Raw genomic sequence first — 71175 nt, 5'->3', positions numbered from 1 at the left:
CTGCCCTCACCATCATGCTGCCCTCACCATCCTGCTGCCCTCACCAGCCTGCTGCCCTCACCATCATGCTGCCCTCACCAGCCTGCTGCCCTCACCATCCTGCTGCCCTCACCAGCCACGTCTGGCTGGTGTGGGCCATGTCAGGTTGCTGTGTTACTCACATTATAGAAGGTTGCACACCCAGTCAAGGTCCTCCAGCCCTCCTCTCCTCCAGCCCTCCTCTCCTCCAGCCCTCCTCTCCTCCAGCCCTCCTCTCCTCCAGCCCTCCTCTCCTCCAGCCCTCCTCTCCTCCAGCCCTCCTCTCCTCCAGCCCTCCTCTCCTCCAGCCCTCCTCTCCTCCAGCCCTCCTCTCCTCCAGCCCTGCTCACACTGACCAGCTATTTATCTGTCAGCACCATCCCTCCCTCTCCTGCACTCAGGCAGCCTAACTGCACACACACACACACACGCGCACACACACAGCGCCCAGAGCAGTGTGAAGCGGCCTGCTGTAGACTTCATAACACAACCTGAACACTGAGAAGCAGCCCTGGGCTAACAGGAGACCTGACAGACTTAACCCACACACCCTCTCTCTCTCTCTACTCTATCTCTCTCTACTTTCTCTCCTCACCTCTCCTCTCCTCTCTCTCTACTCTCTCTCACCCACACAATCCCTGGGTTCTAAATTCACTAGTAAGGCATTATTAAATAATATGTGTTGGGTTTAGACGGATCCTGATTTTGTGAGTGTGTGTGCGTGTTCAATCTCTTAGCACCTTTAGGATATGACATCACCCACAAGGCCTCCTCCCTTTACTGGTCATGGTGTGTGTGTGTGTGTGAGAGTGTGTGTGTGCGTGAGGGTGTGTGTGTGTGTCTATTTATTCAGCGACAGAGAGACACTTCCTCCTCCAGCCTGGCCTGTGGGCTGAGCAGCAGTGTTCCAGATAACACAGTAACCAGCAGCCTGTGAGTTTCAAACACACGAGGCATGCACAGCTTACGCTGGGGGAAAATCACTCATAAAAACTCAACCAGAAGTGGCTTGTATCTATAGCAGAGATTGGGCTAAACACTTGATTCGTACTGGACGGATTCGGCTCTGCTCTGACGGCCCCTCAGGCAGAAGCACATACACTGTGCTGTCTGGTGTCCACCATACCATCACTATCACCCTGCCCCCCGGCCCCCCAGCCCCCCTCCTCCCACGCCCCCCAGCCCCCCTCCTCCCACGCCCCCCGGCCCCCCTCCTCCCATGCCCCCCAGCCCCGCTCCTCCCATAACCCCCAGCCCCCCGGCCCCCCTCCTCCCACGCCCCCCGGCCCCCCGGGGGAAGGCTCCCTACCTCACACTTCCAGAGAGGGGGGCACCATGTTTACCGAGTCCTGCACTTCTGCTTTCTCAGGGTGGAAGATAGTGTGTGTGTCCTAACATGTTTGTGTGTTTGCCCCTGGTGTCAGAGCACTCCCCTCCACCTCTGCCCCAGGAGAGTCGGCCGGAGGAAACGGAGGGAAGACAGAGGGAGGGGGGGTGGAAGAGAGGCAGAAGGACATAAACAGGAAGAGCAGGAGGGGTTGGACAGGGGCTGAGGCTGGCAGGAGGGGGAGGGGAGGGGCTGAGGCTGGCAGGAGGGGGAGGGGCTGAGGCTGGCAGGAGGGGGAGGGGAGGGGCTGAGGCTGGCAGGAGGGGGTTGGACAGGGACTGAGGCTGGCAGGAGGGGGTTGGACAGGGACTGAGGCTGGCAGGAGGGGGTTGGACAGGGACGGAGGCTGGCAGGAGGGGGAGGGGAGGGACTGAGGCTGGCAGGAGGGGGTTGGACAGGGACTGAGGCTGGCAGGAGGGGGTTGGACAGGGACTGAGGCTGGCAGGAGGGGGTTGGACAGGGACTGAGGCTGGTAGGAGGGGGTTGGACAGGGACTGAGGCTGGCAGGAGGGGGTTGGACAGGGACTGAGGCTGGTAGGAGGGGGAGGGGCTGAGGGGGGGAGGGGTGGTAGGGGGTAGAGGGGAGGGGGAGGGGGAGGGGAGGGGAGGGGGGGGCACATGGTGAGCACCTCACCATGTGTAGGTGCTCCTGGTGGAACTGGTCTCCGATCAGCTGGAGCTTGTGTCCGACGCGAGCCTCCATGCTGCCCGGCTGCAGCTCCATACCTCCAGGCCGCCCCTCCTCCCCCCGCCCGGCCGCTGGGGCGACCACACGCTCGGAGGACGCTGGGAAGTGCAGACGAAACCCTGCGTTGCCTGTAGCAACAACAACAAACATGTCACGTCTGGTCCTGAGCACGCTCAGACACACTGTGACACACTGGGCACGCTCAGACACACTGTGACACACTGGGCACGCTCACACACACTGTGACACACTGGGCACGCTCACACACACTGTGACACACTGGGCACGCTCAGACACACTGTGACACACTGGGCACGCTCACACACTGTGACACACTGGGCACTCTCAGACACTGTGACACACTGGGCACGCTCACACACTGTGACACACTGGGCACGCTCAGACACACTGTGACACACTGGGCACGCTCACACACTGTGACACACTGGGCATGCTCAGACACACTGCTCAGACACTTCCTCTTCTCTGCTCCCACACAGCTCAGTTCTCATGGTCTGCCCCGTCGCCAGCTTGTGTCATGTCAGGGGTTATACAACCCTTCCTGGCCATCACACTAAACCCCAGCTAAGATGTGCTGTCCTCTCTGGCAGGCCTGGGTAGCAGGCAGACAGGGTGAGAGACAGACAGGGTGACAGACAGACAGGGTGAAAGACAGACAGGGTGAGAGACAGACAGGGTGAGAGACAGACAGACAGGGTGAGAGACAGACAGACAGGGTGAGAGACAGACAAACAGACAGGGTGACAGACAGACAGGGTGACAGACAGACAGGGTGACAGACAGACAGGGTGACAGACAGACAGACAGACAGACAGGGTGAAAGACAGACAGGGTGAGAGACAGACAGACAGGGTGAGAGACAGACAGACATGGTGAGAGACAAACAGGGTGACAGTCAGACAGACAGGGTGAGAGACAGACAGACAGGGTGAGAGACAGAAAGGGTGACAGTCAGACAGACAGGATGAGAGACAGACCTACAGGGTGAGAGACCGACAGGGTGAGAGACCGACAGGGTGAGAGACCGACAGGATGAGAGACAGACAGACAGGGAGAGAGACAGACAGACAGGGTGAGAGACAGACAGGGTGACAGTCAGACAGACAGGATGAGAGACAGACAGACAGGGTGAGAGACCGACAGGGTGAGAGACCGACAGGATGAGAGACAGACAGACAGGGTGAGAGACAGACAGGGTGAGAGACAGACAGACAGGATGAGAGACAGACAGACAGGATGAGAGACAGACAGGGTGACAGTCAGACAGACAGGATGAGAGACAGACAGACAGGGTGAGAGACAGACAGACAGACAGGGTTAGAGACAGGTGTGTATTCCAGGGGCAGACAGGTATTTCAGGTGCAGTCTGCCCTCACGTCCCTGTAGAACAGCGTCAGCCAGGTGCCTGCTGCATGTCACAGCAGCTGGTTACACCCCCCCCACTCACACACTCTCACTCTCACGTACACTGGGGGCCATAAACCTAGAGCGGCAGGACTGCCAGGCGCCAGGCCTGCTGACACTAACCCTTGCTGCTTCTCACACCAGCCCTCTGGCTGTTTGATAGGCCAGCTCAGGTCAACACATCCACACCTGTTTTCAGGTGTGGAGCTCAATCTGTCTGTAATCTGTATGCTGCTCACTTCTAGAGCTACATGGTGTGTATGTGAGTGTGTGTGTGTTGGTGTGTGTGTGAGTTTGTGCATGTGTGTGTGTGTGAGTGCAGCCTCACCGTAGAACAGAGGTCTGTGCTGGGCTGAGCAGGGCAGCATCCCTCTGGGACGCTCCAGGGCGGGGCCAGGCGTCTGGGTGCCCCGGTGTTCGTACTTTACCTCCCTGAAAATGGTGCGCCAGGAGAGTGAGTCTGGCTCAAACACATCGTCCTCCTCATCATCCATACGGGGGTGCTGTTCCCTGGACGACCTGCAGGGACAGGAAGAGCAAACAGGTGTTCAGACAAAATCTCCTTGAGATGAGAGGTGTCAGCAGACAGGATAGTCTGTCATTACCTGCACACAGGACAGGGTGGAAAAGGTTTCCATGTAGTTCAAGACACTGACCCTAATGTGGACAACACAAGAGAGCCTGAGTCAGAGGAGTTTACATAAAGGAGTTTACATAAAAGGTCATTTTTTAAGCACTAACTACAGTATCATTAAAGACTACCTATCTGATCCATAATAACAGGCTGTACAACCGCAGCTGCGGACAAGCTGTGGAACCCAAAATGGACAAAGGTCTGCCTCAGTTTGTGGTGAACAAACACAGGGTTGATTCAGACAAATGGCTGTGCTTAGCTCCTAACAGTGATAAAACCACACTGTGGCTGCAGCCTCGCTGACTAAATGTACCTAAATGGAGGGTTAGAAAGTGAGAAGAAGTTAGAGGCAATGTCTCTATCTCACTCCTCATCCACAAAGCCCTTGGTACTAACTAGCCCCAAGACACAGGGAGTAACAGAAGACTGGCTAAGTGGCTAATGCTAATGACTACCATAAACACTTTGCAAACCGAAAAAAAGAGACCTGGGGCTAATTTAGGAGATCATTACTAGACCATTTAAATCTATAAAAAGTTTCACCACAACATATATTTTCCTCTTGACAATGGCTAAAAATGGATCGTTAAATGTTGACCGTTCAGAACCTCCCATATTTCTGGGGAATCAAATCAAGCAGTAATCTCTGAAGAATCCCACTCCATCATCACCACCACTAAAGGGCTATGAATGATATAGCGGGTCGAACAGTTATCAAAATACTGAAATGGAAGAGGCCTTGTAAACTCACTCCAAACTCACCATCAGTCCTATAATGCAGGGTTAGACTGTTACCACACTTCCAAATGAGTGTCCCCAGCCAACAGATAATGACAGCCTCGGGAGAACACAAGCCGCTCTCCCTGCTCCTGTCAGCCTGCCAGCAACATAGAAGTTTCCTCCCGCCAGCAGCAGAAGCTCCGTCTCCCTGGGCGCTATCAAGCCTGCCTCGCTTAACTCGTGCTAAGCTCTGAGTGTAAAACCACGTAATGCTTTGTTTTGACAAGAACATGGAAGTTGCAAAAAAAAAAAAAGTCAGGAGATATACTGAGGGATGTTACTACGCCCCAGCTGTGCCGCAGCCCAGTGACTGGCTCCAGGCTGGTCTCAGCAGAACCCTCTCCTGTAGAACTACCTCGTCCTCACAACGCGTCGCTCTCCTACCGACTCTCTCACACACTAACGTATGCGCTAATTAACATGCAAGCAAAACACAGAATGGGAGCAACTCCATTTGTAAACATGTGAAAGGGGTTGCCGGGCTATAATCCGGCGTCATTAAAGTCGTGTCTAAAAAAGAATGATACTGAAGCTAAATATTGAGATTTTAAACTAACTGCCGAGTCAGTTTGATTGGTGTAGGAGACAAACTAGTAGGCTAAATTGCAGACCCTACACAATACAAGACTTATCGGTTACAAATGTCAGCTATCCACAAAAGGACACAGGATCGTAGCCTCGTAGCCTACTTTGCGGGCGACACACTGCCGATATAGACGGTCTGCAGCCGGGAGACACACTGCGAACCGAGGGCGATTGCGTCAAAGATTGTGGCTCTATGGATGTCTTGATGTAAAAGACTGAGTCTTTGTATGCAGGACACCCTCACGAATCTACCAATAATGTATTAGCTACCCTAGTTGTACATTTTCAGAGAATTAAAACATAACAAAATACAACTGATAACGTTTTTCGTTAAAATTGTAGGCTATAAATTACATCTAAATATATAAACGCGCGCGCAGCACGAGAAGTAACAAAAAATAGGAACTCACCTCAATGTTAAGTTAATTATTAGTCGTCGTTCGTTCTGACAAAATGTAGTGTTCCAGTCTTGAGCCAAATCAAGCGAAATTAGTCCGTATCACACCAAGACAACTTTCATTCTGTCTGTGAGACTAATGACAACACGCCGATTTCTTTTCGCAAACGTCAGCTCCGTCAATTACTCCGCCTTTTCTGGGCGGGACGGAGAAACGTGCTTGTGTGTAGTTGTTAAAGACACACCGCCCTGCCACTCCGCCGCCGGAGGGCTGCCGCGCAGACAGTCTCTGCTTCTTTAAGATCTGCGGACGTTCAGCTCCTGCAACCTATGAGCGTGTTTGTTATGATCCCGCCTTCCATTCAGACACGTGGACGGGAAATTCCCGGTAGCACGAGACATGTTTTACTATGTCACTCAGCTGATCGACAGAAGTCGTGGCTCACACCGCGTGCATGGAGGTTTGCAGAGTTAGTATGGTTTGAACGCTGATAAAGGGATTGATTGAAGAAAGTTGCATTAAGAAGTAATTATGTGGCCCAGCACTTGTGCTTTGACCATGATGTATTTCAAGACATTGGATACATTTGTCAGAATTAACTGTACTGTGTGATTTTCATATTTAGAATAGCGTTGGTGGGCTTGCTCTGGCAGCACCACTACATGTGTTTTAGAAAGGCATTCATCTGGCAAGGACACATCAGAACATTATCACCCCAACCCTCCTCACCAAGCAATGTGGAGAGAGAGGAACAGACAGAGAGAAAAGTGGGACAAGTAACGGGCTGGTATGGAGGGTGCTGGGCTGGTATGGAGGGTGCTGGGCTGGGCTGGTATGGAGGGTGCTGGGCTGGTATGGAGGGTGCTGGGCTGGGCTGGAGGGTGCTGGGCTGGAGGGTGCTGGGCTGGGCTGGTATGGAGGGTGCTGGGCTGGAGGGTGCTGGGCTGGGCTGGTATGGAGGGTGCTGGGCTGGTATGGAGGGTGCTGGGCTGGAGGGTGCTGGGCTGGTATGGAGGGTGCTGGGCTGGAGGGTGCTGGGCTGGGCTGGTATGGAGGGTGCTGGGCTGGTATGGAGGGTGCTGGGCTGGGCTGGTATGGAGGGTGCTGGGCTGGGCTGGTATGGAGGGTGCTGGGCTGGTATGGAGGGTGCTGGGCTGGTATGGAGGGTGCTGGGCTGGGCTGGTATGGAGGGTGCTGGGCTGGGCTGGTATGGAGGGTGCTGGGCTGGTATGGAGGGTGCTGGGCTGGGCTGGTATGGAGGGTGCTGGGCTGGGCTGGTATGGAGGGTGCTGGGCTGGTATGGAGGGTGCTGGGCTGGGCTGGTATGGAGGGTGCATCACTGATCAATAAACACTGGGACAGCTGAGGGTGACCCTGCCCCCATCTCTCTCTCTCACACTATATCTCTCTCTCCCTCTGTCAGGTCTGTCCTGCTACAGTAGCCGTGTGAGAAGTCATGGCTCCCTGGTTTCTCTGCTTCTCTGCCGGAGCCTGGGTGCACCTGCAGTCTGTCTGGAGGTGGATTCGTTTCTCAGTGTGATATTGGAAACGTGATCGCCCTCGCATGAGCGACCTCTAAAATAACAACGGCTTTGAGGAGAGGATACACTGATGGTAAGATCCTTTGTGCGGCAGGAAAACCAAATAGCTTTTCAATTTGCCACTTTGGAGTTTGTTGAAAGAGACAAGTCGAGCAGAACTGAAGTAATTAATACAAAAAAGATATTTGCCCTTTTATCACACTGAGTAAAATGTTGTGTCACCCAATGCCTTTATTATGTCATGATTGTCAAACAGCCTTTTCACATGAGGTGATGAGGCAATGTGTGCTGGCATGTTTCCACATGAGTCATCAAGACCTAGACTGAGAAAGTAGTCCCATGGTTTACAATGCTTTGTTTTTCTTTCTGTAAATGTTTTGAGGAAAGAGTTTATGGAAATAACTCTCCAGTATCACTGCCGTTATGATCTGTGCACTTGTTTTCTCAGCAGCCTGGCACCAGGGGAAGTGTTACATGCAGATCCACTAAATACTTTTTATACTTTAGACTCAATGATACTATTCGCCACAAACATGACAGGATACTTCAGTCTGCTTTATTTCTCTTATAATGAATTTCTTCATTTTATAAATATTTAATAGATTATTTGACATCATAAACTACGGATTTGGTTGCAAGTGGTGTTATAAAGAGTGTTTACATTCTTATTTAATAACATGCAGGATGTCCAGTATCAGGGATTATGAGCAGCGGGGGTCGTAAGACGGCTTGGCAGAACAGCATCTCTTCTGTATCCAGGCTGTGTTCTCAGAAGCATTCTAATAACCCAGCCGTTTATCATTCAAATGTCTTTTTCAATCTCCATCATTTGTCTTGTGCTGACGCGACCCATGCTGAGGCATGCTCAGGGTCCCACAGAAGGAGACGGGAGATTAGAATAAAGAAAAGAAAAGTATTTTACTCTGAGAACCAGCAGTAATGTGTTAGTACAGGCACTGAGTCGAATGTCTGTTGAGTTGAGAGGGCATCAGTGTGGTCGCTGGCGTGTGCTTGCAGCATGGAGGAGCTGCACAAACAAACAAGTTCCCTTCAACGCCAGGCATCACTTTCAGTTGCATCAGAATGCTCTTACTAAGAGACTGTAAGACACACACACACACACAGCTGCGCACATCACATGCTCCACTTCCCAGGCAACCTCAAAGACCCATCCTCCCACTCGATATCTCTCCCCATCCTCCACACAATCACTCACAAACACGTACACACACACACACACAGATTCCCACCACAACATCATCAGCATGTGAATCCTGCCTAGAAACTAGAAAGGGGCAGGAAGGGTGAGGGGGATTCCATGTTCTCCTATTGGACGTGTTCCATGGCAACCACGTCCTCACAGCCAGCCAGTCAGATGAGGAATGTGGGGACAGTGGAGACCCCGGTCAGGGAGCCTGGCTGACCTGGCGGAGAGGGGGCTGAACTAGGGCGGCTGCTCCCCCATCGTCCCGTCACTGTCACCGGCTCTACAGACCCCAGGGCCACTCTGGCCAGCCCTCCCGGGGTTTACTCCCTTCCTTCTCCCTTTTACACACACAGTCTTCTCATGGAATCTTCCTAAAAGTGTTGGTGCCACAGGGACAAGATCGCAATCGCTAAACATCAACAATGTGAGACCAGCGTGAGGGGGCGCAGGGAGAGCAGGAGGAGGTGTGACAGCAGGGCTCTGCTCCTGTAAACCCTATGCTGGTTTAGCTTCAGGTCTGTTATTGGATCATCAAAGTGATCTGTTGTTTTTGCTAAGCTAAATGACCCGGAGACATACTGCTCTTTTTCTCCTCACGTACGACTGCCTCTCAGTCTAGAACATGAGCAGGGCAGAGGGGCTTGCTTAACACCCTGCCATGAATGAAACTGTCCTGGACTGACAGGCAGAGGAGATAAGAGGACAGAAGTATGACAGTGTAAGACTCATTGCGGTGTTGACTCTTCTATTTATTGGTTGTTTTTTGATGTGGCGGGGCACGTGACGGCGTGTCTGTCAGAATCAGACATCTAGGAGAGGAGCCAGAGATGACAAGGTGTGTGTGCGTCTGTCTCCAGCCCCTTGCAGGTCCTCTCAGGTGAAGACAGAGTCAATTATGCAGCAGGTCAAGCGCTGGGGGGGAGGGCTGTATAATTAGCATCTGACCCCCCAGCCTTGTTCAGACAGAGAAATGTCTGAAGGTGAGGAGGACTCAGGACGGCCTCCTTATTAATGACATGTGATCCGTGCTCGGTAACAGAGATACGCAGACACAAACCACCATCGTTTTCCTCTGGTGAACATATCTTTGCCAGGAGAGCCTCCCCCTTCACTGGCCAAACAAACAAACAAACAGTTCCCAAAAGATGAGTAAGCGCTTTACTGGAAGAATCTGTTTCAGGGTAAGAGTTCCTTCCTCCTAAAGGCCAAATGCAGAAGACAATCCAGCACAATAAAAAAGTGACTTCCATGTTGTGTTCAGGTGTTCCATCTGACTGTGTTTGTTTGGGTCCATTTCAGGTTGGCACAGATCACCAGTGTTGGGGTAGTTACTCAAAAAAAGTTATAAATTACACATTGCTAGTTACTGTTTAAGTAATGCTTTACTTTACTAGATTACTCACTGCTGAAAGTAATTAGTTACACTACTAGTTACATTACTTTTGGATTACTCAGTAACATTACCTGAGATGCACTTGCCAAATAACAATATATGTACCATATATATGCCCAAATTAACTCATTCTTATTCTAATGAGGACAGATCTCTCTTTTATGCTTTTTAATAACACAAAGCTGACAAAAAAGTTGAACATCAACCTAAAAGTTGTCAAGCATAACAAGGCTACAGTATTGGCAGTAAGCAAAATATCTCAAAATAAAATAATGCTTAAAACTTGAAATGGCAACATTCCCTCTACTATGTATGCTGCTACAAGCCTGGGTATCTCTGCTTTGGTAACCTGCTGTTGAAAGTCAAGTCGTGGCTGCTTGGCTGGTGTCAGCAACAATGGCAACGGCAACCTTTTATCGGCGTCAGTGTCACTCAGGGTCCGGGGATCTATAGCTACTAATCTTGAGTTAGCATTTTGCCGTTGAAGATGCTTTGACAAATTAGAGGTTGTGTTCGCGGCGGTGGAGAGGTATTTTTGGCCAGGGCACAATGTACATTGTACAGTTAAGTTTTGTCCTTTCGCGCAACTAATACGAAGTAATGTGCATACCTCCATCCCTCAAAAGACATCCTATAAGCGGCTCTGCCATTCTTGTTTCGCCTCCTGAACTATTTTCTCTGTTACGCAAACACGCATAGACATCGTTTGATTTGTTGTTTTTTTCTCCTCCCGATATGCAGATCTCAGTAATGAAAGTAACGCGAGTAATGCAAGACATTTTTGTATTCGTAAATGTAATGCGATTACTGAAGTTGTCAACAGTAATGCGTTCCATTACTGCAATACAGACAAATGTAATCTGATTACTAGTAAAGTGTTACCCCCAACACTGCAGATCACTCATATTTGTTGTTAAATAATCTCGGGAATAATTTTATTCCCATGTAATCCATGAAGAATAACCAAGTGTTCTAGTTTACTGTAACAAGCAGCAATTGTCAACAAGGAAAAATCTGAACGTCTGAATGCAGAGACTGAACCCAGGATGTACAATTCATAAACATAAACTGGTCAAGTAGGGTGTGAATCACGTGACCTGAGGTCTGTCTAAGTCCATGTGTTTGAACAGTGGCCTTTCCATTGGTCACAGCTGATCCTGTCATCCCGGCTCCTCAGGCTCAAACACAAGATGGGATTTACTGTCCTGGCTGCATGTGCAGCCATGTACATCCAGGAATCAGAGGTCCTGTTGTTATGTTGTTGACGTCTAATCCTGGGAGCTTTAATAAGCAGGCCACGCATGTCATGACCCTGCGTCCGTCCACCACAGGACAGGCAGGGTATTAAACGTGAAAACATGAGATTCTGGAGACTTTTTTTGAACAAACACCACATGCTTATTGAGACGTTACATGATGCTTTACCCTGACGGTCAATTCTGTTCTCTAGTCAGTGGGGTTTTTTATGCACAAAGGATGTGAGACTTGAGACCTCTGTACTAGCTCAGAGAGCGCTGACCTTTACCTGAACTGGTTATCTTCCCCTCAGGTGTCAGTCAGCCGAGTGTGTCTACCGTGGCTCATGATACATCACACACATTCAAGTCCATACCTTGGGTGATGCTTTCATGTTTAGTGAGAAGAATCTACAACTGCAGACTCTGCTGTCCACAGCTACAAGTTCTGCCTCCAGAGAGCTCACTGGGCCAGTGCTTAATCACACAACGGATAAACTAGCTGCTTTAGGGAATCTAAGCATCATTTGATGAGATCATGAGTGTGTGGAGAAAGCTGTTTTCATCTGTTTGATCCTGTGAAGTTTTGACACACACACACACACATGCAGCAGAGATGACTGTGATGACCCTGCCTCTACAAAGACACCCTGTTTAATCTGCTGCACACATTAAAGTCTGGCCGCCTCAAAGCAGGCATGTTCAAACAGATGTGGACATGACTCTCTCTCTCTCCCCCGCTCTCTTTCCTTCTCTCTCTCCCTCCGTCCCTCCCTTCCTCCCTCTCTCTGAAGGGAGAGAACCCAGCCCAGAGGAGGAGAGGAGGAACAGCATGGAGAAAGCACGCTGCGTATGAGTCAATCTCACACCAGGGTTAGGACAACACAAAGAGCCCTCAAACCACACAGCAAGTCTGCCTCTCACACATGACGACTTTCCCCCATCCAATATCCACCGAAGGAGCCCACTGCTCCTCACAAGCCTTCAAGTGCCAAGAGCTTTTACATGTTTTTCATGTGTTATCTTACTCTCGCAATCCTATTCTTGAAGTCATCAAGTAGTTTTGTAGTTTTACAACTTTATTGTTCCAGAATTTATTGGAGCGCTGTGATACATCTATCTGTGATCATCAGTCATTCCACATGAATCCATCTGCAGGGTACCTTGCAGACCACTGGCTGAGCGTTATTGTGGTAATCAGACAAGTGTTTGTTTCTCTGGGGCTTAATTACCTGTGGGTGGTTTAAAGTGTGGCGGGCGCAATCCCGGCTAGGACCCGACGGCGCGACAAGCAGAAGCAGCACTGAAGGCATCCATCAGCAGCTGCTAATGACACAGCCCGGGGGAGCCTGCGGATCCTGTGTCTGCAGCAGCCACTAAACACCTAGCATCCATATTTAATCACACCTCATTATCTCACTACAATGTAGGAAGCAGCCATACCCTTACCCGATACCAGACACGGGCGACACACACACACACACACACACACACAGAAAGAAAATCACACACGCCACCACCTACAGACAGAGACAACGACAACCAGACACATCAACACAGCCCTCCAGCTGCCACACACACACACACGCACGCACAAACACGCGCACACACGCACGTCCCAAAAGTTTGACTAGAAGTGACTCAAACCTTTGATGTGTAGATGTTCCCCAAGTTCAGCTTTCTCAGCAGCATGGCTCTTTCATCCAGGATTCCCTGGCCAGAGCTCGTTCTGGTTCAAACAGCAGCACAGCCAACATGCGGCTAAGCCTTTATCCACACAACAACGGCAGGTTTGTTGCTGGGTTATCAGCTTAGAGGCAGCTTGATGTCATTCTCTCAAGTCAAGGCTGTTGTATGTTGGACATCAAATATGACTTAGATCAGACCACCTGGCCATGTTATGGTCAGGGGAGACAATCACCACAATAACACAGCCAGTAGCAGTGGGATTTAGCTGTCCTGCTGCTGGTAGTCAATCTCTGGGACTACTGTCAAATCATTTCAGTGAGATGATTGTGTGTCTGTTAGGTGAGTATGTGTGTGCAAGTGCATGTGCATGTGTGTGGTTGTTGCGTAATGTGTACATAAGGGCACATGTCAGTGTGTACGTTGCGCACATGTGTGTTTGTGTATGTGTGTGCAAGGGCATGTGTGCATGTGTGTGTGTGTGTTTACAGTACTAGGGGAGATCAGTACTAGAGGAGATCAGTACTAGAAAAGATCTGTACTAGGGGAGATCAGTACTAGGGGAGATCAGTACTAGAGGAGATCAGTACTAGGGGAGATCAGTACTAGAGGAGATCAGTACTAGGGGAGATCAGTACTAGAGGAGATCAGTACTAGGGGAGATCAGTACTAGGGGAGATCAGTACTAGAGGAGATCAGTACTAGAAGAGATCAGTACAAGAAGAGATCAGTACTAGGGGAGATCAGTGAGAGTTAAGGGCCAGCTGAAGAGCTCCAGCTCTCTGCCAGTAACTAACTGACATGCCTGAGCAAGCCCTTTCAAGACCTAGTCCCAGCAATTTGTACTTACACTGGCCCGGATCATTATCCAGCGCTTGTCATTCCAGCGCCAGGCCTTCAGCCAGCTGGAACCTGAGCCACACCAGAAACACTCAGGAGCTATTAAAGGTCACATGACATGAAAACTTCACTTTAGGAGGTTATTTAACATTAATAAGAGTTCCCCTAGCCTGCCTTTGGTCCCTCAGTGGCTAGTATTTTTGATAGGTGTAAACCAAGCCCTGGGTGTTCTTCTCCGCCTTTGACAAAATGAAGGCTCAAACGCTCTGTTTGAAAATCTGCACCTTGTGACGTCACAAGCAGACCAGACTCTGCACAACCAGTAGCCTATCTTCATTTTATTTTCGATGGAAATGCGCCGACACAACCTCTCTAAGTGTTGCATGTCTGCGCCAAACATTTCAGCCACCACTGTGGAAACACTCATAACAAACAAGCCAAACATGTAAATACCCCAGTCAGATATGTACTGTATTTTGATCCTGAATGATATAGTGGAATTGAAAAGCAAACTTCTCACCATCCAGATTTTAGTCTGTTTGTCTACAGCAGGGTTGGCGTGGACAAGTCCCGACTCTCAGAAGTCTTGTCACCTGTCCAAACATTGTGAGCAGAATTTATCATCCTCATCATCAACACTTGCAAGTCACAGTGAATCATGAGCCATTTCTACAGTCACATTGGCATGACGCAGACTCACTCTAAATGATTAAAAAGGTACGTGCATAAACCATGGTGCTTTATGTCACCGTTAGGCCTCCATACGGCCTGTCCCTGGCCACACAGGCCCAACTGTAAACAAGGCATTTAGGAGTCATCTGACCCCTAGCAGGGACAGGTAATCAGGCAGTGACCTCAGAAACAACAGAGTTTCTCCTTTCCCGCCCTTGGCACAAACACACCCTCCCAGGGAAAGTGTGGACACATGCCCTCTGCTCCCACCACACACACCATGTACACAAACACACAAACACAACGTGTGTTCACACAAAACCACATACACACAAAACTACACACCCACATGCACAGAACTTCACACGTAGAGCCACACCATGATAACCCAGTCATGATGTCATGATTTACTCATATTTGATCTTCAGTGTAACCTTTTCATTATTCATATCTATCAGTTTCAAATAATGGTTATATCATTGTGACCAAAATCTAAATGAGCTGTTGATGAAAACTTGGAGAGCCAGTGTAACAGAATACACTGAGGCGTCACAAGGTATAACCCTGAATTATTCATCCAAGAGAAACACCAGCGATAGAAAATCAATCATTCAATCCCAAGAACACACAGTCTTCAGAAATATTAGCTGGCTAAGAACACCATACATCAGTCCATGGATGTCTCTTAATGTATATTCCATTAAATATTTACAGGCAGTCATGATGAGCTGGCAGGGTGAGCAACACCGTCCCAGGGCCCCCAGTCTGGCTCATATACAGCTTTTTGGTACACTGACTGTGTGTGTGTGTGTGTGTGTGTGAGAGTGAGTGAGTGAGTGTGAGAGAGAGAGAGAGAGAGAGAGGGGAGATAAAAGAAAGAGAGAAAAACTATAAATGTATTCACTGTATGTTTGTGCAAATATGTGTGTGTTTCTGTGTGTGTGAGGGTGAGGAGGGTGAGGAGGTTGAGGAGGGGTCACTCCATCCACTCCACCCGCTGCTCTGCAGGGTGAGTGTGTGTGTGTGTGTGTGTGTGAGTGTGTGTTGTGTTGCCAGACTGAAGGGGTCACGTGAGAGCTGACCTCCAGGCAGAGTTACGTGAACCCCCTTGTGGGCAGAGATGAAGTCAGATTCTCTAATACACGGAAAACAAAAGTGCTGTCAGTCAGTCTGGACAAGACCTCACCAACAGCAACACAGGAGAATTCCAACAGACCCAGCAACTGTCTGCTGGGCACTTATGGAGTATTGATGATGAAACTGTGGGTTTTACAGTGCTCCTAATGGTCATTAGCTAAGTGTTGACAAAGAAACATTTGACTTCCTTTATAGATAGCAAACCATTATGTACTTAGACAAATATGAGACTTCTAAATTCTTTTTAACATATCGCACAGTAATGGCTGCAAACATGTGGCTCTGAGTGTTTTAACACAGCAGTGAGGAGTCTAGGGCAGGTAAACAACCTCTTCAGGGATCTGAATGTGTAATGCGCTTTTATGCAGCATGTTGGACATGATACCATATAGATCCATGTATGGACACAATAGGTCAAAAGCCACGCTGCAAACAGCTTAACCTCATCATGCTTAGCATGTCTCCTCTCTCTGTCCTAAGGAGGACGGAGCTCACCGATTGGCCAGTTGATTGAATCCCAGCAAAGCCTTGATAATCCGTTTTATCACTTTAACACCAAGCTCAAGGAAAACAGTTTGATAACAAAGCGATTTTAAAAAGTAAAACTAGGGATATATTTTTAACAATATTTTGAACCTTCACCCTGGAAAAACCCCCATCTTCCTCCGCCATTGATGTCCTGTATGTGTTTGCAATGTGTCCGTCAGTACTTGTTAGCTTGACAGGCGAACCGTGTCAGTGAGCCGTAATGAGCATCAGAATTAGATCATTTGCTGTGACTTGCCGCTAGCAGCCTGTCAACTGAGCGATAACGAAGAGGTCATGTATGTTTACACAGCGAAAACCTTCCTCCATCACAGCTGAGACGAACGTTGTGAAATGTCTCTATGTGACGAGCTAATGTTATTTTCCTTCCCTGTTCAGATTTGAGTTTTTCTTTGTGAATTTTCACAACCCGGCGCTTAAAGAGGATTGAACAAAGCGAGGAGAGAGAGAAAGAGAGAGAAAGAGAAAGAGAAAGAGAGAGAAAGAGAGTAGAGCGAGCGAGAGAGAGAACATGGCTGAGCGAGAAATATTTTGATTTTAGGGACTTCCACAGTTGATGCAAGCGCGCGAGTCAAACTTTTTTGCATTAATTTGAGCGCAAAATACAGTAGCTTGACCTGCATGTAATATAAACTTTACGTTGGACACATTGTTATTCTGTGCAGTCACACATCAATTTGTAAGTTTGTTACATGTCTGGTTTGTTTACTGTGCAATTGGCTAAATGCACACGGCAGTGATTCATACTTTCGGGAAAAAAATAGGCTAGAACTTCTGGTGAAGTTACAAACGTGACTTGAAATAATCAGAACAGGTTGGTTTACTCTTAACTTTTGGCGTGATGGCTACTTAGTAATAGCTAGCTCTGCTAGCCTACATTTACTGTGTGAGTTAGACAAACCTGACCTGAACATAATTGTCAATGTAGCTCGAAATGTAAGCTACAATTTGAACCCCTTTTCCCTCTTGCTTGAAGGGGAGCAACACAGAATCCAATTAATTGTAATTTTCGGAAGATCAACAAAACTTATAGTAAAAAACTGCATTTTGTGGGAGAGAACTTTAAGCTACTGAAAGTTGTTACCTTGGCTTATGCAATATGCGGAAGTGATGCGTGGGGAGTGAGCGTAATCATAGCTCAAACCTAGCCAACTTTATGATGGTTAGCTAATTAGCTCTGATTAAAGCACCAGCTACAGTTTACATAGGCATATAGACATTTAACGTTAACTATTTTCATACAACTTTGTCAGTACAGAAAAATAATAGTTTATGAACATATTTTATTCAGTATTATTCAATAAATTCGATACTTGCTGCTTCTGTAATCTAAATTCTGACTGTCCTTGATTGGCCGCTGATGAGTAACGTTAAAATAAACTTACAACAGAGGCGAGAGAGAGAGAGAGAGAGAGAGAGAGAGAGAGAAAGAGAGAGAGAGAGAGGTAGACAGAGAGTCCAGGTTGTTGATTGGTCATTGCCGATAGCTCAGGGATCCCTGATTTTGATGCAGCTGTCAACAAGACCTACTTTCACAACAGATAGCCCACTCTGTTTCGTAAGTTGTGTGTAAAACAACAATTTTGTGATGCTGGAAATTCGGCTACAATACAAAAATTACAGTGACCGCGAGGGTGGGCGCGCCACAAATTACAACCCGATATTTTACCTAAAAGATTCGGGGCTTTTGAGAAAACATTCGGGGCTCAACAACTCCAGAAGCCACCGCTCCGCCCATGACTGACCAGTACTAAACCACATTCCTGGTGTATGGAGTGACCGCTAGTCGACCGCCCCGAAGGAATCCCTTTGATTGCGGTTATATCTGCTGAACGATCAATACACACCGCTACTCTGATAAGAAAGCTGGCCTCACATCAAAGCACACTGCTGCATGACACAGGGGATAATACTCGTCTAATATTAATGCAAGGGCAAAGGTCTCCTTTGAAGTGTGGGGAATTAGATTGAAATCAAGTAGCCAATTAAATGTAGATAATTTATTGTTAATTAGGCTACTACCCCGAAATAAGACAGCAATTTTATACTCAGTTGTCCATCTCGGATAATAATTGCTTTTACTTGAAAAACTGGAAAGGAAAGGTGCCATAACTCTGTAACACCAACAGCCTGAAGACAAGCATCATGATGTGAATCACCCAACCACACAGTATGTGTTGAACCATAAGGATGCTTGCATACTGAGCTGTTGGGTTGAGGTCACAGCATAGAGAGACCAGATGAGATGCATAACCCTGCAGCAACACTATCCCTCGAGCGTTTCTCACTGGGGGCGGACCTGCGACCCCCCTCCCTCCCTGACCCCCACGTCTGTCCACCAGAGGGGGGCGGGGGGGCTGGGGTCCAGCCACAGAGATGGGCCCCTGTTTACCTGAACTCTACACACCTCTCTGTGGGTCTAGATCAATACTCTCTCCCTCAAACCCACACACACACTCACGCACACCACAAACTGATAGGACTGTCTTTGATGTTTGGAACATCATTGAGTCGGGTGGTAAAATTCTATTCTGCTTTGTTTCGCTTCCGGCTGGCAGTCGCTTTTGAAATTCCCATCTTTCGATTCATCTTGTCAGAGAGGATGATTTATTGATCAGAGCGTGGCATGAAAGCATGAAGGCTGGGCTGTGAGAGAGCTCTCCTCCTCTCTGTGCACAAGTGTCAGAGAACGCAACGCTCTGCTGTGTGTCTCTGCTGGAATGTTAAATATTCATGCATGAAGACGCTTTAACATATGGATTAACATCCATATTTCATGCTGGGGGGGCGCGCATATGGCATACTAGCTGACCGGGCCAATGCCTTCCTAACGATAAACATCTCAGTATTCTCTCTCCTGCCCTTTCTCTCCTGCCCCTGGGCAACGACCACAGGAGCTACAGGAGATGACATGAGATGAGCCCAGGGTCTCTGCTAATGAGCCAATGAAAGCCATTCTGGGTCATTCCTCCTTGAGAAATTCACATAAAAGCAACTTTATTGATTGCTCATAGCAGGCAGTGAAGTTTCCTGTCCCTCCCTCCCTCCCTCCCTCCCTCCCTCCCTCCCTCCCTCCCTCCCTCCCTCCCTCCCTCCCTCCCTCCCTCCCTCCCTCCCTCCCTCCCTCCCTCCCTCCCTCCCTCCCTCCCTCCCTCCCTCCCTCCCTCCCTCCCTCCCTCCCTCCCTCCCTCCCTCCCTCCCTCCCTCCCTCCCTCCCTCCCTCCCTCCCTCCCTCCCTCCCTCCCTCCCTCCCTCCCTCCCTCCCTCCCTCCCTCCCTCCCTCCCTCCCTCCCTGCCGCCTCCTCTGAGGAAGAGCTTGGCCAGAACAGCAAAGAGACTCTTGGTTTGTTTTCATCAGACGAGTCAGAGACATCCTCCTGAAACAGCATTGTTTGTGTTCCTCAGTCAGAGCAGGATGTGACACGATGGCCTTGTTGTTTTCTCCATGACCTTTCCCCTGAAAATGTAATCTTTCCTTCTTCTTGGGGGCTTAACTCCATCCATACAGTCCAACCACCTCTCACACGTCACAGAAGGCAAACGCTGCTTCACACAGAGACCACATGCCTGTAAAAACCTCATCATGTATGTTTCTGATTGACCTGCAGGCCACCATGTCCTACACCCACCGGGACAGAAGACAGTTTTCCAGGAAAACCCCAGAAGGTCAGTGTGCTGTATGCAGATGCGTGGGCTGAAGGCTCAGTGGGGTATCTGTGAGTGCCTTAATCCTCTCCTTTGTCAGGGTAATGTGCTGACTCTGGGAGTCCACTGGAGCACCCCCTACCTCAGCACACACTCACACACACTTCAGCCACCTGCAGCTGTGGCCAGGAATGATGACATCAGGTTTGACAAAAGACCCTCTCTGACCTCCAGCTGGGGAGTTATGGGTGTGAAAGTACTTTATCAGGGGGGAACAAGGGAACCCCCCCCCCCACCCCCCAGTGACCCTGGGAAGGACAACCAGACGTTTCAGTGCCTCAACAGTCTTCTTAACCTGTTTGGGTTCTTATTCATCCTGAGGGAAACGGAAGCAGGGATTGGTTGTGATTGTCATATTCAATCAAGATGCTGCATGTTGGAGTTAAACTCATCAAACAGGTTCTGTGGCATCTCAGTCTGAGCTGTGATCTGGACCCTGGAGGTCAGGACCAGGAGCAGCAGGGTATATCTGAGCCAGAGGGAGCCTCCCTCAGCCTCAGGGGACGAGGCTGTGAGAGGCTCCCTCAGCCTCAGGGGACGAGGCTGTGAGAGGCTCCCTCAGCCTCAGGGGACGAGGCTGTGAGAGGCTCCCTCAGCCTCAGGGGACGAGGCTGTGAGAGGCTCCCTCAGCCTCAGGGGACGAGGCTGTGAGAGGCTCCCTCAGCCTCAGGGGACGAGGCTGTGAGAGGCTCCCTCAGCCTCAGGGGACGAGGCTGTGAGAGGCTCCCTCAGCCTCAGGGGACGAGGCTGTGAGAGGCTCCCTCAGCCTCAGGGGACGAGGCTGTGAGAGGCTCCCTCAGCCTCAGGGGACGAGGCTGTGAGAGGCTCCCTCAGCCTCAGGGGACGAGGCTGTGAGAGGCTCCCTCAGCCTCAGGGGACGAGGCTGTGAGAGGCTCCCTCAGCCTCAGGGGACGAGGCTGTGAGAGGCTCCCTCAGCCTCAGGGGACGAGGCTGTGAGAGGCTCCCTCAGCCTCAGGGGACGAGGCTGTGAGAGGCTCCCTCAGCCTCAGGGGACAAAGCTGTGAGAGGCTCCCTCAGCCTCAGGGGACGAGGCTGTGAGAGGCTCCCTCAGCCTCAGGGGACGAGGCTGTGAGAGGCAGGCCCCACCTCGATTTCGGAGCCCTTCTGATAGGCTGGCATCCAACACACACAACACGTGCTGGATGATGTCACTTCCCCCAGTCAGACGGCTGTGGAGGCGGGCCCTGGTTGATGGGACAGTCACCTTCCCAGGGGTCCAGACAGAAACATGATGAAACCCTCGTCTCAGTGTGGTCATGGACCTGTGGGCGTCGCCCCGAGTGAGGTCGCCACCCACTTAGATCTTGTGGCCTTGCCCCGCTTGACTCATGTGGGGCGGGGTGGGGGAGGGGCAGAGGAGGGGGTGGGGGAGGGGCAGAGGAGGGGGTGGGGGTGGGGCAGAGGAGGGGGTGGGGGCGTCATGGGGGACCACACACGCCTCTCTGGTCACGGTGCAACCGGCCGGTCTATGAAAAGCGAGGTTAGAAAGTGGGCTAGGGGATGTGGGTAGACTGAGGTATTTCTGCTCCTTTTGTGGCTTGTGAGTCAGACTAGAAATTCTTTACTGTGAGGTACTCAGCAGAATCATGTAACATTAGACAACTACAGAAGCACCAGAATGACTTAATTCCAAAAACAAATCACCTCATGTGGTTTATGACCCAGCATGCCTCTCCCACCTCATCCCTCCATTTCCACATTCCTGCTTTTGGTCCTGTTTCTCTCACTCCTCTGCGAGCCCTCTCCTCCTTCTTCACACCCCTCTGTGACGCTAGCCAGTCTGTTATTACAGCTCCTGGATCTCCTGCCTTTCTGAGGCTCTTCACACCTCTGTGTGGCCCCACACCCGGCACCCTGGAGGGGCTTAGCAGACCGACACGGGCCCTGAGTTCACAACCCCCAGCCCTCGTCCCCCAGCCCCAGTCCCCTAGCCCCTAGTTCACAGCCCCAGCCCTCGTCCCCCAGCCCCCAGCCCTCGTCCCCCAGCCCCTAGCTTACAGCCCCCAGCCCTCGTCCCCTAGCCCCTAGTTTACAGCCCCCAGCCCTCGTCCCCCAGCCCCAGTCCCCTAGCCCCTAGTTCACGGCCCCCAGCCCTCGTCCCCCAGCCCCCAGCCCTCGTCCCCCAGCCCCAGTCCCCTAGCCATTAGTTCATAGCTCCCGTGAGTCTAAGGGAAGGGGTAAACAGCTGTTGTCATGATGTAGTCCCAACATCTACGAGAAGAACTGGACCTCAGTGATGGGCGATGCCCCCTAACAACCCTCGTCCTCCTGGACTTTCCACAGTGGTGTTGCTGTGGCCTGTTTGTGTGTTTGTTGTTGATCTGAAGGCCTGAGGTACTGGCCAGTGTAAGGTGCCACCCTGTGACCTGGTAAATGAGAAGCTATGAAATGTTAATGAGGGAAACACAACCGCCCTGTTTTGTTTTACCATTTAAAGCTTTCAAGGTCATTAATTATGTTGTTTTTTTTCCTTCTCAGTATATCCCATGCTTTCTCCCCTCCCCTCCCAGATATCTGGATTATAGTTAGCAGAGGTGAACTTTATGGTGGTGTTCTAGTAACCTGAGTGGATGTCAGTTTACAGCAAATTGATTTATATCTGTGATATATCAGCCAGATGCCGATCAGGTTTTACAGTGGGCAGTAAAGCAATCAGTGACCTCACCACACAGAGCCATCCATCATGGCTACGCACAGTGAGACACACACATCGCACACATACACACACACACACACACACACAAACAACAGGGTAATGCAAGAGTCAACCAGGAAAGGAAGGATGTCCTGCCCTGAGTGTGACAGCCTGATCCATCACACCTCCAGTTCAGACGGATGATCCTTGTCTCTGACCAGACTGGAGACAACATTCAACATAATAATTAAATAAACAGTAGGTGCCAATGACTCTTGCTATGTGGGTGTGTAATTGTGTGTGAGTGTGTGCATGAATGCATGTGTGTGTGTGTGTGTGGGGCACCTGTCTCTTCTGGGCCTCTCTTCTTCTCTGCATGTTGGAGCCTGTACCCCCCCTGTACCCCCCCCCCCTCCTGTACCCCCCCCCCCTCCTGTACCCCCCCCCCCCTCCAGCTGTCCAGCATCACACTGCTATTTTTGACCCACATACAGGGTCAGCAATGCACTTTCCCCTTCAAACACACACACCGATCCACTCATGTCCCGCATTCCAACATACACACAAACCTCTCCACCTCCCTCTCCACCTCCCTCTCCACCTCCCTCTCCACCTCCCACTCCACCTCCCTCTCCACCTCCCTCTCCACCTCCCTCTCCACATCCCTCTCCACCTCCCTCTCCACCTCCCTCTCCACCTCCCTCTCCACCTCCCACTCCACCTCCCTCTCCACCTCCCTCTCCACCTCCCTCTCCACATCCCTCTCCACCTCCCTCTCCACCTCCCTCTCCACATCCCTCTCCACCTCCCTCTCCACCTCCCTCTCCACATCCCTCTCCACCTCCCTCTCCACCTCCCTCTCCACATCCCTCTCCACCTCCCTCTCCACCTCCCTCTCCACATCCCTCTCCACCTCCCTCTCCACCTCCCACTCCACCTCCCTCTCCACCTCCCTCTCCACCTCACTCTCCACCTCACTCTCCACCTCCCTCTCCACCTCCCTCTCCACCTCCCACTCCACCTCCCTCTCCACCTCCCTCTCCATCTCCCTCTCCACCTCCCTCTTCACCTCCCTCTCCACCTCCCACTCCACCTCCCTCTCCACCTCCCTCTCCACCTCCCTCTTCACCTCCCTCTCCACCTCCCTCTCCACCTTCCACTCCACCTCCCTCTCCACCTCCCACTCCACCTCCCTCTCCACCTCCCTCTCCACCTCCCACTCCACCTCCCTCTCCACCTCCCTCTCCACCTCCCTCTCCACCTCACTCTCCACCTCCCACTCCACCTCCCTCTCCACCTCCCTCTCCACCTCCCTCTCCACCTCCCTTTCCACCCCCCTCTCCACCTCCCTCTCCACCTCCCTCTCCACCTCCCTCTCCACCTCCCACTCCACCTCCCTCTCCACCTCCCTCTCCACCTCCCTCTTCACTTCCCTCTCCACCTCACTCTCCACCTCCCTCTCCACCTCCCACTCCACCTCCCTCTTCACCTCCCTCTCCACCTCCTTCATCAAGGTCTTCATGTTCATGTTCCTACCGAGCCACAGTGTCTGCTGGTGTCTGCTGGAGATGGATGGTCCTGTATGATGCAGGGGGAGATGTCATCCACACTGCACTGCCTCACCCAAACCATCCTAACTACGGTGGGCAGAGTCACAACTGCCTTTAGTTACATTTACATTTACATTTATTCATTTAGCAGACGCTTTTATCCAAAGCGACTTCCAAGAGAGAGCTTTACAAAAGAGCATAGGTCACTGATCATAACAACGAGATAGTCCCAAACATTGCAAGCAGCCAAAACATGAAGCATACATTGTGAAAAAGCTAAACAAGTGCCAAAAGGGAAGACCCATAAGAGCATGTAGTTAAGATCTTAATCTCTACTGGTGTGTGTGTGTGCATGCGTCTGTGTGTGTGTGTGCGTGCGTCTGTGTGTGTGTGTGCGTGCGTCTGTGTGTGTGTGTGTGTGTAGCAGCCCTGGACAGCATGAAGTCATGGTGCTCCAGCTGTTATTTGCGTGGGTGCTGCAATGCCATGCTGGCAGCAGGAGAGCCCAAATGGATCCCAGTTGCACAGCTCTGCCTGCTCCGGTGCTGCAGGGCTGGGAAACTGAGCGCCTTGCGGGAGGCAGCGGCTCCTTATGGGGCATCAAATATTCATCTGCCATACGGTGCTGAGCTGGTGACCCCCTGCTAAACACACACCTGCAGCATCACAGCACCCAGCTCTCTGAACACACACACACCAGGCCTGCAGCATCACAGCACCCAGCTCTCTGAACACACACACACACCTGCAGCATCACAGCACCCAGCTCTCTGAACACACACACACCAGGCCTGCAGCTGATCAACCAGGCCCTCCACCTAACCGCTTGGAGTCAATGCATTCACTGTCACTATTAATAAGTACTGTACATAAACTACACCATTGATTAGTGGATTCAAGACTGGATCTCAAACTGAAACACATTCATCATCTGCCGTGGCCAGGAACGATTGGGGGTCATGGAAACGAATGACCCAGTCAGACTGTTCTAATGCAGTCATGATCACATGAGAGATTAGCCAGGTTTCACGCTGGTCAGTAACCAGGCTTCACCCTGGTCAGTAACCAGGCTTCACGCTGGTCAGTAACCAGGTTTCATGCTGGTCAGTAACGAGGCTTCACCCTGGTCAGTAACCAGGTTTCACGCTGGTCAGTAACCAGGTTTCACCCTGGTTAGTAACCAGGTTTCACGCTGGTCAGTAACCAGGCTTCACGCTGGTCAGTAACCAGGTTTCACCCTGGTCAGTAACCAGGTTTCACCCTGGTCAGTAACCAGGCTTCACGCTGGTCAGTAACCAGGTTTCACGCTGGTCAGTAACCAGGTTTCACGCTGGTCAGTAACCAGGTTTCACGCTGGTCAGTAACCAGGCTTCACGCTGGTCAGTAACCAGGTTTCACGCTGGTCAGTAACCAGGTTTCACGCTGGTCAGTAACCAGGTTTCACGCTGGTCAGTAACCAGGCTTCACGCTGGTCAGTAACCAGGCTTCTGACGTTTGGTGGAGGAGCATGTGACACGGTTAGTTTAGTCTGACCTCTCCACACGCTGCCAATGACATCACTGTCTTCATCTGTTGAATTAAGTTGGAGCGTGTCAATGAAAACTCGATCCATCCAGACCATCCATAATGTGATTGTATTTTAAATGTGTTTAGTGCACCAGAATGGGTTCTTATCACCATAGCTGCCTGCCGCTTGCCTTTATGTTTTTAAAAAAGAAGTTTCGAAAGGTTGGGAAAATATATATATTTTTAAAGGTTTCTGCTTTACTCTGTTTTAGGTTTCTCTGTTCTCTTTTCTTCTCTCCTTTCATTTGTGAAAAGAACATTTTCGAAAATAAGTTTCAAAAGGTTGGAAAAATATTTGTGGAAAAATGTTTTTGAAAAAGTTTCAGAAGGATACTCTGCTCTGCTTGATTCTACTGTACTCAACTCTGCTTGAATCTACTGTACTCTGCTCTACTTGACTCTACTGTACTCAACTCTGCTTGAATCTACTGTACTCTGCTCTACTTGACTCTACTGTACTCTGCTCTACTTGACTCTACTGTACTCTGCTCTACTTGACTCTACTGTACTCTGCTCTACTTGACTCTACTGTACTCTGCTCTGCTTGACTCTACTGTACTCTGCTCTACTTGACTCTACTGTACTCTGCTCTACTTGACTCTACTGTACTCTGCTCTACTTGACTCTACTGTACTCTGCTCTACTTGACTCTACTGTACTCTGCTCTACTTGACTCTACTGTACTCTGCTCTACTTGACTCTACTGTACTCTGCTCTACTTGACTCTACTGTACTCTGCTCTACTTGACTCTACTGTACTCTGCTCTACTTGACTCTACTGTACTCTGCTCTACTTGACTCTACTGTACTCTGCTCTACTTGACTCTACTGTACTCTGCTCTACTTGACTCTACTGTACTCTGCTCTACTTGACTCTACTGTACTCTGCTCTGCTTGACTCTACTGTACTCTGCTCTACTTGACTCTACTGTACTCTGCTCTACTTGACTCTACTGTACTCTGCTCTACTTGACTCTACTGTACTCTGCTCTACTTGACTCTACTGTACTCTGCTCTGCTTGACTCTACTGTACTCTGCTCTACTTGACTCTACTGTACTCTGCTCTACTTGACTCTACTGTACTCTGCTCTACTTGACTCTACTGTACTCTGCTCTACTTGACTCTACTGTACTCTGCTCTACTTGACTCTACTGTACTCTGCTCTGCTTGACTCTACTGTACTCTGCTCTACTTGACTCTACTGTACTCTGCTCTACTTGACTCTACTGTACTCTGCTCTACTTGACTCTACTGTACTCTGCTCTACTTGACTCTACTGTACTCAACTCTGTTATGTTCTCCCCTCTTTCCTTTCACTGTGTGGAAAAAAAGTGTTCAAGTTTGTAAAGAAGAAACTTTAAAAAGATTTCAAAACATTTTCGGATTATTTTTTTTCAAAAGGTAAAAAAATATTTTCAAAAATTTTATTTAGAATTTTTTTTTAGAAAGGTTGAAAACATTTTTTTTTTTTACAGTTTAGAAATGTTGAAAATATATTTTTGAAAAAGGTTTTGACATTCCAGATCACCCATGGCCATATATGAGGGAGATATTCGAAATTGTCACCGTCAAAAAGGATTCCTGGCAAATGTGCTGAGTGTATTTTTGTATTTATGTATTCATATGATGTGAGGTCCAGTTACCTGTGTCACACTAAAACAGATGTTGTCAGTACTTTTTGACCAGTCTTTTTAAACATGAGTATCTGTACTTCTACTTGAGTGATGGATGTGTGTACTTTTGCCATCTCTGAGTATGAATATGGTTTGTTCAGAGAATCCTGTTGGTCACTGCGTCACAATAAACACAAGAGGGCGATCTTGAGCTGCAATCACAGCACAATTCTCTAGACATTTGGTGTCTTCAGTAGAAAAGGGGGCTGCACCTGTTGAACACTCCAGCTGCATGGAGGGGAGGGGCTGCTGGTCTCCTGAACTGGGATCATGGGGTTCTGCGTGCTGTGGAGTCAGTCTGTTACAGAACTGGAGAGGGGTTTGTTTCCTTGCAGCTATCACACACACACATGCACACACACATACACGCACACACGCACACACACACAGACGCACACACACAGGCAAACGCACACACAAAGGATACGCACACACGCATGTACATACACACACATCCACCAAGCCACAGTCTACAGGTAATGATGTAAACTGGTGACACAAGGGAGCTAGTGTTGCTGTGGACAGTTAGGCTGTCTGAAAGCTGAGAGGCTGAAAGACTTAAGAGCCCCCAGCTGTAAGTTATCACACACTCACACACACCACATATCCACAGGCTGAAGACTAACCACACACACACACTCTCACAGATGCACAAACGTGTATTATTTTGATATGAAAAGGGACCACATTCCTAAATTTGATATTTACTATAAATAAAAATTAAATAGGTTCATTTGTCACCAAATATTTTTATGATCTGAACCCCAGATGACATAATGATGTGATCTATGGCCTGTGACTCACAGTGGCTTCTGAGAATACAACTGACATATTCATATTTAGGAGAAACTCTCATTCTCAGTTGGACACATCATCAGCGATGGTGTCTCAGAACCCTCACAACATCATGGCTCCTCCTACCAGCCTCAGAGGTCAGCACACCTGTCCAGCAATGGAGTTATTGGCAGCAAGCCAGGAAGATGATTAGCTGATAATATCACAGTTTCTGTACACAACAGTCAAAAGGTAATATTTGAATGGACTATTTGCATCATACTGTACACATATGGTCATTACTGTTATTTGAATATTTGGGACAGCAGTGCACACTGCCACCTGCCACTACTATACAGCATCAGACAGGATTCATAAACACTAAATATTCAGAACAGCCAGAACACAGATGGATGTATGTTTGAGGGAAACTGTCACACCTTTGCCTCTGAACTTTATCATGAGGAGTGCGTTTTTTATTACTGTCACACTCCAGTTGTTACAGTTTGTTGAATTCTGTCCATCACAATCATGAATCCAACATCCATCTACTTTATGTTTAACATCCAGATCTCATTCATAAAGTAACCAAACATGGGACAGCCATGTTGAGAGAGGGGCCAGGATCAAACATGTATCGGTCAGATAACATCTAAACATAGATTCAGCCGCGACAAGGCCGAGTTGGCCTACAGGGGAAAAGTTTCTGAGAATACAGAACATCTCATTTGCAAGGTAAATATCAAGACTCGACACATTGGCCGTCCTTTTTCCATCCATTGGACTGAGTGTAGGCTTGTGTAGGCTGACGCAACACTTGCTAACACTCATCGAACAGGTAAGGATCATTCAGGATTTGTTGATCTAAAAACATTTTATATTGAAAGTGAGCTGTGTAAGTATTGCACTGTGGTGATGTTATTTTGGTCTTCAGACTACAGGGCAGCCATGCAGAGATGCGTGTATTATATACTCTGTCTGGCCACTGCAGAACTGTTCTATGGAACCTTGGAGGAAAACTGTCCACATCACGTACTGATCATACATGACAACGAGACAGGGGTCCTGTCATCAAATTCGTTGAATTACACATGTGAAAAAACAAGTGGTAAGATCATACATTTTATTGAGACTTCAATCACATTTCAAGTCAAAATATAAAACCGTGATACCATTTTAAAAAATGATTATTTTCAAAAGGTACGGAGCCCGTAGAATTATTTCTGTCGGTTGAAGTCGGAAAAAATGTGAACTCAGGTGAGTGAAGCCTTGAACCTGGACTGCAGTAGGGAACATGGTGTCAGTGACTGGATCTCTTCACGTTGATGTCCTGACTTGTAGGTGAAGTGTGAAGTGTAAAATGTGATTTGTATCCATGGAAATGTGTCACCCAGATAATTCCAACTGTAACATTACGGTTCGGAGAAGTCCAAATTCAGACATGATCTTTTTTGATGCTGGAACATCATTTCATGGATTCAACTTAAGTATTCTTCAGAATGGATCTGTAAGACCTTCCCAGTTGAATAATACTGTTTACATCTGGACAGGTAGGTGTGGGGGGTCATCTGGATGGGCAGGGGGGGGGGGGATTGTCTTTGGAGTAAATAGTAAGGACAGTTTAGCAAAGGATCATAGATGGGTCAATTTATCAACTGTTACACAGTGCCCTCTACTGGCAAGTCTCACTTCAACACTTTGTCTTCTGTTGAAGCTGGGTTTAATAACGTCGAGTGGATCAGTCCCAACTCCATATGTAGTGAGGAATCCTCGTACAATGAAACTACCTGTGAAGGTATTGTAGTTTACCCTCTGTCATTGAAGAAATGACACGCAACATATAGGCAAAGGCATTTCTGAATGTGAATTTGGGTTTTGACCAATCTTCTGTTTTAATAGGCATAGTTGATAAAACCAGCTACATTCTGACTGTCACATCCGAGGGGGGCAAGTCCTGCCAGACATGTGACAACCCAGTGAAGAAGCCTGACATTGAGGTGGAGCTCCCTGACGTGGAGGAGGGCCCTGGAGGGGTGATCGATGCAGCTGCTGCAGCGTGCGTGTCACATAACACTGTTACGCTGTTACACTGTTACACTGTTACACTGTTACGCTGTGACACTGTGACACTGTTACACTGTGACACTGTTACACTGTCACACCATCAGTGCACACTCATAAATGTTACACTGTTACACTGTTACGCTGTTACACTGTCAAACCATCACTACACACTCATAACTGTTACACTGTCACACTGTTACACTGTCACGCTAACTGTTACACTGTCAAACCATCAGTACTAACTCATATAGCATTATCCTTACGATGTACGTTCTAATGAAAAAAAATCTAGAAAATGTAATTGATTACATAGAAAACTCACAGCTTAAAAAAAAACTAGAAAAAAAACAACAACAAAAAACTAACTGTGTCCCACTCTTACTGTCCTGTGCCAGAGGGGTCATGGACAACCTGTCGTCGGTGCTGGAGAGAATGGGCAACTCAAGCTCAGCAGCTCTCTCCATGGGCAAGGTCAAAGGCTTACTGAGCAGACTGCCCAAAGAGCAGCCAAACAAGATCAACTTTGGCTTTGGATCTCCCGATAAGAACATGAGTGTACGTCCCGTAGGGAGAGGGCTCCCAAGTACAGAATCCTGACATAGAGATAATTGTGAAGTGTGATTGACAGTCTTCTCTCCTGCAGACTGTGGACAGTGTGATTGACAGTGTGTCTTCTGCAGATTGTGGACAGTGTGATTGACAGTGTGTCTTCTGCAGATTGTGGACAGTGAGATTGACAGTGTGTCTTCTGCAGATTGTGGACAGTGTGATTGACAGTGTGTCTTCTGCAGATTGTGGACAGTGATTGACAGCGTGTCTTCTTCTGCAGATTGTGGACAGTGATTGACAGCGTGTCTTCTTCTGCAGATTGTGGACAGTGATTGACAGCGTGTCTTCTTCTGCAGATTGTGGACAGTGATTGACAGCGTGTCTTCTTCTGCAGATTGTGGACAGTGATTGACAGCGTGTCTTCTTCTGCAGATTGTGGACAGTGATTGACAGAGTGTCTTCTTCTGCAGATTGTGGGCAGTGATTGACAGCGTGTCTTCTTCTGCAGATTGTGGACAATGAAAAAGCTTTGCAGAGAGAGTTCAGCAGGTCCGTACACGTGTCCAAGGAGGCGGTTGCTATGGCAGTGAACAGAAGTGGTACATTTGTTGGGGTTCTTGTCTTCGTCAACATGGCCCAGGTGAGCAGGGACAACCCCAGCATGACTGCTACCAGGCAGCATGACTGCTACCAGGCACAGTAAACAGCATGACTGTTACCAGGCACAGTAAACTGGTAAGCTTCAGCAAGGTTGAATCCAACATCTACGTCTCATTTCAATCCATCCATCTACCCACTCTCTTCAGGATAAATTAAAAAGCAAGGTTTTGAATAATGAGGTAGTTGGGATCAAAATGGGGGCTGAAATCCACAACCTCACAGATACCATTGACATTCACTACAGAGGCGTTAACCAGGTGAGTTAACCAGACAGAGGGAGACAGGCCTGGACACATGTGAGGAGAGAGACCAGGGGACTTCATCTGGTGTGTGTTGTTTTCCAGAAGGAACAGTGCAATGCAGAGGAATGTAATTTCACTTGCAATTCCTGGAATGGTGAAGGTACTACCCCAACCAGATATACTCATGATTATAAACAGCATCGCGATAGAGCAGTTCTAGCAGGAGGAATGTTCCAGACAGGTAAGCTGACTCTCTGTTTTTCAGGGGAAGTCAAATGGACCACTGATGGATGTGAAACAGAGTTTCTCAACGACAGCATCAAATGCAACTGTACTCATTTGTCCTTCTTTGCTATTTTAATGGTGAGACTCCTCTCCTTTGTATACCTGTGAAGAAGAGCTGTATCTGTGTGTGTTGGCTGCTCTGTAGCGCTCCCCCTCACTCACTGACTTTCCAAACTCTAACTGCAACAGTCACAAACAGACAAGATGAGCTCAGCAGACGTGAAGTCTCTAACGTACATCTCCTACATCGGCTCTGGCTTATCCATGTTCTTCCTGGCAGTCGCTCTCTTCATGCAGTGTGCTATGAGGTAACAATCATGCTTCAAAACAACCTTCCTGGTTGTCGTGGTTTGATGGTTTTGACAGGCCAACAAGCCGAGAAGGCTGAAACACTGATAACTGAGTCTACTGACTCACTTCCTTCTCTGTCGCAGGTCAGCCAAGTCGAACTCCACCACCAAAATCCTGATGAACCTCTTCCTGTCCCTGTTCTTCCTAAACTTCATCTTCCTCCTGAACCAGACCATCGCAGACTTGAAGAACCTAGCCTCCTGTGTGGTCATAGCCGCGGCTATGCACTACTTCATGCTGTCCACATTTACCTGGTTCTTTTTAGAGGCCCTCCACATTTTCCTGCAGATGAAAGATGTCAATACTGCTATCAAAAGCTACCTGGTGAAGATTTACATTTCCGGATGGGGTGAGAGTGATTACAGAGCTGTCCTTGTGCCTCCAACATATTTTACATCTGTATTTCCATAAACATCCATGTTCTGTCTTCCAGTTACTCCAGGTCTTGTTGTTGTCATCCTCATTTCCCTTAATAAATATAAAATGCAAACCATACATGTAGATGATGGAAGCAAAGTAAACATGTAAGTTTCCGCTACTGCAATTCAGCAATTACATTTTCCATGACAAATTGAACAAAACAGTGCGAATAAAATGTTATTATATTTCAGGTGTTGGATCCCTGATGTCCAGGTTCACTATGCAGTAAACATTGGCTACTACACGCTGGTGTTTCTCTTCAACCTGGCCATCTTCATCTTCGTGGTGCGACATATTCAGCTACAGAAGCATCTCAAGACCAAGGTGGCGAAAGGCTCCACACCCACAAACACCTTCTCCATCCTGGGCTTGTTCTCCATGCTCGGCCTGTCCTGGGGCTTTGCTTTCTTCAGCTACGGACCCATGGCCATCCCATCTTACTACATCTTCAGCATTATCAACTCCTTCCAAGGTGGGCCCAGCCAAGAAAAGATCATCTCTAGGCGTGAATCCAATCTTATAAAAAGCGTAACTGATTTGTGATTTATTTTGGGGGGTATAGTTAGAATGATATACCTGAAAAACCTCCTGTTGTGGCTGTGTGATGAACTTCCTGTTGTGATGTGAAGGACTTCCTGTTGTGAGATGTAATCTCCTTTGTTTTCTCCAGGTTTTTTCCTTTTCATTTATTACTACAAGAACAGCCGGGGTTTTGAGGCCAGGCCAGTGTCTGCGTTCACCAGCAGTAGCACGGAGAAGACAACAAACAGCTATGATATCAACTAGCAATAGCTCTGTTCTGTAACATACATAATGTTCTCCAGGATAGCTATGCACTATTGTATCCATTAATCTGTAATACAGTCGGTTGTAATGTAGATCTGAATGTAGATTAGACCGATGCCTTCAGTACCATACTGCTTGTATCAGAAATCCAATCATCTACAAACATAATCATATTGTTGGTTTATGTCATACTAGTTGCCTCTATATTATGCTCCCATGTTTTATTGTATCCAAAAGGGGGCACTATTGCGTTTCTGATTCTGAGCATAGATAGAAGTGTGTATCTGCAGCAGAGTCCTGCCTGCTATTGAGGATCTAACATCCAGGATGAGTTTAACCACGCTAGGTGGTTACTTTGGAGACAGTTTGCTTAAACTTTTTATGTTCATTTGGATGTATTGATTGAACTATTATTACTGGTGGCTGAAGTTATGAATAAAAATTAAGTTGTATCAGTAAGATTTGTATCTGTCTCTCTACTGTTTGTTAGTACTAACTACAGGGATATAGCCCCAATATCACCTTATGCTGCAGATTGAGGAACTTAAGTACAAGCAGAGCACTGCCAGGTCACCCATAACCCTCTCGCATAAATACAATTTTGGGGCTGGGATGAAATACATGTTTTATTGTGCTAGTCTTAAAACCACAAAATTGGCCTAGTTTTGTGCAAATTTAAATCACACAGGACGATTGCATTCTCTCCTACTCACTGACATGAATGGCTGCTGGCGACCAGGTTTGATTTTCCGAGTCTTGTTCCCTGAATCTACGGTCAGTCAGACAGACAGACAGACAGACAGTTTCTGAGAGGAGACATCCGATGTGGTTGTGTTGAAGCGGATCTGGACGTGGAGGGGAAGAAGCTCTCTGCCTGTTCTGAAACCCCCTCAGCCAGCTCCCCTGCCCTGCACATGGGTGCACAGGATTGCAGAGAGCGGACCAAAGCCAAGCTGAACAACCTGGTGGTTTGCTGGGCGCCATACTGAGAGGGAACCCTGTTTATTTATCTATGGCTGATGAATCTTCTAAATGACCCAGCGTGCCAGCCAAGAACCAGGGTAATTACTGCCATACATGTTTGATTTGCACCCCCTCCCCCTCATCTCATTCCCAGCGTACCACAGAGGGGTGTGAGAGGAGCCCCTGCCGGCTGAACACACTGGCGACTCAAACGCCTCTCAGCTGAGAGTCACTGGCTAATCAGCAGCTCTTGTATTCATGCTGCAGATGTTTTCACAATACAGAGATTCAGACCTCCAGGTTCAAGGTCAATTGCACCAGGCTGCATCGTATAACTAAGGAACTCATTCATATCCCTATCTTACTGAAATTGTGAGAGGGTTATAGAGAGAGAGAGAGAGAGAGAGAGAGTTCTTTCCCTCTCTCCAGAGCTACGCAACAACCAAACTGCTCCCAAACCAGCCTTCAGCATGTGGGACTGTGTTTATCAGGCCAGGAATCCCTCACACTTGTATGTGTCTGGACACCTTCCTCTTGTCCAACCCCTCCCAGTCCTCTCCAGGCCCAGACAATACCAGACTGAGGGTCCTGCTGCAGGCTGTCCATGCTGTTATCAGCTACAGTCAGAGTGTGTGCGAGGGGCCAGTTTTATGATAAACACATTTCAGGTTACTAGAAAAATGGCTTGTCCTTTGCAGGTATTTTATGTTACGGAGACGGGGCCAAATCCTGCCTCGTAAAAGCCAAATTGCCTATCTCAAATGACCTGTAAAGCTAGAAGCCTTAATCCCGGAGGCCTGTATGTAAGGAGGAAATATGATTAGGCTAATAGAATTAGCTAAGCAGATAGCTGAATATTCGGTTATTATTCTAGAGGCAGAAACCTTGATCCCTGCAGAACAGTTAATTGCATAATTCACATACCTCCACTTGGAGGGAACATTTTAAAGGGATGCTTGTTATCCCAGCAGTGTTATCACACCGTATCTGAGCAGCAGAAACTGGGAACGCGTCACAGTGCACAGACAACGTTTTGTTTTCTGTGCTGCCTTAGCCCCAGGACGCCCCCCTCCGCCACCTCCACCCCTCCCAGCTCCTTTCTCATAAGTCCTTGAAATGATTTATTTCCCCGTAACTTTGCTCGTGAAATTGATGTAGGCCGGGGCCCTCTGTAGAGTCTGGTTTCCCTGCAGGCTGCAGTAAAGAAGGCTGAGGTCCAGACTCGGGGCAGGGCTCGCGTGACAGTAGAGAGGGGGGCCCACGAGGCTCCGCCCTGGGGCACCTGGGGGTGCCCCAGGCCCCGCCCCCTCGCATGTCACCACGGCGACCCAGACCCAGAGCTGGAAGTTAAGTGTGCGGATTTATGACTGGGTCGTTACGGCATGTCAGAGAAGCAGAGTTACTGTTGCTACAAGCACGAAATGAGGCCCAGGACTGGGGGAGATGAGGGAGGATGGGGGGGGGGGGTGAGGGGGGTGGAGGGGGAGGTGAGAGATGTGCTACCAGGTTGTAGGTTGTGATTGGGGAAACACAATGCATACAGTATCTGCTTTGGGGGCTAAAATAAATGGATGGAAAGGAGAGAGCAAGACACTTCCCTGAGACAAGCTGTGTAACCCTAACCCTCTCCAGCTTGTCTCTCTCTGTATCCCGTGAGGTAGGAATCACTTCTGTCTCTCTCTTACTACTCACATTTACCTCTCATCAGCTGCTAAGCAGAGGACTGGGAGAGGGCTGCCTGCAGGGGACTGGAGGACTGGAGGACTGGAGGGGCTGGAGGGACTGGAAGGACTGGAGGGGCTGGAGGACTGGAGGACTGGAGGACTGAGAGGACTGGAGGACTGGAGGACTGAGAGGACTGGAGGACTGGAGGACTGGAGGAGTGGAGGAGTGGAGGAGTGGAGGACTGGGAGGACTGGAGGACTGGAGGACTGGAGGACTGGAGGACTGGAGGACTGAGAGGACTGGAGGGCTGGAGGACTGGAGGACTGGAGGACTGAGAGGACTGGAGGAGTGGAGGACTGGAGGACTGGAGGACTGAGAGGACTGAGAGGACTGGAGGGGCTGGAGGGACTGGAAGGACTGGAGGGGCTGGAGGACTGGAGGACTGGAGGACTGGAGGACTGAGAGGACTGGAGGGCTGGAGGACTGGAGGACTGGAGGACTGAGAGGACTGGAGGACTGGAGGACTGGAGGACTGGAGGACTGAGAGGACTGGAGGGCTGGAGGACTGGAGGACTGGAGGACTGAGAGGACTGGAGGACTGGAGGACTGGAGGACTGGAGGACTGAGAGGACTGGAGGGCTGGAGGACTGGAGGACTGGAGGACTGAGAGGACTGGAGGACTGGAGGACTGGGAGGACTGGAGGACTGGAGGACTGGAGGACTGGGAGGACTGGAGGACTGGAGGACTGAGAGGACTGGAGGACTGAGAGGGCTGGAGGGCTGGAGGACTGGAGGGGCTGGAGGACTGGAGGACTGGAGGACTGAGAGGACTGGAGGACTGAGAGGACTGGAGGACTGGAGGACTGGAGGACTGAGAGGGCTGGAGGGCTGGAGGACTGGAGGGGCTGGAGGACTGGAGGGGCTGGAGGACTGGGAGACAGCATGCTGTGTGTTTGCGTGTGTGTTGCAAGGGGGACATGCTGTGTGGGGCGGCAGGAGGGATGGAGGGGGGTGAACCTGTAAAAGCATTCAGGTCGGGGGGTAGGCTTGCCCTCTGATGTCATGCCTCTCCTCCCCACGGAGTCCGTCTGCCCTTCTCACGTCAGGGGGGGGGGGGCAAGGGGGCTGGCTGCTCCGTGGCACGCATGGGGGTGCCCCCACCACCCTCCCCCGGCCAGGGAAACACATTAACCCCTTGACCTGTGACCTTGCAGCACTATTACCCCATCAGTCACCCACACTTCCACCAATCCCACCCTGATACAGCGGGCTCCCATGGGCAGCTAGCTGAAATGCTACTGACACGACCAGCACACGCTACACCAGCTTACAAAACGCTGATAAAACATCCCATGATCTTGGAAGTATAGACTTACATCTACACTATCTCCACACACGCTTTCACAATAGAACCTATCCACACAGAATGTAGAAATCAATCTTTCAGATGAAGCTGCAGGACTGAGGATACAGCAAGCGTTTTAGACCAACGCGTTCGTATTTCTGAGGGATTTGGGCCAAACTCATAACTTCTTGTTTGGTCCCACACTTTTGAGACAGGAAGCAGGATGGTGAGGAAAGAAGGTGGTCTGGACTCTGTCAAGCCTTGGCCTGGTTTGTCTTTCAGTAACTTGGCTGTTATGTTCCCTTTAAAATTCACACTTGGTTAAGTTGTGTTATTTCGCCTTGCAGAAGCGGTAATAGTTTTCCCACAATGATGAAGAGTTTAGATAAAAGAGCTGATTCATGCTTCATTTGGCACTACATTTATCCTTGTTTTAATACCACAACAGGTAGAAACAAAACTACTTTTTTATACAAAGGCATTGTTCTAATTCTATCTGATTATTAATGTTTTATTAATGATTATTCATGTTTCTAATCAAGAAATGTATTACTTTGTCTTGCATTTAAAAAGCAACATCCGTTAGTTTACAACGAAAAATCTGAATTCCAAAACCAAAATGTTCTTCAACATCCTGGTTAAATTAACGTGATGCAGCGGAGCGTTTGTCTGGGACCAGAGAGAGAAAGCAGTCGTGAGATCCTTATCTGTCATTTCCCCTGGGGACAAGCATTCTGGGTAGAAGTGCAGCAGGATGTGGGGTGTGTGTGTACGTGTGTGTACATGTGTGTGTGTGTGTGTGTGCTTCTAGCCCACAGGGGTCTGTTTCCAGTTTTGTCAGACTGTTGCTCAAGTGTGGCATTCTCTGAGGGATTCATTTGTCTCTGGCTAGGGAGCTCTCTCTCTGTCTGTCTGTCTGTCTGTCTGTCTCTCTGTCTCTCTGTCTCTCTGTCTCTCTGTCTCTCTGTCTCTCTGTCTCTCTGTCTGTCTGTCTGTTTCTCTGTCTGTCTGTCTGTCTCTCTGTCTCTCTGTCTGTCTGTCTCTCTGTCTCTCTGTCTCTCTGTCTCTCTGTCTGTCTGTCTGTCTGTCTGTCTGTCTCTCTGTCTCTCTGTCTCTCTGTCTCTCTGTCTCTCTGTCTCTCTGTCTGTCTGTATCTCTGTCTGTCTCTGAGGGATTCATGTGTCTCTTGCTAGTGAGCTTGTGTTTCCTCTGTAGATTTCCACTTTACACATCCGAGTGTGAGACTCTTCGTTTACAAGGCTGTGTTTCCAGCGGCTGTGTTTCCAATCGCATGCCAATCCCAATCAGATCTTCTTTGCATCTATGTGTGTTTGCACTAGTAGCAGTTTACAATCAGGGACCACCAGAAACTCCTGTTTCCAGGAAGGGGAGGGAGGAATCTTCTTCAGTGTTTGTAATGTCTCTCATTTGTCAGTCATGGAAGTCTGAGCTCCTCGGGGAAACATGTCGGGCTCCAACAGACAAACCGCACAATTTGCGGTCGCTGAATTTTCATTTGGAGAGAATAAACCTCTTCAGCATGGTGCAAGTGCCCATTAAGCTATGTGATTATGGCACTGATGAAATACTGTTTCCAAGCTCGACTGCAGTGTTGCTGGTTGATAATGACCTGTTTGCTAAATTGGGAAGAAACAGAGAAATGTTTACCTGGACTCAGGATTCCTTGATGACTTGGAGTGTGCAGCTCTTTCAGAAACCTGCTGTCATGTGACCTAAACAAGAACCTTTAGGGACTGAAATATTGTCCCAACTAAAGTATACATGCATAAGTATAGGGGTTCAACTTTTGTTCACAAAAAACAAGTCTGTGTTTACATCCAGGTCCCCGGCCCACCTGCTCCCGGGGCAGGGAGAGCTCTGACTGGGCAGGAGGCAGAGGTTAATCTGGAACATACTTGTGACGTCTGCCTGAAGTCTGAACTGCTGCTGATTTATGGGATTCATCCTTTATGGGATTCATCCTTTATGGGATTCATCCTTGTGTGTGTGGTGCACGTGTGTGTGAGTGTGTGGATATGAGGTGCTACATTACATATGATGTCTGAAAATGTCCCAACATGAACACTGGACATCCTGACTGAATGAACACACACCACACACACACCACACACACACCACACACACACCACACACACACACAGACCCTCTTGATGAACAGCACTCTCAATCCTCTACACACAGTCGAATCTCCTTCTGTTGTTCTGATGATAGTCCGTTAAACACTGCACTGCAGACAGTAAAATCAACACATTATGTAATGACACACTGCACCTTCCACACTTACTTCCTGTCTGACCACCTGACCTCATCAGAGCAGTCCCTGACACAGGGTGCAGCTCGGCCCAGCAGCCAATCAGACCCCAGCAGCCACACAGACCCCAGCAGCCAATCAGACCCCAGCAGCCACACAGACCCCAGCCCGATCTGTAAACTCTAGATGACCTGCATGTTGATGTCCTTCCTCAACAGCAGTTCCAGTGGGGGCAGATCTCTCTTTCAGCAGGCAGGGAGAGGTCACACTCAAACACACCACACACACACCCCTGCAAGCACACACCACCACACACACACCCCTGCAAGCACACACCACCACAAACACACACCCCTGCAAGCACACACAGTCACACACTATCAGAACGCCCCCCCCCCCCCCACACCAAAACACACACACCATTGCTCTAAATAAACATGAACATCACCTCACCTGAACCAACACCCCCTCACCTCTACCTCATCCACCCTCCTCCCGCCCTGCTCCCCTACACCTTCAGTCCTACCCCTCCATTACCCCACTCCTCCACACCTCCAGTCCTACCCCTCCATGACCCCACTCCTCCACACCTCCAGTCCTACCCCTCCATGACCCCACTCCCCCTACACCGGGCCCGAATGAGCCTTTCACACGGGCGACTGGCCAAAGCAAATAAACCAGCAGTGCTGCGGCTAACGAGGGCGTGAAAGGGGTCGTGGAGGGCTCAGCGGGAGGTGGCAGGAGTGACAGGGAGGAGGACATGGTCACGCAAAGAAAACAAGCCCAGCCAGAGAGCAGCCAGTCTTCTCACGCAGGGACAGAGTCATGTGTCCCGTCATGCTGCAGCCGGCCCATCAACCCAGATCAGGGGTGACAGAGCTGGTGAAGAGAGGAAAGGGAGGGAGGGAGGGAGGGAGGGAGGGAGGGAGGGAGGGAGGGAGGGAGGGAGGGAGGGAGGGAGGGAGGGAGGGAGGGAGGGAGGGAGGGAGGGAGGGAGGGAGGGAGGGAGGGAGGGAGGGAGGGAGGGAGGGAGGGAGGGAGGGAGGGAGGGAGGGAGGGAGGGAGGGGGACCAGTCATCACCCCTCCCCTCACCAGGATCTCACACTGAATCCTGGGACGTGTTGGTGGGTCCTATTGGCAGCAGAAACTGTTCCCTCTCACCCAGCTGGTCCAGGGGCCAGTAACCGGGCATGTCATGGCTGCCTGGTTAGGCCCAAACACACAAGAGCCATCTGGCTGAACGCAACATGGGAGCTGTTCTGTCCAGAAGACCTCAGATAACCTCAGCTCCAGAGCTCTCCATGGAAACAGACCCTCTGACTGAGTCCAGTACTTTGCTTCAGATCTCTCACAGAAATACATTTCATTTGTATCCTACTGATCTGCTGCCGGCTGAGGCAGATACAGTAGGTCTGGGCCAGATGACCTGGGCACTGTGCCCCCGGGCCCCCCAGCCCCCAGGACCCCCCAGCCCCCGGACCCCCAGGACCATATGAAACCCATCCACCATGAAAGCCTCTGAGGCTGGTGTTCACCCATGACTGGGGAGGCTTCCCCCCCCCCTCTCTCTGTCTCTATGTCTCTCTCCCTCTCTCTCTATCTGTCTCTCTCCCTCTCTCTTTCTATGGTCAGATGGAGAGTGTTTGAGATGCAAAACATTCAAATGATGCTGATTTACATCCTGCCGTGGGAAACACTCCTGGGTGGCTTGGGCTCTCTCTATCCATCTAGAAAAGATGGGCATGGAACACACATGTAACACACATTAAACGCACATTAAACGCACATTAAACGCACATTAAACGCACATCAGCATGTCACATTCCCACAGTCAATTTGTCTCACACACAGACAGATGAGGTGTGTGATCCACACAAACAGTTCCAGTCTCTTCATTGTTTGCAGTGAAAACATGACAGGAAAAACACAGGTACTGAAGCAAATGGCGGCATTCAGTTGGGAGAACTGGAAAGCAGCATTTTTAAGGGATTTAAACACACGACTCACTTCCTGGTTTCGGTAAAGATCATGTTGGCTCCGCTACAGTAATTACTCCTTCCAGCCCTGAGGCAAGCTGCACACCAGCAAGCCCACACACACACTCCCATTTACATATAGTCATTTAGCAGACGCTCTTATCCAGAGCGAATTACAGTAAGTACAGGGACATTCCCCCCGAGGCAAGTAGGGTGAAGTGCCTTGCCCAAGGACACAACGTCATTTTGCAAAGCCGGGAATCGATCCGGCAACCTTCTGATTACTAGACCGATTCCCTAACCGCTCAGCCACCTGACTCTCCACACACACACTCATGATGAAAACAAAGGCAGCAATCAGAGTCAGCTGTGCCCTGCTAGAACAGAGGCAGCAATCAGAGTCAGCTGTGCCCTGCTAGAACAGAGGCAGCAATCAGAGTCAGCTGTGCCCTGCTAGTTTAGTTCAAGTATTTTATTGTCAGAAAGACAGAACAACACAGGGTCAGATTGGGCACTGAAATTCTTAGGACAAGACATAGCAAAGCAACCTGGCATAACATAACATACGCATAATAACCTATACTAACCTTATAAACCTATACTAACCTTATAAACCTAAGACAAGTGAAGTACAGTAGTGTAGTGCTAGAACAGTTCCCTGCTATACTGTGTCTTTACACCATGACTGAAAACAATCCAGATGCTTTAAAACTTCACTCACACACACACACACACACACACACACACACACACACACACACACACACGCACTCACTAGCATGATGTCACACATTGACATGGTATTTTGTAAGTTCCCCAAGCCTTAGAAAATAAAATACTTATTTGTTTGACACAAACATGACACAAGCAAAATAATTTAAATATATAATATGCAATTTTATTATTATAATTATTAGGGCTGTCAGTTTAACGCGTTATTAACGGCGTTAACGCAAACCCAAATTAACGGCGTCAATTTTCTTATCGCGCGATTAACGCTCTTTTTGGCCTTGCAGACTTTGTAGTTTTTTTCACATGCTGTTGCAACAATTACCGACTTTAGAAAAACTACAACACCACACCGGATCTAGCTAGACCGGAAACAAAACAACAGGCGCGCCACAAACACAGCCGGCTAAAGAGAAACAAACACTTGTTTGGCTTGCGAGCCGGCTAAAGAGTAGTAGCAGAGCCCGTTTACGGATAGTAGACATTCTCTTGTAGTAGGCTAACGTTACGTTTTGAGTGGATGGCGAGTGCGAGATGCCGAAATGGATGCCAATAAGATTCTGAATGGAGAGTTTACTTTTAAAAAGTTGCCAAATGGTTCCATTGACAAGACCAGTGATCTGTGTGTTTTGTCGTTGTAAACTGAGCTATCATTGCAGCACGTCCAGTCTGAAATACCACTTGATGGCCAAGCACACAGCTGATGCGAATTCTCCGCCCCCTCGTCAAAGCCAGGCGATTGCAATGTTGTTTTCAATAAAAAAAATATTGGCACGAAGCAATCCGAACCACTTTTCCATGTTGATAAGAGCATTAAAATTTGAAAAAAAAGAATGTGACAAAAATAAATCAAGGGACATTGAGAATAGATTAAAATGTGCGATTAATTATGATTAACCGCGAGTTAACTATGACATTAATGCGATTAATCGCGATTAAATATTTTAATCGTTTGACAGCACTAATAATTATATGCAATACAAAACAAGACCTTGATTACACGTCTTGGCTCCAGCTATATGTCTCCATAATTTCTCTTAACCATTTTATTTCACAATTTACAAAACAGCTCTTTTGATTCTCTTTTTTAAGGAATATTTCTACATTTGTCACAGAAACAGTCTTCTAAAACAATTACTGAATCAACTAGGCCAACTTCCCGTTGTGAGATCATCAGTGCTTTAAGTATGCAAAAGGGATGTGATGCATAGTCGGGGAATTTCAAAGAAAAGCTGGAAATGCGCATACAGATCATCATTACGCACAGCTGGCGTTAAGGTGGGAAATGCAAACTTACTGAGCTGTAGGCTACTGGTTTGTCAGCCGGCAACGGATGAGCATTGAGACAAATTGCGGAGTGACGGGTCATCTCGAAGCCATTTCTACTTTTCCCTACTCTGGCTCATTTTAATCTGCTCGTAGAATCTCCACACCCCACTCTCTGGGGGGGGGGGGGGGGGGGGGCAGGGTTCTATAACCAGGCTTATAGAGGGGGGGGCAGGGTTCTATAGCCAGGCTTATAAAGGGGGGGGGGGCAGGGTTCTATAACCAGGCTTATAGAGGTGGGGGGGCAAGGTTCTATAACCAGGCTTATAGAGGGGGGGGCAGGGTTCTATAACCAGACTTATAGAGGGGGGGGCAGGGTTCTATAACCAGGCTTATAGAGGGGGGGGGGGCAGGGTTCTATAACCAGGCTTATAGAGGTGGGGGGGCAGGGTTCTATAGCCAGGCTTATAGAGGGGGGGGCAGGGTTCTATAACCAGGCTTATAGAGGGGGGGGGCAGGGTTCTATAACCAGGCTTATAGAGGGGGGGGGCAGGGTTCTATAACCAGGCTTATAGAGAGGGGGGGGGCAGGGTTCTATAACCAGGCTCTCTGGGGGGGGCAGGGTTCTATAACCAGGCTCTCTGGGGGGGGCAGGGTTCTATAACCAGACTTATAGAGGGGGGGGCAGGGTTCTATAACCAGGCTTATAGAGGGGGGGGGGGCAGGGTTCTATAACCAGGCTTATAGAGGGGGGGGGGGCAGGGTTCTATAACCAGGCTTATAGAGGGGGGGGGCAGGGTTCTATAGCCAGGCTTATAGAGGGGGGGGCAGGGTTCTATAACCAGGCTTATAAAGGGGGGGGGGGGGCAGGGTTCTATAACCAGGCTTATAGAGGGGGGGGGCAGGGTTCTATAACCAGGCTTATAGAGGGGGGGGGGGGCAGGGTTCTATAACCAGGCTTATAGAGGGGGGGGCAGGGTTCTATAGCCAGGCTTATAGAGGGGGGGGCAGGGTTCTATAACCAGGCTTATAGAGGGGGGGGGCAGGGTTCTATAACCAGGCTTATAGAGGGGGGGGGCAGGGTTCTATAACCAGGCTTATAGAGGGGGGGGCAGGGTTCTATAACCAGGCTTATAGAGGGGGGGGCAGGGTTCTATAACCAGGCTTATAGAGGGGGGGGGCAGGGTTCTATAACCAGGCTTATAGATTGTCTTACACGTGGAAAGAACATGGTCAAATCCAAAACAAAATTGTTCTGAAGTTTGGTCTCCTGAGAATGTTTTGCAGGGTATGCTGCAAGTGACTACACAGGCAGCAGTTATGTAAACAGTTGTTGTTACGTCATCCTACCCTTGTTCACCTTAACCTCTTGCCTCCCCCCAAACATTTGAAATTGAAGATGTATATTTGTATGGACTGACGGATAAGGCCATATTATGGGATGTATCATGGATGTCAGAGTACTGTATCGCGCTATTTCACAAAAACGCTGCACCACACTTTAATTTAAGATATTTAAATGATTTGTTCTGATAACTTCTTATTTAGCTTACAGGACTTTTTTACGCTTACTCTTAAAAGAAAGTTGATTTGCTTACTTCCAAAGATGGGAAGTAACGAAGTACAAATACATTGTTACTTATAGATTGTTCTGGTATCAGTACTTCACTGTAAAATTTTCGGAAAACTTTTTACTTTCACTCTCACTTTTTTATAAAAATACATTTCTGCTTCTTACATTTTCAAGCCAGCCTCTTTAGTTTATTTTAAATCTGTATTTGGTGGCATGATCTCTGTGTATCCTCTCTTCTCCCTTCACTATGTGTGTGAACTGTGTTTTTGTTTGTTTTGAAAAATACGTTTATAATGTATTTTTTGGAAAGGTTGAAGAAATTATTTTGGAAAAAGAAGTTGGGGAGAAAAAAAGTATGAAAATAAATATTAGAAGAATACGTTTATATATAAAAAATGATTTATTTACTTATATAATTTTTTGGTTGAAATGATTTTGGGGGGGAAATAACGTTTTTTAAAGTTCGTTAAAAAGTTTTTAAAGTTTGAACAAGTTCCGTGTTCAAAAAGATCTCCATTTATTGAATCTGTATTAGGTGGTGTGATGTCTCTCTCTCTCTCTCCTTACCTCTCTTCTTCTTTCACTGTGTGTGACAAAACGTTTTGAAAAGAACGTTTTGGGAAAAAAAACGTTTTGAGAAAAAAGTGGATGGTTGACAGCCATCGTTTTTCTTGAATCCACGTTACGTGACAAGGCTTCTTCCTCCAACCACAAACTCAAGATGTTATCATTCCACTGACATGAATGGTGCCCAAAGGTTTTCGTTGTTGTTGTGGTTGTACTCTTTTCCTTTCTAAGTCGTGTACTCAATCCAGACAGTGACTTGTCCATGTTTGTCAGGAAGACGAGTTAAGTCTCTCAACACCCCCCCCCCCCCCCCCCCCCAAAGCCCACTAATCTTGAACATGTCCGTCTGACCTTGCAGTGTCCGGTGTTACCTGCGTGGCTGCAGGGAGGGCCACAGTCCACAGTATGTTATGGTTGAGTCTGCTCTCCCCTTTTCCAGTCCCATCGGCTCCCCAACTACCTCTCCCTGCTCCCCCCCTCTCCCTGCTCCCTGTTCCCCCTACCTCCCCTACCTCTCCCTGCTCCCTGTTCCCCCTACCTCCCCTACCTCTCCCTGCTCCCTGTTCCCCCTACCTCCCCTACCTCTCCCTGCTCCCTGTTCCCCCTACCTCCCCTACCTCTCCCTGCTCCCCCACCCTCTCCCTGTTCCCCCTACCTCTCCCTGCTCCCCCACCCTCTCCCTGTTCCCCCTACCTCTCCCTGCTCTCCCTCCCTCTCCCTGTTCCCCCTACCTCCCCTACCTCTCCCTGCTCCCTGTTCCCCCTACCTCCCCCCCCCTCTCCCTGCTCCCTGTTCCCCCTACCTCTCCCTGCTCTCCCTCCCTCTCCCTGTTCCCCCTACCTCCCCTACCTCTCCCTGCTCCCTGTTCCCCCTACCTCCCCCCCCTCTCCCTGCTCCCTGTTCCCCCTACCTCCCCTACCTCTCCCTGCTCCCCCACCCTCTCCCTGTTCCCCCTACCTCTCCCTGCTCTCCCTCCCTCTCCCTGTTCCCCCTACCTCCCCTACCTCTCCCTGCTCCCTGTTCCCCCTACCTCCCCCCCTCTCCCTGCTCCCTGTTCCCCCTACCTCTCCCTGCTCTCCCTTCCTCTCCCTGTTCCCCCTACCCCTCCTACCTCTCCCTGCTCCCTGTTCCCCCTACCTCCCCCCCCTCTCCCTGCTCCCTGTTCCCCCTACCTCCCCCCCTCTCCCTGCTCCCTGTTCCCCCTACCTCTCCCTGCTCCCCCACCCTCTCCCTGTTCCCCCTACCTCTCCCTGCTCTCCCTCCCTCTCCCTGTTCCCCCTACCTCCCCTACCTCTCCCTGCTCCCTGTTCCCCCTACCTCCCCCCCCCCTCTCCCTGCTCCCTGTTCCCCCTACCTCTCCCTGCTCTCCCTCCCTCTCCCTGTTCCCCCTACCTCCCCTACCTCTCCCTGCTCCCTGTTCCCCCTACCTCCCCCCCCTCTCCCTGCTCCCTGTTCCCCCTACCTCCCCTACCTCTCCCTGCTCCCCCACCCTCTCCCTGTTCCCCCTACCTCTCCCTGCTCTCCCTCCCTCTCCCTGTTCCCCCTACCTCCCCTACCTCTCCCTGCTCCCTGTTCCCCCTACCTCCCCCCCCTCTCCCTGCTCCCTGTTCCCCCTACCTCTCCCTGCTCTCCCTTCCTCTCCCTGTTCCCCCTACCCCTCCTACCTCTCCCTGCTCCCTGTTCCCCCTACCTCCCCCCCCTCTCCCTGCTCCCTGTTCCCCCTACCTCTCCCTGCTCTCCCTCCCTCTCCCTGTTCCCCCTACCTCCCCTACCTCTCCCTGCTCCCTGTTCCCCCTACCTCCCCCCCCTCTCCCTGCTCCCTGTTCCCCCTACCTCCCCCCCTCTCCCTGCTCCCTGTTCCCCCTACCTCTCCCTGCTCCCCCACCCTCTAGCTGCTCCCTGTTCCCCCTACCTCTCCCTGCTCTCCCTCCCTCTCCCTGTTCCCCCTACCTCTCCCTCCCTCTCCCTGCGCCCTTTCCCTGCACCCCTTGCTCCCCCTCCTTCCTTCCTCCTGGCGGTACTGTGCGTGACAGTAGCTCACTGAGAAGTGGAAATGAGACTAGTAAACAGTGATTAGCTCCAGAGCCGCAGGGCTATGCAGACCAGCACAGTCCACCGCTGGCTCTGTTTCCACAAGCCAAAGTCGGCCCCCAGCACTGCCCTCCTCCAGCGCAGTACATGTCACAGGTAGACCCCCATCTCCCCAGCCCCCCTCTGCCCCCCTCCCAGCCGAGTCAGCTAGGGGTCAGGGCCAACCTTTCACAGCCAGGCTACAGGAGATAATCACAGGCAAACACGGCAGCCACACGCAAAATGCACACACGAGACCTCCCCCCCCTCTAGCAAACCTGGGTCTGATTAGAGAGAGGCCACATGTGTATAGAGAGAGTTCTGTACGGGGGGGGGGGGGGCAGGGGGAGGGGGAGGGGGTTGGGGTGTAGTGTTACATCCAGGGGAAGGATTCCCCATCCAACCACAGAGCAGAGACACCCATGCCTTGGTTAGCCTGGGTCTTGGTTAGCCTGGGTCTTGGTAAGCGTCGCTGTCTCATGTTGGACCAGAGACTGTGTTCAGAGACACCTGAACAACACATTAAAGTTTTTCGAAAAAGGAAATGATGTGAAATGGGGAGTCAGATGGCTGAGCGGTGAGGGAGTCGGGCTAGAAATCAGAAGGTTACAGGATCGATTCCCCACCATACCAAGTGACGTTGTGTCCTTGGGCAAGACACTTCACCCTACTTGTCTCGGGGGGGAATGTCCCTGGATAAGAGCGTGTGCTATGTGAATAGAAATACTACAACTATTCAGTTGATGACCAGACAATATGTGTTTTTTTTGTTCAATCAGGAATCAACTGTGTGATTTGTGCTTCTGTTCCCCATGTTTTCCATGCAGCGCTACCCTGCAGTATGGAGGATATATACCCTGCAGTATGGAGTATATATACCCTGCAGTATGAAGGATATATACCTTGCAGTATGGAGGATATATACCTTGCAGTATGGAGGATATATACCCTGCAGTATGGAGGATATATACCCTGCAGTATGGAGGATATATACCCTGCAGTATGAAGGATATATACCCTGCAGTATGGAGGATATATACCCTGCAGTATGGAGGATATATACCCTGCAGTATGGAGGATATATACTCTGCAGTATGGAGTATATATACCCTGCAGTATGAAGGATATATACCTTGCAGTATGGAGGATATATACCCTGCAGTATGAAGGATATATACCCTGCAGTATGGAGGATATATACTCTGCAGTATGGAGGATATATACCCTGCAGTATGGAGGATATATACCTTGCAGTATGGAACAGGCAGCTGTGTCTGATCCCTATTAATGTCCGACTTGTAAGAACTTCCTAACCTCCATTCATAGAGTAACAAAATTGAATGCAAAGTTGTAGTGAAACATTTTGCTTAATGTTCCCTTTGACACGTGATCAGAGCTCTGGTCAACCTGTCAGATGTGGAAAATACAAACTCCCTTCATGCTTTTCAACCAGGTTAGAAAGCAAAAATAGACAGTGTTTTAAATATTTATTTTCTATACAATTTATGGTCATTCATATAGAAATTAAATGTACTTAAATAGATTTAATTTGGACTAAACTCAGGCCGTTTTATTCTCTCGATGGATAAATCATAAACTGTGCGATTCAAAGATGAAAGAGGTTTCTTCCTTGAATCTGGACACCAGCAGACCCACGCTACACCCCACAGTCCTCCTCTGCCTTCCCGAGCCCCGATAATGAATCATTGTGCTGGAGTATTACTGCAGTCTCTGTCCCTTAGCTTACTGCCCTGCTTCAGAAACGGGTTAGTGCTTCAATTAGCGTCATTACCTCCCTGCAAAAATAAACTTCCCTGTTTGCGGGGAAACAAGAAACACACATTTCTTCTTTGGCAACGAAGGAAAAAAAAAATTGCCATGCAGGGGAACTAAAATTAGGCTTTGAACTGGAAGAATCAATGCCACGGTAATTTCCAGGATCAGTGCGCGCTCGTGTCTGAAACAGCATCTATCCACAAGACCGGGCGCATTACTTGACAAGGTGAAATGAATACTGTATTTCATACCTGCAGGCCAACACACTTATTACTCTCTGCATGTGTCGCTAACCTTACAAGCCTGGAACCCACTGGTCTTTATTTAGTATATTCAACACTATGTCTGAGAAATGGTTCAAGATCTCCATTTATTGTGTTTCAGGTGAGAAGTTTTCCTAGAGCTTTTGAGGACAGCAACCAAAGAGGGGAGTTTATATAAGTTTTATATTATATAAAGTTTCTGTTGGGTGCTGCACAGCTGCAGAGACAGTCTGCATTGTTAAGCTGTGAGGAACTCTATTGCATGAGACCAGCTAGAATGGGAATATTAATATTTTATAGCCAGTCTATGCTAGTAGTGTGCGTTAGGTCTGTTGTATAAGCACTCAAGTCTAATAAGAGCATGTACTGCTATTGTAACATTACATTTTTACGTTCTCATTTAAATTTGTTGAGGCCATTTTGTAATAAGTGTGTTGTTCTTCTAAATTTAAAAAAATGTTGTTAGCTACGAAATATTGGCTAACAGGTGAACAAGGAAATTGAATGCATTTAAAACCCTTTTAAAGCTATGTGATATAGTGTTTATCGGAATGAATTAAAGCCAAGCATATTCATGTGTGAAATGGTTAACTAACCTGACGAGTTTGACAATGAGGTAGGGGTCCGTGCGTGTGCACTCTGTTGGAGTTCGACACGCGCCATTCGCGAAGGTGATCTGTTTCATGCAAAACACAAGACATTTTATTTACAGTATATGATTTTGAAAATGGTTTTCAAACATTAATCTAAGCAGATGGAATTCACAGACAGATTTCCAAAGCACGCTACAAAAGAACACATGACAGAAATGTAAATATATATTCTACTAATGCCCTACTTGTCAACAGGTTATTTATTTAGTAAAGATATAAAGATAAACAAGTCTTCCTTATAAATGTGTTAAAACAGAAAACACTTTTTATTTATAAGTCTTCACAGACAGTGAAACTGTAGCCATATGATGTAGGGAAATTATAAGGATTTAAAAGTTCCCATCGTGGAAAATCATTCAAATGGTAAACACGCACGTGAGACAACCGTAGGCTATGCAATACGCTCTGATCTCGCCATAAGCGCTCTGGAGTTCTCAGGCACACTACCAAAACTATCACAACGTAAATTCTGGATTTTAAAGTCTCAAGTTTGTACTTAATGGCTCAAATGTTACTTTCGAACTTGTCACCAGTTGCTGCGTCTCATCCTCACAGGCTGCCGCAGCGCCTGCGCGTTCACGTCAACATCGCGCGCCTCAAGGTCCAGCAGCAGAAAGATAATTCAGCTGGTCTCCTTGGTTACAACAATGGGAGGAGTGTGAGTTATGCTGAGCCCTGCCCCCCAACTGCAAACATATAAGAAGCAGCAGTGAAGCTAAACCAGACACTAAAGTCTTAAATCTTGAAAAATATTGACTAAAGACAACAGCTTAGAAAACTATATTTCCACTCATCTGAGATTCTCTGCCTAGGAGTTCTAGAATCAGTCTACCACCATGATCTTAGAGGCAGTTATTGAATCAGAATAATATATATTTTTTGTTTTCACATGGATTCATTTCACTGCATCAAAGACAGAACTTTTTTACCAACATTAGCATTATACTGAAAATAAGATAATCGTACTTATTATTTTACACTAGTTTGAGCTTTTTAAGGAAGACCCGGTCAGTATGTCCCTGCTGGACCCAGCCTGGGGGGTGAAGAGCAGCAGCAGCATCAGGGAGTGGAGCGGACAGGTCCAGCCTGCTCTGGTGGCTACCCTGGTGTTCCTCTTCTGTCTGGAAGCGTGTCTGTGGGTCAGGAACCTGCGTCTGAAGAGAAGGCTGCCAGGACCCTTCGCCTGGCCGCTGGTGGGAAACGCCATGCAGCTGGGCCAGATGCCCCACATCACCTTCTCCAGACTGGCCAAGAAGTACGGCAACGTGTATCAGATAAGGCTGGGCTGCAACGACATCGTGGTCCTCAACGGAGACAAGGCAATCAGACAGGCCCTGGTCCAACACAGCACAGAGTTTGCAGGCAGACCCAACTTTATATCTTTTCAATCTGTGTCTGGTGGCAGGAGTTTGACCTTCACTAACTACAGCAAACAGTGGAAGATGCATCGACGGGTCGCTCAGTCAACACTCAGAGCGTTTTCCTCTGCAAACAGTCAGACCAAGAAAGCCTTCGAGCAGCACATCGTGGCAGAGGCCATGGATCTGGTGCAGGTGTTTCTGAGGATGAGTGCTGGTGGGAGGTACTGCGATCCCTCTCGTGAATTCACTGTAGCTGCCGCCAACGTCATCTGTGCCCTGTGCTTTGGTAAACGTTACGGACACGATGATCTGGAGTTTAGGACCCTGCTGGGGAGGCTGGACAAGTTTGGAGAGACGGTGGGAGCTGGCAGCCTGGTGGACGTCATGCCCTGGCTCCAGTCCTTCCCTAACCCCGTCCGCAGCATCTATCACAACTTCAAACACCTCAACGAGGTGTTTTTTGCCTTTGTGAAAAGCAAGGTGGTGCAGCACAGGGAGACGTTCGACCCCGAGGTGACGCGCGACATGAGCGATGCCATCATCAACATCATCGAGCACGGGGAGCACAGCGGCCTGACCGAGGACATTGTGGAGTCGATCATCACAGACCTCATCGGAGCAGGGCAAGACACCATGTCCACCTTTCTACAGTGGATCATGCTGCTTTTAATCAAGTACCCCGACATCCAAGCCAAACTGCAGGACCAGGTGGACAAGGTGGTGGGCAGAGACCGGCTACCCACCATAGATGACAGGAGCAGCCTGGCCTACCTGGACGCCTTCATCTACGAGACCATGCGCTACACCAGCTTCGTGCCTGTCACCATCCCTCACTCCACCACCTCGGACGTCACCATCGAAGGCCTGCATATCCCCAAAGACACCGTGGTGTTCATCAACCAGTGGTCCGTCAACCACGACCCTCTCAAGTGGAAGGACCCTCACATCTTCGACCCCTCACGCTTCCTGAACGACAACGGTGACCTCGACAAGGACCTGACCAGCGGTGTCATGATCTTCTCGGCAGGGAAGCGGAGATGTATCGGTGACCAAATAGCAAAGGTGGAAATCTTTTTGTTTTCGGCCATCCTGCTGCACCAGTGTAGCTTTGAGAGAAACCCGTCTGAACTCACGAGTCTGAACTGCTCGTATGGGCTCTCCCTCAAGCCCCTGAGATACACCATCTCAGCCCAGCTCAGGGGGAAGCTGCTGGGGCTAGTGTCCCCAGCGTGACCCCTCCCATCACCCCCAGAATCAGCCACAGCTACACTCTTCTCCCTCCACCAATGACATTTAACAGTAAGTTGTTCTTTTTGCAAACCTGCACTGAATGTTGTGATTGTATTTAATATTTAATGAATCCCTAAACACAGTCATGTGCATGTTACCATGTCGAAGCAGGGTTGAACAAAAAGCTAAGCAGAGTGATTGGTTTGAGAAGGAAACTTTTGAGGCCAAGGAGATGTTGAAGTAGAGCATTATCAAAATATGAACTTGATCAGCATTTTATAGAAAGTCAATTGCTAAATTTGTATGCATTATTTAGCATGGTCATGTGCAAAATTATATTTAGGAAATATCCCTCAAATAACAATGTAAACTAATACCACATTATACAGTATAAGGTTGTGAGTGTTTGTGAATGTTTAAGTTAGACTTGAGTTCTCAGTCCAGAAGACTTTCTGTTGCCTCTGTCGAGACAGTCATCACAATATTTTAACCTTGGTTACATAAAGCAGTTACAAAGTATCTTTATAGATATATTGCAGGTATGAAATCATTATAAAGTTGATGTAATCATTTCCACTATCTATTGTACTCACTGCATATGAGCACATGAACCAGGAATTGAAGGGTAAAGAGGCTGAAAGCTGAGGAACCTCTAAATAGGGATTGCGTCATGTATTTCAAACTCACCATCTGGATTTAAGGTGTGGGATATCTTGTGTGGGAGATGACCAAACCTAATCATGAAACTGATTTGCCAAATGCATGTTATGTTGTACAAACACTGCCAGCAGCAGCTAGCCTAAGGCTGCTATCCAAACTGTTTGTAAATACAGTAACACATCAAAATGGAACTGAGTTTCCCTGTCGTATGTTTTCATAACACTCTATTTGTTTACACAGCAAAGCTCTGAAAACTGCATGTTGTCTTTACCAGAAGATAATAACAGTGCAGGAGTTGATGAAGTCATGTTTTTAATTCTGTGCCTGTTTAAAGCCAAGAAACTCAACTATAGCATGTATGGAATGTTCAGGCATGGATTCATAACTGAAAATATCAAAATGTTTATCTTTGTTTTGTTTTACATTGTTGGAGAATAAGCTACATTTGAAATAAATAAAGAAACGAAATAAAGAGAAAAGTGAAGAGTTGGTCTCACTGAGCCTGTCTCCTGTGTGTCTCCATTCAACCTATAAACCATTACTCCACCCTTGACACTTTAAGTGTCAAGGACATTTGCTAAAGATGATGTTAAACATGAAAACACCAGCCCCCAGTAGGTTTGAGCATGCTTTCAGTCCAAGCTGTCACCAAGGACAACGGAGGCATGGGAGCTGAAATCACTGGTAATCAATGTTTTTTTGTACAGTTTTTGTTTTTTCTCCAGTACTAGTGTATTTGAAGTTTTGCTAGAGTTCTTCTCTAATACTGTTTAGCTGTAGCCACAGACCTAAAAGCTCAATTATGGAACTTACTGTATGAGGGAAAAGTCATTATGCCTTCAATAGCTGTGGATAAATATACACTTTTATGGAACATATAAAGTCTAGGTTCTGTTTGTACAGACCCAAGATCCATAACATTCATGGAACTATCTTTGATTCTATTCTTAGTGTTGTTTTGATGAGGAGAAAAAAAAACACGGCTTTAAAAGACTCTCTGAAATAAAAATAGTGTGATAAAAAATGTAGGATATAAAAATGATGCTAAAGATGTTTTATTAGATTTTTTGAGGGGTTCCTTCAGTCTCACATAAATCATGAAGTTCCTAAAGTATGTTACTTTAATGGACCTTTCAAGTGTAACTGAAATATAGTATGTTTCAGTCAGACTTCACATGGGATAATATTAATATAAATAAGCTGCCCCACTCTGCCCCCTCTGGTTCAAAGCTTTGGGCTGTCTGTGTGAGAGTTGACTGTCTCCTGTCCTGTGATATGACACTTCTACACATCCACTTACCGACACTTGATTTTGTCGTTGGCAGACTGGACTGCCTAGTATCAAGCACACACCTCCATGGACCTACTTCCTGTACCTGGTAGCACTCCTTGTCCGTTCATTTTCCACAGGAAAATTTGACAGTGAACATTTTTCACTGGACCCGCGCTCACTGCTTCTGAGCCGGAACAGTTGTCACATGCAGACCTGAGGAGAACACTGAGGAGAACACTGAGGGGAACACTGAGGAGAACACTGAGGGGAACACTGAGGAGAACACTGAGGAGGACAGAGTGTTCACAGCTCCACCACAGTGGGAGGGGAGAGATAGAGGGCTGGGAACCTGAGTTCCTGCTCCCTCCCACTCGGCAGATATATAAGGGAGGGTGTCAAGGCTGAAATGTGCATTTTCCTGAAGTGGTCATCTGTGGATGGACACAGCCCCACTGCTCAGCCCACCCAGACCAAGCCCTCGCAGAGCGGAGGACGGGGAGAGAGACACTGCAGAGTGGGAGGGGTGTTGAGGACTCGATCCATTTCACTCACATTTTTGGGTTAATATGTAAATATGTAATCTAGAATATTACATATTTCAAAGGTCAAAGGAGGCATTAAAATCATCCTGCTAAAAAGCTCACGTTTGGTCAAGGCCCCTCTCGGCGGAAACTGCGTGGTTGAACTTCAGGGAGAAGACCCGGTCAGTATGTCCCTGCTGGACCCAGCCTGGGGGGTGAAGAGCAGCAGCAGCATCAGGGAGTGGAGCGGACAGGTCCAGCCTGCTCTGGTGGCTACCCTGGTGTTCCTCTTCTGTCTGGAAGCGTGTCTGTGGGTCAGGAACCTGCGTCTGAAGAGAAGGCTGCCAGGACCCTTCGCCTGGCCGCTGGTGGGAAACGCCATGCAGCTGGGCCAGATGCCCCACATCACCTTCTCCAGACTGGCCAAGAAGTACGGCAACGTGTATCAGATAAGGCTGGGCTGCAACGACATCGTGGTCCTCAACGGAGACAAGGCAATCAGACAGGCCCTGGTCCAACACAGCACAGAGTTTGCAGGCAGACCCAACTTTATATCTTTTCAATCTGTGTCTGGTGGCAGGAGTTTGACCTTCACTAACTACAGCAAACAGTGGAAGATGCACAGGAAAATAGCTCAGTCTACTATAAGAGCTTTCTCCTCTGCCAACAGTCAGACTAAGAAGGCGTTCGAGAAGCACATTGTGGCAGAAGCAACTGAACTGGTGGAGGCCTTTCTGAAAGATACAGCTGAACACTCGTTTTTCAATCCTTCTCATGAGCTGACAGTGGCTGCGGCGAACGTCATCTGTGCGCTGTGCTTTGGTAAACGTTACGGACACGATGATCTGGAGTTTAGGACCCTGCTGGGGAGGGTGGACCAGTTTGGAGAGACGGTGGGAGCTGGCAGCCTGGTGGACGTCATGCCCTGGCTCCAGTCCTTCCCTAACCCCGTCCGCAGTGTTTACAAAAGCTTCAAAGACCTAAACAACGAGTACTTCACCTTTGTCAGAAGCAAGGTTGTGGAGCATCGGGAGTCCTTCGACCCCGAGGTGACCCGGGACATGAGCGACGCCATCATCGGAGTGATTGACAAGGCAGACAGAAACACAGGCCTGACAGAAGCCCACACCGAGGCGACTGTGTCTGATCTGATTGGTGCAGGCCTGGACACTGTCTCCACAGCGCTTCACTGGATGATACTGCTGTTGGTGAAGTACCCCGACATCCAAGCTAAACTGCAGGACCAGGTGGACAAGGTGGTGGGCAGAGACCGGCTACCCACCATGGATGACAGGAGCAGCTTAGCCTACCTGGACGCCTTCATCTACGAGACCATGCGCTACACCAGCTTCGTGCCTGTCACCATCCCTCACTCCACCACCTCGGACGTCACCATCGAAGGCCTGCATATCCCCAAAGACACCGTGGTGTTCATCAACCAGTGGTCCGTCAACCACGACCCTCTCAAGTGGAAGGACCCTCACATCTTCGACCCCTCACGCTTCCTGAACCAGAGTGAAGCCATAGACAAGGACCTGACCAGCGGTGTCATGATCTTCTCGGCAGGGAAGCGGAGATGTATCGGCGACCAGATTGCTAAAGTGGAGGTCTTTTTATTTTCGGCCATCTTGCTGCACCAGTGTAGCTTTCAGAAAGATCCTACTCAGGACTCATCTCTAGACTGTGTGTATGGGTTAACTCTGAAGCCCTTAAACTACAAGATCTCTGCTCAGCTCAGAGGACAGCTGCTGAACGGACCATAAAGGACTATGTTTAGTGTTTTTCCAAGATGCTGTAAGGTATAAACTTAAGGCAGGAACACAGTGAATAAACAGTCTTTGAGTCTTCATGAGATGAATTGATATTTTCTGGTAATCATATCTAGCAAAATGTAATGCGTGTTTGATTTCATTTGATCACATACACTTTAACTGCCTTGCAATCTGTACTCTGCATACCCTTAACTACACTCAGAAACAGCGGCATCAGCAATAGCATGCTACAGTATCTTAACAAAGTGCCTTTTGCAATCCATCAGAAGAAAACTTGCCATGTTTACATTGTATAGAGCAATTTCTCTAGATGTGAATGGAATTCTGTCTGTTTGGCAAAGAAAAAAAAATCTTTAAAGGATTTCTCCAAAAGTGTTATGTAAGTAATATAAAAATATATATTGCAATCTTTAATGTGGCAAACCAAAACCACAGAAATGAATGGTTGAGTTTCTATTGTTCTGTATGGAGGGATATTTAGTCTGTCTACTCCAAACTGACAAATAAACTGGTGTCCTTGAATGCATTTCATTGTTAGTTCTTTTAGTTTTGTTGATGAGGAGATATCATGTGTTAAGGTCAACATTGTAATAATAAAAACATAAAATAAATAAAAACTGTTTACATCCAATCCATCATTTCGTTTGTTTTATGAATAAAATAAATAAATACATTTATTATATGGCAACGACGGTACAAGCTTTCCATTCTGGCTAATGGGTAGTCATGCAAGACGCGTATTGCTCTCCTCAGCGGTCAATACGGCTCCGTATTGCCCTCTGACGTCATCTTCAAAATGAGCGACGAGTCACCTGCTGAGTTTTACTATCCAGATGATGCTGAAAAGATTTGTCATCGAGAGTGAGGATGAAGACTAGACTCTTTGAATCACTTGTGTCGTTATTTTGTGTTGAAATTAAAGCCATTTCAGCAGAACTATGTTGTCCGCTTTCTATCAAAAGTAATGAGTTGCTAAGCAACACATGAAACAGCGTGAGAAGACTTGATAGCTAGCTACAATTAGCCTACAGGTACCATTTATTTTCGTTCACAAAATGAAAAGAAGCTAAAAATGCCATATCATAAACTACTTACTAACCTCGACCGTTCGGTCATGCCGGGAAATATCGAACTGAGGCTGGATCGTATCGACTGACCCAGCGTTAGCGATAAGAGCGTCTGCTAAATGACTACTAGTAAATGTAGCGAGGTTGATACGGCAAAGCCGAGGCATGACCTCACTCTGGCATGACCTCACTCTCGGTTATTAAGTAGTTAGTAATGTCTTTGAATATACTGCATATCCTGTACTGGACTGTATAACATCTAACCTAAATGCCAAACCCTGAAATAAACATTCTGTTCTGAAAGACATTAGACATTTTATTCATTTAGCTTTTATCCACGGTGACAAACAGCACCACCCTGACAAACCATCCACAGATAGCAATGCCTATCTGTGTCTGCGCGTGCGGACAGTTTATCCGTCAGAAGTGTTGAGAACACAAACGTGGGAGGTCAAAGAGATAATAATAGATCATGATGTACCGTCTGTGTGTTGCTATGAAAGATTGATGGCTGGCTACACGCTAACACGTTCCCCTTCCCCAGCCCCCGACACCGTGGATCTGCTGGAGCGTGAGCAGCGACAGCCACAGGCGCGTACTTCATCCATATTTCAGCTGGGACACTGTGCGCTTGCCTGGCCCGGCATGATCCCTGGGCTCTCGGGTTCCACAGTCAAGATGCACCTCTTCTCACAGCAGCTCACAGGCTTAAAGAATCCTACTGTGAATGACCAGTGCCTGCTGCTCCACGCTCGTGCTGTGCTACAGTAGCTATGGGACTACAGTAGGTATGCTATGCTATGCTATGCTATGCTATGCTACAGTAGGCTGTGCTATGCTACAGTAGGCTGTGCTATGCTACAGTAGGCTATGCTATGCTACAGTAGGCTATGCTATGGGACTGTAGGCTATGCTGGGCTGCAATGTGCTGGTCCCAGAGCCCTGGGGAAGGTGAACTCTGAGGGATGCTGTGTTCATCTGGTTAAAACAGAGCTGCATCTGCTCCCTCCCTCTTTGTCTCTCTCACACACACAGACACTCTCTCTCCCTGCTCCAGGGGGAGCTCGTAAGGGGCTGGATGTGTGTGTAAGAGACAGAGAGATAGAGAGTTAGGGTTAGATAGAGAGTAGCCACGGTACGCCCCCCACTCCCCCGCTAACCTTCCCAGAACACCTCAGCAGTCCCTCAGCTGAAAGACTTCCTTTCACCCACACTCCCCCTCCATCTCCCCCTCCCTCTCCCTCCCTCCCTCTCCCCCCTCCCTCTCCCCCCTCCCTCTCCCCCTCCCTCTCCCCCTCCCTCTCCCTCTCCCCCTCCCTCTCCCCCCTCCCTCCCTCCCTCCCTCCCTCTCCCTCTCCCCCTCCCTCTCCCCCCTCCCTCTCCCCCTCCCTCTCCCCCTCCCCCTCCCCTCCCTCTCCCTCTCCCCTCCCTCTCCCCCTCCCTCTCCCCCTCCCTCTCCCCCCTGCCTCACCCTCTCCCCCTCCCCTCCCTCTCCCCCTCCCTCTCCCCCCTGCCTCACCCCCTCCCTCACCCCTCTCCCCCTCCCTCTCCCCCTGCCCCTCCCCCTCCCTCTCCCCCCTGCCTCACCCCCTCCCTCACCCCCCTCCCTCTCCCCCCTGCCTCACCCCCTCCCTCATCCATAGGCAGAGTTTTTCCTCTTCAAGACAGTTTTTCAAAAACACCTCCTGAATGCCATCTACCTGATCCCATCCACACTCCCACACCACAGACCAAGACAGACAGGGGCCAGGCTGAACCCTAACCCTGAAGGATGACCACAACTCTAAAATAAAGCAAGCATGTGCTGTCATCCAAAATATGTTAACTTTAACATTGCAGTTATGGAACAATTCCAAATTCTTCTCAAAAACAAAGTTATTTTCAGAAAACTAAATATGAAATTTTCGAACACACAAAGTATAAAATAAACTGCAATCTGGTTTTGACCCTAATCCCATACCAACCCTAACCCTACACTAACCATACCTAACCCTATACCAACACTAACCCTATACCAACACTAACCCTATACCAACACTAACCCTATACCAACACTAACCCTATACCAACACTAACCCTATACCAACACTAACATCGTCCAGACTGTTAGGCACTGGGCCCCAGCTTGAGCCTGATCCCAGAGCACACGTCACATGTCACACGTCAGTCTTCTCTCAAAACGGAGAAGCAGGTACTACGACTTCAACCTGACTGAGACAAAAGATCCACAGCAGCTATTGAAACATACTAGTTCCATAACAGACTCCTGTCCTGTACTTCCCTCAGGATCGATCCTTCTACTCAGGCTGCGCTACATTTCCCACATCCAGACGGATTACCTTCATGACTCTGTGTTCGACAGTGTCCCTGAGTAACTTCTGCTCTGACTGGAGCGAGTGCTGATTCACACAGTAAGTCAGGCAGCCCCCCCCGGAGACCATAAATTAGCGTAGTGTTGGAGACAGCAGCGCCAACAAGTCTCACAGGACTGGAACTGCTCTCTCTGGCTCCACTCCCTGGAACAGTCTTTGAAAAGCTGACATATCTGTGAGGTTTTCAAAGGGAGGAAATAAACTGTGTTCTTTTTGCAGAACACAATATACTGTCTGTGTGAGACATGAAGACAGACAAGCAGAAGAAAGGCTTCTTAGGATCACCACAGATCACTGAACTTGAATAAAAGGTTCTTTAGCTTTCCTGGTGTGACAGAGCAGGAGGAAATACAGATGCTTCCACATCAGCTTGTTTTAAGTCTTTTGAATCATCAACCCTTCAAACTGAAGAATGTCCGGAACAACAAGCCTCACAGAAAACCTGAGAACCGAACCTAGAATATAAGAACTGCACATCCTCACACTTCTGAAGATCTTAGTTCACTCTGAACTGTTTCACAGAGACAGATTGAAACGTTGAACTTGCACGCTTATACTTTGTGTATATGTGTATCAAACAGCACATTTAAAAAAAATGTGCTGGCCTGGTGTTGAGGTCTGTTTCAGCCGGGCCCCCGCCCAGGGAGCCGGTGAACCACTGCCTGCCTGCCTGCCTGCCTGCCTGCCTGCCTGCCTGCCTGCCTGCCTGTCTGCCTGCCTGTCTGCCTGGCAGAAATGTTTCTACCTGTGTTCTGTGCGTGTGCTATAATCAGACCTGCCCAGCAAACACAGCATGTTCCATGCCTCTGGGACCTGCGCTGCCCCCAGTACTGAGGACAGAGAGAGAGAGAGAGAGAGAGAGAGAGAGAGAGAGAGGCCAGGGGCCATCTGGGGACAGGGAGAGAGAGAGAGAGGCCAGGGGCCATCTGGGGACAGGGAGAGAGAGAGAGAGGCCAGGGGCCATCTGGGGACAGGGAGAGAGAGAGAGAGAGAGGCCAGGGGCCATCTGGGGACAGGGAGAGAGAGAGAGAGAGAGAGAGAGAGAGAGAGAGGCCAGGGGCCATCTGGGGACAGGGAGAGAGAGAGAGAGAGAGAGAGGCCAGGGGCCATCTGGGGACAGGGAGAGAGAGAGAGAGGCCAGGGGCCATCTGGGGACAGGGAGAGAGAGAGAGAGAGAGAGAGGCCAGGGGCCATCTGGGGACAGGGAGGACCCAGAGGTAGGGATCTGGGAGAATAACAGCCAGGGATGAGAGGTGCTTATAGCCTCGCTCGCTCAGCTAACACGCCTCCGGATCCTCAGCAGCCTCTGTGTCCTCAGCCTGGTGGAGTTAGGGGTCTCAGAGAGGGCGGAGTTAGGGGTCTCAGAGAGGGCGGAGTTAGGGGTCTCAGAGAGGGCGGAGTTAGGGGTCTCAGAGAGGGCGGAGTTAGGGGTCTCAGAGAGGGCGGAGTTAGGGGTCTCAGAGAGGGCGGAGTTAGGGGTCTCAGAGAGGGCGGAGTTAGGGGTCTCAGAGAGGGCGGAGTTAGGGGTCTCAGAGAGGGCGGAGTTAGGGGTCTCAGAGAGGGCGGAGTTAGGGGTCTCAGAGAGGGCAGAGAACACGAGGCCAGGACCTGGTGGGTTCCTCCAGCTCATCACAGCCTCTGTACCAAGGAGGCAGGAACTGTGTTTTAGGATCAAATCATGAAATACAGTAAAGATTCAGACTACTTTTAAGTTACAAACAGGTTGACAGTCAAATTATGTATAATTGAGGGATTTCTTTTTGCGGTGGGGGGGTATGGCGTGCACGACTTGGGGCAAGTTCATGCCAAAGCAGTCGTCGATGACAACAAGCACCCGTTACGGAATGAAGCCTCATTGCTGAGTGATCTCATTGCGTTAGATAAGACTGAACACAGAAATCCTCCTGCCTGCTCTGCTCTGCACAGACGCTCCGCAGGGAAGCTGTTCTGAGACCACCAGCTGACTGGAGAAAAAGTTGACATGAAGAACCTTGACAGGAAACGTGTCCAGGGGGGTCACACGATGGTACTGGTGTGTCTGAGGTGTGGATGTCGGAGGCCAGGGTTTAAGGTCGGAGAACACAAAGTTAACACTCAGCAAACAGAACTGTGGACCTGAGGACTGTACGGCCTCATCTAGAGGCCGAGGACTGTACGGCCTCATCTAGAGGCCGAGGACTGTACGGCCTCATCTAGAGGCCGAGGACAAGCAGCGGAGTCAGTTAGAGAACACATGGAGCCGCTCTCCAACGGTTCAGCTCAAAGCGTGGAACTCGTTTAGCAAATCGTGCGGATGTCAGACCTGGGTTCAGGTTCACAGGTGGCTGTTTGGATCCTGTCCCTAGTGTAGAGGCTCCAGACGCCCGGGGGTGAGCCCTCGCCAGCCCCACCAGCCCAGCCAGCAGGACAGGCTGGTCTCACCCCGGGGAGGAAGACAGGAGTCTGGGTGTCTGTTCCAGGTTCCTGCTGGGATCACACAGCAGTGGAGAACCCATTAAGGGGGGCTGTACTTTGGCTGACTCCCTAGCAGAGTGGGCCCCCCTTCTCCTGGCCCCCCTCCCCATCACAACATCCCCCTTCCCCTGGTCTTTCTCTCTCCCCTCCTCTCCCTGGCCTCTCTCTCCAAACCCCCCCCTGCTCTGCCCCCCCTACTCCCCCACTCCCAGGCCCCCCTCTTTACCCCCCCTCTAGATGTTCTGCCAGGAGGGAAGATGGATAGGCCTCAGCAGAACCCAGCACCTCCAAGGTAGCGCCTCTCCGCTGCCAGTAAAAATAAAACTCCCCTCAACCTACTCCCCCTCTCTCTCCCTCTCTGTCCCTCTTTCTCCCTCTCTGTCCCTCTCTCTCCCTCTCTCTCCTTCTTCCTCCCTCCTCACATCACAGGGGTCTGAGAGCTGCCAGTAGACGCTGCCAACAGCTACACTGTCTTTTTTATCCTCTTTTCCAGATTGAGAGAGATTGAGAAAGCAACCTGACCTTAGAACATGTCAGTGGACAGGAGACAGTAGGGACACCAGACAGGTCACACTGAAGAAGACCACCTGTTCCTCTTGTTCAGCTGGATGTTGAGCTGTACAGCCTGTACTGTAGGCCCTCTGGAGCCTGCCTCAGCCACAGGACTGACAACCATGAGGACCAAGAGAGCTGAAGAGCCAGCTCAACATCTTCAGGTTTAATATGTACTGGAAGCGACTACACAAACATGTCTCCTTGAACCCCCCCCCCCCCCCCACACACACACACACACACATATGTGAGGTGTGTGAAGTTCAAGAGTAGAGTGTGTTTGAGTGTTCCTGTGTTGTGTCCAGGGAGACTGTGGAGAGCTCATGTGGAACCGTGGTGATACGGGTGGAACGTGCAGATCCCAGAGAACTGTGTCTCCTTCTACCTCCAACAGCTGAGCAAACACAGGCCGCTCTGCTCCGAGGAACAGCCAGACCTCTCATCTCCCTGCTCCCACTACGTCTGGCATGGACGCACACTGACATCATCCCTCCCTCCTCCACGATCCTCCAGGGGTGGAGGAGGAGGTGAGGGGAGATGGAGGAGAGAGGAAGAAGTGGATAAGAAGAGGAGAGGGGAGGTGGAGGAGGAGAGGTGGAGGTGAAGGAGGAGAGGGGAGGTGGGTCAGAGGTGGAGGAGGAGAGGGGAGGTGGAGGAGGAGAGGGGAGGTGGAGGAGGATAGGGGAGGTGGAGGAGGGGAGGTGGTGGAGGAGGGGAGGTGGAGGAGGGGAGGTGGAGGAGGAGAGGGGAGGTGGAGGAGGGGAGGTGGAGGAGGAGAGGGGAGGTGGAGGAGGGGAGGTGGAGGAGGAGAGGGGAGGTGGAGGAGGGGAGGTGGAGGAGGAGAGGGGAGGTGAAGGAGGGGAGGTGAAGGAGGAGAGGGGAGGTGGAGGAGGGGAGGTGGAGGAGGGGAGGGGAGGTGGAGGAGGGGAGGTGGAGGAGGAGAGGGGAGGTGAAGGAGGGGAGGTGAAGGAGGAGAGGGGAGGTGGAGGAGGGGAGGTGGAGGAGGAGAGGGGAGGTGGAGGAGGGGAGGTGGAGGAGGAGAGGGGAGGTGGAGGAGGAGAGGGGAGGTGGAGGAGGGGAGGTGGAGGAGGAGAGGGGAGGTGGAGGAGGGGAGGTGGAGGAGGAGAGGGGAGGTGGAGGAGGGGAGGTGGAGGAGGAGAGGGGAGGTGGAGGAGGAGAGGGGAGGTGGAGGAGGGGAGGTGGAGGAGGAGAGGGGAGGTGGAGGAGGGGAGGTGGAGGAGGAGAGGGGAGGTGAAGGAGGGGAGGTGGAGGAGGAGAGGGGAGGTGGAGGAGGAGAGGGGAGGTGGAGGAGGGGAGGTGGAGGAGGAGAGGGGAGGTGAAGGAGGGGAGGTGGAGGAGGAGAGGGGAGGTGAAGGAGGGGAGGTGGAGGAGGAGAGGGGAGGTGGAGGAGGAGAGGGGAGGTGGAGGAGGGGAGGTGGAGGAGGAGAGGGGAGGGGAGGTGGGAGAGGGGAGGTGGAGGAGGAGAGGGGAGGGGAGGTGAAGGAGGAGAGGGGAGGGGAGGTTCAGTAAGAGCTGATAAAAGATATATGGTGGGTCATCATCTGTGTTTGTGTGTGATGTGCTTGACCCACAAGGTCAGAGAGCAGACAAGGAAAAATGGGGAGGTAAGTGAGTAAGTCTGGAGGCAGGAGATATAATACCTATAGGGACGTGGAGGGAGGGGGAGGGGGGGGTTGGAGGGGGGAGATAGGGAAGGAGTACTGAGAGAGGAGGGTGAGCAAGAGAAGTACAGAGAGAGAGGGGAGGGGAAGGGATTGAGAAGTACAGGCGGGAGGAAGAAAGGCAGGGGGGCAGGAGAGAGAAAGGCTTTGGCAGCCTCAGAGTTAATCAGGTTCTGTCACAGTCATCTAAAGTGAGTACCCCTCAGCAGTGAGCTGCTGGATCACAACTGCTGTCCAGGCTTGGCTCTGGTGGAGAGGGAGAGGTCATGTGATAACCCTGTGTATTGGCAAGAGTAACCGCTTTTTGCCAGTGAGAGAAAAACTGATTGTATCAGCACAGTTCTGGGCTCTGGTGGGTTTGAGGATAGGTGATACGTGCTACAGCCTACGTTGAAAAATGACCGTGTGTTGGGCCCCATGTGGGATACCTCCCCATGTGTTAGCTACAGGAGGTGGCGAGGGAAGGTGGTGAGGGAAGGTGGTGAGGGAAGGTGGTGAGGAGAGGTGGCGAGGGGAGGTGGCGAGGAAAGGTGGCGAGGGGAGGTGGCGAGGGGAGGTGGCGAGGGGAGGTGGCGAGAGGAGAACGCTGCTGGTTGCTGCCAGGACAGAAGGGTCTGGAACCAAACCCACTGAGGGCAGAAGCAAGGATGTGTGGCACAGCTCTGGAAAGAGGACAGAAAAAAACAACATTGGCAAATCTTTAAGCTGGTGATGTAAGAATACCTGAATGGCTGCCGAAATATTCAGTGTTGTTCAGCCGTTGGCAGCTGGAGCCAGCCATGACACTGCAGATTCCAGACGTTTCTGCTGGCTTGGCTCTTGGGTTTCATCTGCATTTTAAAACAAGTCCTTGAATGCCAGTGTATACCGACCGCTGAATACCACAGTGTTAGGAAAGGGGGGTGGGGGTGCTGGCAGAGAATGGGAGGATGGGGGAGGGAGAAAGAGAGAGGGCATTTCTGAGGAACATATAACATGCTTGTGAGAAAGCGTGGCTTCAACATGGCAGCTGATGACAGAGTGATCAGGGTGGGCTGCCCAAAGGTCAGGGGTCAGAGTGTACAGAGGTCAGGGTGGGCTGCCTGAGGGGGTCAAAGGTCAGGGGTCAGAGTGTACAGAGGTCAGGGAGGGCTGTCAGGCTGATAAGGCCAAGAAAGGTCAGAGGCCAGGGGGGTCAGGACCCCTTGCTGGCTCTGGGCTGAGCTATTCTTGTGTGTCTCTCTCCCTTGGACACACACACACACAGATCTGTGGGAGGTCCTGGAGATCAGAAAGAGACGTGACAGAGAGCAGAGAAGGAGGGAGAGAGAGAGAGAGAGAGAGAGAGGGAGAGAAGGAGGAAGAGGGAGAGAGGGAGGAGAGAGAAGGAGGGAGAGGGAGACAGGGAGGAGGGGAGGAAGAGGGAGAGAGGAGGGAGAGGGAGGAGAGAGACGGAGGGAGAGGGAGGGAGAGAGAGAGGGAGGTGAGAGGAGGGAGAGGGAAAAAGGGAGGAGAGAGAGGGAGGGAGAGAGGGGAGGAGGGAGAGAGAAAAGGAGGGAGAGGGAGGAGAGAGGAAGAAGAGGGAGAGGGAGGAGAGAGAGATGACAGCAAACAAAAACAAACCAGCATCTGAAGCCTGTACTTCATGTTGCCTGCCCTAACCCTAACCCCAACCTTAAAACCATTTTAATCAAGTTTGTGGCTTCAATGGGGCCTGCACAGCTTACTCACTGAGATCAACGAGAAACAGTTTACATGTGGGCCTCTGCAGGGCATGCACACTGCCTGGTAAGAGCCAGTCAGCCTGTTTGTCTGTCTGTCTGCCTGTCTGCCTGTCTGCCTGTCTGCCTGTCTGCCTTTCTGTCCTCAAACTCTGTTGGAGGAAGTGATTCAGGCTGTGACCCAGTTTGGACGGCCATTACCTCCAGAATGAGAGGCAGCTTCTCAGCCCAGGGCCCTCACATGTGGAGAGTGTGGAGGGAGGGGGAGATGGAGGGAGAGGAAGAGAGATGGAGGGAGTGGGGGAGGGATGGAGGGAGAGGTAGAGAGATGGAAGGAAAGGAGGAGAGGTGGAGCCTCTAAGTCACCAGCAGGCAGGACAGGAACTCCGAACCCAGCAAGTGGGTTAATCTCTGTCTAGAATGTTCTGACGGAGTCTGATGGAGGACGTCTCTTCACAGGTCCTGGAGGGAGACAGGACGATGAGCTCACAGCATCCTAGTTCACTGTGGCTCTGATTTCCTGTAGCTCTGACTTCCTGTGGCTCTGACTTCCTGTGGCTCTGACTTCCTGTGGAGCATTTACCTTCACTTAGCACTAGTGACATTTTTTTTTCGCGAGATTAACGTTCTTTTTGGCCTAGCAAACTTTGTAGTCTGACCTTCGAAAAACAACAACACCACTCCGGATCTAGCTAGACTGGAAACAAAACAACAGGCAGGCCACACACACTTGTTTGGGCTTGCTAGCCGGCTAAAGAGTAGTAGGCTAATGTTACGTTTTGAGTGGACGGCGAGCGCGAGACGCCAAAATGGATGCCAACAAGATTCTGAATGGAAAGTTTACTTTGAAAAAGTTGGCAAATTGTTCCATTGACAAGACCAAAGTGATCTTTGTGTTTTGTCGTTGTGAAGTGAGCTATCATCTCAGCACGTCCAGTCTAAAATACCACTTGATGAAGCACACAGCTGATGTGAATTCTCTGCCCCCTTGTCAATGCCAGGCGATTGCAATACTGTTTTCAATAAATAAATAAAAACTTTGCACTGAGCAAGCCACTTTTCCATGTTGATAAGAGCATTAAAATGAGAAAAGAATTATGGGACAAAAATAAATCAAGGGGCATTTAAAATAGATAAAAATGTGCGATTAATTGTGTGTTAACTATGACATATATATTTTAATAGTTTGACAGCACTACTTAGCACACGAGGAATGTAAGTGTTTAGACTAGGGGGAAAGAATCATGTGTGGAAGAGAAAGAGGAGGTGAGAGGACAGGACACCAGAGGACAGGAGCAGATAAGAGCAGCAGGATGGATGCTGTCAACGTCACTGCCCAGCCTCCCCACTATCCATGAAGTATGCTTATCGGTGTGTGTGTCTCTGTTGGTCTAGGTGCTTGTGTGTGTGTGTGTGTGTGTGTGTGTGTGTTTCTTCCCATGACCTTGCACCTCACATAAAACTTGTTAAGTGAGGGCGAATTCTGAATGAGCTAAGTGTCTGGGACATACAGCCTACTGTGTTATCTGAGTTTGTGACGTGTTGGCCAAGACATTGCTTCATCCTGGACCACCATAAAGCGTCACTTCAATCTGCAGTTTCCAAGAAGCCCGATGAGTTATCGTGCTAGCCGTGTCAGTCAGACGGCCTTTACTCATCTCCAGAGGCTTCCAACATGATACTAGTGAGGATGGGGAGGTTTTGCGTGACAAGAACAGAGCAGTGAATAATGACCTTTTCCTTGCCACAACAACATCATAAATCTCACTTACAGTCACAGAGATTAGTCCCCAAACGAAGGTATTTTGTTATGTTGTGTGAAAAGTCTAGCTACCGTACATTCTGTCTCTCTGAAATTCAAGAACAGACGTTCAGATGTGAATCCAGTAACAGCAGGCTGTCTCTGTCATGTTCACAGCAGGCTGTCTCCATCGTGGAGGAAAGGCTGCTGAACCGACGGGTCCTCCTGACCAAAACATGTGTTCTTCATCAGGGCCCATAGCTGTGACATCATCAGGAACCGTAGCTGTGACATCATCGTCACATGGCTGGCTCTCGTCTCCACCTTCTGTTGATCTGCTCGTGCCGGGTGGAGAGCTGGGCACTCTCACCTCCCTCCACCTCCTGATGCATCCTGGGAACACCTCCACCTCCTGATGCATCCTGGGATCACCTCCTGATACATCCTGGGAACCCCTCCTGATGCATCCTGGGAACACCTCCACCTCCTGATGCATCCTGGGAACCCCTCCACCTCCTGATGCATCCTGGGAACCCCTCCACCTCCTGATGCATCCTGGGAACACCTCCACCTCCTGATGCATCCTGGGAACCCCTCCACCTCCTGATGCATCCTGGGAACACCTCCACCTACTTTTAGAGTGAGTTGTGTCTTTGCTAAGTGGAGATGAAACATTCGGTCTCCCAAATGCTGGGATTTATGAACGGAAAAACCCATCAGGCCACGTTAAGTTTGACTGTTTAATGTCGGGCTCTTCAGCAGGCAGTCAGGGCTCACTCCAGAGATCTCAATGCAGAGATCTCACTGCAGAGATCGCACTCCAGAGATCTCACTGCAGAGATCTCACTGCAGAGATCTCACTCCAGAAATCTCACTCCAGAGATCTCACTCCAGAGATCTCACTGCAGAGATCTCACTGCAGAGATCTCACTCCAGAAATCTCACTCCAGAGATCTCACTCCAGAGATCTCACTGCAGAGATCTCACTGCAGAGATCTCACTCCAGATATCTCACTCCAGAGATCTCACTCCAGAGATCTCACTGCAGAGATCTCACTCCAGAGATCTCACTCCAGAGATCTCACTGCAGAGATCTCACTCCAGAGATCTCACTGCAGAGATCTCACTCCAGAGATCTCACTGCAGAGATCTCACTCCAGAGATCTCACTCCAGAGATCTCACTGCAGAGATCTCACTGCAGAGATCTCACTCCAGAGATCTCACTGCAGAGATCTCACTCCAGAGATCTCACCGCAGAGATCTCACTCCAGAGATCTCACTGCAGAGATCTCACTGCAGAGATCTCACTCACTCAGGCATTGCTCTGCTGACATCACCTCATGTCAGAAGACTCAAAGCCCCTGAAGTTCATCGTTGAATCCCTCACCAGACTTGAGATGTTTTTCGCCATAGGTAAACACCCTGCGTCGTTTCCATGAAGTCCTGCTCCCCTCTTCTGTCCTCCGACGCCAGAGTACTTCCTGATGCAGCTCATAAGGACGTGGTTAAAAACACCTCACACAACCTGCAGTGGACATGGTTGGGCTGGCTGTAGTTACTGTGCAAACCAACAAACGTTTCAAACTTCCTGTGCAGTGGAAGGAAAAGGGAGTGTGTCTGGACATCTCTCCTGCCATCCTGTTGTTGTTTAACAAACTCAAGCTGGCCTGTTGCGTTTTCTCAGTCCTCTGTTTTGTTGTTGTTTGTTAAAGGCGTCCATTTCCTGTCCAGAGACACAATCCACTGAACCGATTAGCTCCGCTGGTTTGTTCGTAAACAAAAACCGCATGTTGCCTTCGCAGTAACAACAACCATGATGTCAACCCAACACTTAATGGAAATCATGTGACCCAGGTCCTCCTCCCTGTCTGACCTGCTGTTCCTCTGCGGTTCCTCTGCTGTTCCTCTGCGGTTCCTCTGCGGTTCCTCTGCTGTTCCTTCTTTGCCCTTTTGGAAGAGAGGAGAGACCCAGCTGAAACCTTCTTTGGGTTCTGGAAAGACGAGGACCACACCTGTCCGCACAGACCTGTCTGCACAGACCTGTCTGCACAGACCTGTCTGCACACACCTGTCTGCACACACCTGTCTGCAGACACCTGTCTGCACAGACCTGTCTGCACACACTTGTCTGCACACACCTGTCTGCACAGACCTGTCTGCACAGACCTGTCTGCACACACCTGTCTGCGCACACCTGTCTGCGCACACCTGTCTG

The 71175-nt window shown here is 49.5% G+C and overlaps 2 protein-coding genes, 1 long non-coding RNA gene and 2 pseudogenes across 8 annotated transcripts in view; 4 read left to right on the top strand and 1 right to left on the bottom strand.

Annotated features, from left to right (window-relative positions):
• bmf1 (BCL2 modifying factor 1) overlaps window positions 1-6184 on the bottom strand; it is a 12717-nt gene extending 6533 nt beyond the window's left edge. For 3 of the 6 annotated variants that reach the window (XR_014732242.1, XR_014732241.1, XM_084682012.1), the window contains exons 1-4: window positions 5928-6184; window positions 4124-4175; window positions 3847-4037; window positions 2040-2221 (exon numbers count right to left, since the gene is read on the bottom strand). Coding sequence is in view for 4 of the 6 variants with exons in the window: in XM_084682012.1 (XP_084538138.1) it covers window positions 2040-2221; window positions 3847-4012 (348 nt within the window). In the remaining 2 variants the exon portion in view is untranslated. Of the gene's footprint in view, window positions 1-2039; window positions 2222-3846; window positions 4038-4123; window positions 4176-4914; window positions 5261-5927 lie in introns of those variants that run through there. The other 3 variants (XM_084682032.1, XM_084682023.1, XM_084682040.1) reach the window with 3 other exon arrangements.
• Window positions 6185-28891: 22707 nt separating this feature from the next.
• Window positions 28892-33914, top strand: LOC146300249 (adhesion G-protein coupled receptor G5-like). Its single transcript, XM_084683344.1, has 16 exons — window positions 28892-28936; window positions 29033-29206; window positions 29299-29355; window positions 29493-29648; window positions 29813-29893; window positions 29998-30154; window positions 30558-30717; window positions 31220-31351; window positions 31518-31628; window positions 31716-31773; window positions 31879-31976; window positions 32088-32206; window positions 32333-32598; window positions 32683-32773; window positions 32861-33141; window positions 33340-33914. The coding sequence occupies exons 2-16, from the start codon at window positions 29047-29049 to the stop codon at window positions 33453-33455; spliced, it is 2043 nt and encodes a 680-aa protein (XP_084539470.1). The 5' UTR covers window positions 28892-28936; window positions 29033-29046; the 3' UTR covers window positions 33456-33914.
• Window positions 33915-51321: 17407 nt separating this feature from the next.
• LOC146300248 (cytochrome P450 1B1 pseudogene) lies at window positions 51322-54325 on the top strand (annotated as a pseudogene).
• A 1198-nt stretch (window positions 54326-55523) lies between these two features.
• Window positions 55524-58022, top strand: LOC146300247 (cytochrome P450 1B1 pseudogene; annotated as a pseudogene).
• A 139-nt stretch (window positions 58023-58161) lies between these two features.
• Window positions 58162-61227, top strand: LOC146300246 (uncharacterized). The gene is made up of 4 exons (XR_014732237.1): window positions 58162-58422; window positions 59003-59246; window positions 60745-60869; window positions 61050-61227. It is a non-coding gene; the product is annotated as an uncharacterized LOC146300246 (long non-coding RNA).
• Window positions 61228-71175: the final 9948 nt, after the last annotated feature.

Source organism: Hypomesus nipponensis, chromosome 3 (assembly GCF_054491055.1).
Source record: "Hypomesus nipponensis isolate SF chromosome 3, ASM5449105v1, whole genome shotgun sequence".
NCBI classification, from domain to species: domain Eukaryota; kingdom Metazoa; phylum Chordata; class Actinopteri; order Osmeriformes; family Osmeridae; genus Hypomesus; species Hypomesus nipponensis.
This window is presented reverse-complemented; position numbering and strand designations above follow the sequence as displayed.

What these genes read in the sequence shown, in the direction of transcription:
- LOC146300249 (XM_084683344.1), top strand. Translation starts at nt 29,047, where the DNA reads ATGCAGAGATGCGTGTATTATATACTCTGTCTGGCCACTGCAGAACTG. An exon ending in CGGAAAAAATGTGAACTCAG is followed by an intron (nt 29,356 to 29,492) that starts GTGAGTGAAGCC and finishes TGTGTCACCCAG; the next exon opens with ATAATTCCAACTGTAACATT. An exon ending in TACTGTTTACATCTGGACAG is followed by an intron (nt 29,649 to 29,812) that starts GTAGGTGTGGGG and finishes CTTCTGTTGAAG; the next exon opens with CTGGGTTTAATAACGTCGAG.